Here is a 60948-nt window from a genome sequence, read left to right as displayed (position 1 = left end):
AAAATAGAGGAAATGAACAAAGAGCGGATGGCTTTTGTGCACAAGCAGAACTAAGAGGTTCTGGCGTTTAGCATGAAGCTGTTGATTAGAGTCTAATGGACAAAAACAAAAAAACGAATTAACCACAAACTGACCAGATGCTGACAGTTTATGTCCTAGGATGTGTTAACTAGAGCTTTGTACTCCTGGCAAATTAGACTTAAATACTTTTCATTCAACCAACAAATTCTATTAATTATTATTATTATTATTATTATGAAAAACAATAGATGATATTAAAAGGTAGCTAAAAGCTAGGATGGTGGTGAAGTGGTCCTCCAACCTGAAAGAGTTAGAGCTGATCATCCTGTCTGCTGCCCACATCTGGCTCCTTCACATGTTCCCCAAAAGAGTCCTGCTGCTCAGCCTAGGAGCTCTTACCCACTTCATTGGGTCAGTGCAACTCATCGAATAAGTAGAATTATTCCTCCCTGGACAGCACACAAACATTGTAAAGCAAAGCGGCGCTATCCACCACCCTACCCAGGATTCAGCTGCTCTATCAGTCTGCCGATAGGCAGGAGATTTCCTGTGCAGTCTGGCTTTATTTCTAGGCTGCATAGGGCCTGGTGAAGGGATCTCGCCTAAAGGTGACGTGTTTTTGCAATAGTCCACAAATAAAGGTATAATAAATGAGCCATGATTATGAATCAGCAAGAAGACGTTGAACAGCCAGACTCCCAAAACCGCAGGGTGCGGCGCTGCAGCTCGGCTCAGTAGAACCAGGACGCTCTTTTTAAACGTGCGTTGCTTAGAGGTCAGTTTGAAAACGATGCACGCTGCAGCAGATGGACAATGTCACAGTAAAATGTCTTTTGTTTAGTCCAATCCTTCAGAGATTAAAGCAGGGTCATTTATGCTGGAGGCACGCTGAAGTGCACGGTCGGCACAGATTCTGCTGATGAGTAGCAATAAATAGACCGTTTCTGACTCAGGGAGCTGAGAATCATCAGTACGTCTGAATCAGGCCGGGACTTGGTAACGTCTGCAGTTTATAATAACTGAATAAGAAAAAAATAAAAATACAAAAAGGAAATAAAGCAGAGATTTAGGATGTCTTATGTACATTCACGGTGACTATATACATATGTATTGACGTATATTAAAATGATAATAACAGCAGAAGTTGCTTCTATTCAGGATTATTGCACAGGTTATTGCACATTAGTTGTTACAGTTATAGTGTAGCATTGTAAAGTCTGATTGAAAGCCTCTGTATGAAACCTGTACTAATGTTGGCTTGTCAGAACCTTTGGTTTCTTGCAGAACAGGAACTGAGGCCTCTGCTCATTTTATGTGTCATTTTGTTACATACAATTGTGAAAGCCCCGAACATGTCTTGCTGCCCCATGTTTATTTCTAACATCCAGTCTGACCGAACTTGAGTCATTTAAAAAAAACGGGCCAAAACGTCACTTTCTTGATGTGCAAACAGCCTGAAAAGGGGATATAAACGTAGCCTGCGTCATTTTTCTCAGAGTTCTGTTTAAGGGGCGAACATAGTTTGAATTTTTCTTCTACTTCTATGTGTGCTTCCTTATGTGTGGTCTATCATGTAAAATCCCCATAAAATATGTTCTGGTTGGTTGTTTCAGTGTGGAGGAAAGGTGTAAAAGCTCTGAGAGGATGAATACTGATGCAAAGCACTGTTTAATCTGTAAAAGGTAATATGGCTGCAGTGCTTTATCTTACTGGCTGCAGGGTGAATTATGCTGAGCTTGGCCAGCCAAACCTAGCCAGCCATCTTGAGCTCTGTTTGTCTTTGTTGGAAAATGTGAACACTGTAAATGATTGAAGATTGAGGGGGGGGGGGGGGGGGGAGCATTTCTCTGCATCATTAGGATAGTAGAGGATAACGGCTCTGAGTGCAAATAGGCCTTATAATTGTATGCATGTAGAGGATAAATGGGGAATTCACAAACAGCTCTTACTCCCCAATATTGTTTTTTGAATTTTTATTATTGATGCCTGTGCTTGGACTCTTGCTGTTTTTTTCATTCCTGGTATAAAAAAAGAAAAGAAAAGAAAAGTCTACCAGATGTTTGTCTCAGCAGAAACATTCAGCTCCGGCAGAAAGTTCAGAAACTATTTATTGCTTAACAATGAAGGCTTCTGATGACGCAAAAAGTTGTCCGCCATACTGACTTTGAGTCACCTTGCTACTGAAAATTGTTATATAAATAAACTTGACTTGACATTTAGACAAAGACGGTCATTTATTTTCTTTCTGTATTTAGTTAGTATCAGTACTTTCTATGAGTATGCAAGTGTAAGTATGTACAAGTGTATATATATATATATATATATATATATATATATATATATATATATATATATATATATATATATATGTGTGTGTGTGTGTGTGTGTGTGTGTGTGTGTGTGTATACATATACAGACAGACAGACAGACAGACAGACAGACAGACAGACAGATAGATAGATAGATAGATAGATAGATAGATAGATAGATAGATTTTTTTCACTGACCCTTTTTTACTTATCATCGATATATATTGTTATGAAATTGTCGTCCAGCCCTAGTATATTGTATGCAAATGTATACATTTATATATTTTTATATTTAACAGGATGTTTAATTGTTTAATTGCACTTTTCTTGCACCATTTTGGTGCTTTTTAATTTATTTATTTTTTGGTACAACGACAATAAAGGAAATCTAATTCTGGTGAGCGTTTCTAGATTGTCTCCCTTTCAGTGCAGTTGTTGAGCATTTTATTATTTTATTTTTTTCTCTCTCTCTCTTAAATCTATTTTACGTGGTGACGTTTTGTGCACGAAAAATACTAAATGTTCAACAAAACAAACAAATCGTTCAGAGCTGCACAAACCAGTCGGCAGCCTCCGCGTCCCCCTCGGAGGCAAATCACATGTCGGTGACGTTTCAGGTAAACAAACGCTAAGCCAATCACAGAGCGGAGCCTAGGTCAGGTGACACCAGGGTGGCGTCGTGTCGGAAGCCGTGCTGTCAAAATGGCAGGACATGAACATCACCATCACCACTTCTCCCTGTGTTTCTGCGACCTGATGAGGTACGTCTGTTCTCTGGGGGCTTCCAGCTAAAACAAGGTCGTATATAGAGATAAAGTGTCGAAGAGAAACAGAGCAATTTAAGCCTATGGTTGTATCGGGGGGGACGAAGCTAGGGTTAGCCTAGCATGTAGCGGGCTAGCGGCTACCTGGAAGAAGCAGCAGAGGAAGAGTTTTAGTGGCTGCAGGTGAACTCCAGGCTGTCTCATTCCCTCCGTCTCCGTCTCTGTCTCCCTACGCAGGCTGCTGTGGTCGCTGGTGGTGCCCTGCGTCTACCTGAGCCTGGCCCTCACCCTGCTGCTGCTCCTGGTCCTGCTGGGGCTCCGGCTGTGGCTGCAGGCTCGCCGCAGGTCGCGCCGCGCTCAGCAGGGCGGCCCGGCGGTGGCCTTCTTCCACCCGTACTGCAACGCCGGAGGAGGCGGGGAGCGCGTCCTCTGGTGCTCCCTGAGGGCCCTCATGCACCGGTACCTTTCTCACGTTAAGGCGGCGGGGAACCGCAGGCGCCGGCCATATAATCAGATATTATATTATTATAATATAATATATGATATTATTATATTATAGTCATTCATTCCACACAGGCGGATATATTTCAAGTGTTTATTTCTTGTAATTTTGATGATTGTATCTGACAACTAATGAAAACCACAAATCCAGAAAATTAGAATATTACTCTAGACATGTGGACCAGAACCAGCAGATGACATGGCACCCTAAACCATCACTGACTGTGGAAACATCACACTGGACCTCAAGCAACGTGGATTCTACCTCTCCTCTCTTCCTCCAGACTCTGGGGCCTTGATTTCCAAAGGAAATACAAAATTTACTTTCATCAGAAAACATAACTTTGGACCACTCAGCAGCAGCCCAGTCTTTTTTGTCTTTAGCCCAGGTGAGATGCTTCTGATGCTGTCTCTTTACACAAGGAGTGCAGCAGCTGCACCATGTCTTGCAGACGTCTGTCTGGTGGTTCTTGAAGCTCTGACTCCAGCTACTGTCCATTCTTTGTGAATCTCCCCCACATCCCTGTTGCTTAGACACTTTTTTCTACCCCATCCTTTCCTTTACTTCTCTATTAATGTGCTTGGACTCAGAGCTTTGTCAACAGCCAGCCTCTTTAGCAATGACCTTTTGTGTCTTGCCCTCCTTATGCAAGGTGTCAATGGTCGTCTTAAGGACAACTGTCAAGTCAGCAGTCTTCTCCATGATTGTCGCCTACAGAACCAGACTGAGAAACCATTTAAAGGCCTTTGCAGGTGTTTAGAGTTAATTAGCTGATTAAAGTGTGTCACAAGGCTTCTTCAATATTGAACCTTTTCACAATATAAAAATTTTCTGAGATACTGGATTTGGGGTTTTCATTAGTTGTCAGGTAAAATCATCAAAATTACAATAAATAAACACTTGAAATATGTCAGTCCATGTGTAATGAATGAATATAATAAAATTTAACTTTTTACTGAAAAAAAAATCTACCTTTTCATGATATTCTAACTATGTGACCAGCACCTGTAGAGACGCTGGTCCGGGGCGTTCTTCACAGGGAGGAGTTTCGCTGTTTGCTCAGCTGGAAGTGTGAGCAAACAGTGTGTGGTCATGGTGACCTGTGGGAAAACACAACGCTCATGTTTCTGTGTAGTAGCAGCTGTCTGTCGTTCGGGGTACGTCGCGATCAGGCGGACGTTTCTGCCCAGGCCCAGTCAGACCCGAAGGGGAGCATCTCCGAGTGTCTGTTTTCAAGCCTCGCCCCAGGCTCTGGGCTTTGACTGGGCCGTTCTAACACAGGAGTACGCTTTGATCTAAACTGTTGCTGCATGCCTGAGGGTCTCTTCCAGGGCTGTCCCGTGTTTACAGCGCGGTGCTGCTTCCAACTACATGCGGCAGGATTAACTCTGAACTCACGCTCCCCGTTGTGAAACTTGGTGGCAGCAGCGTCACGCTGCGACGGACGGCGTCCCCACAGCATGACGCTGCAGCCACCGTGTTTCACAACAGAGTTGAGGGTTAATTTTCCTCGCTACAGAGTTTTGTATGTAGGTCAGAACGCTCAGTTATGATTTCGTCTAGAGCACCTTCTCCCTGCATAGCGTGGGGCGACCTGCCAACGGTTCACATTACACATAACAAAGGCATAAAACTGACAAACAGGCAATGAATAAGGGTTACAGTGGGGTTGTTTTTGTAGTAGCCGACAGAGTTACAGAAAATGACGTAGAAAATTACATAGTAAGGTGCTTATTGAGCAATGATGACTGAGGCTTCGTTTACAGAAATTTAGATATTCAGAGATGATAGTGTGCAGCAGGCAGTAACATTAAGGTGATTGTAACGTAAGAAGGTGTTAGTAAGAGTGGGGGTGATTTTTAAAGCGTTGGACTGCAGTCTCCCATCAGGAGGCGATTGCCCTCACAGCTCTGGGGAAGAAGCTGTTTCTGAGTTTATTTGTTTTGGCTTTGAGGCTTCTGAAGCGTTTACCTGATGGGAGAGGGGCAAACATCACATTGCCTGGGTGGGTGGCATCAGTGGAGATGTGTCTGGCCCTCCTTTGGACTAATTCTGGATAAACTGAGTCTAGATCCTGCTGACGGCATCCCACAATGCCCTGCTCTGTCCTCACCACCCGTGCTAAGTTCTTCCTCTACTGGACTGTGCAGCTCCCATACCAAACAGTTATACTGAGACATAAAACACTTTCTATGGTAGCTCTGTAGAAGTTCTTTAGCAGTTTAGAGGAAAGTCCAGACCTCTGTTTCCTGAGGAAGAGGAGCCGTTGTTGGGAGTTCTTCACTAGGTGGGATGTGTTCACAGTCCAGGAGAAGTCGAAGGACATGTGAATGCCCAGGAACCTAATGCTGTCCACACGCTCCTCTACCTCCCCCTGTATGTAGAGAGGAGTGTGTTCTCAACGTCCTGTAGTCTATTATCACCTCCTTGGTCTTCCTGGTGCTCAGGATCAGGTTGTTCCTGGAGCTCCACTGTGTGAGATTGCTGACCTCATCCCTGTAGAGGGGCTCATCGTTGGTGAAGTTTGCTGACGACACCGCTGTGGTGGGTCTGATCTCCACCACAGTGTCTGTGGGGTGGACAGCAGAACAGTCCTGAGTAGAAAGGGTGAAGAGAGCAGGGCTGAGGATTCATCCCTGTGGCGTTCCTGTGTTGAGCATCAGTGCTGAGGATGTGCCGTACGCCTGCTTTTATACTGAGATTGGTTTTCACACAGGTGGAGTGCGGTTGACTCCTGAAGGTAACCAGTCAGACAAATCCGTGGCATAATTCTTTGTAATTTGCCGTCCCTTTTTAACACCTCTGTGCTGCGCCGCCCAAAGCCTCAATAACCTCCATTGTAGCCGCGACCTATCCAATGGGCCTGACTTTTCCAAAGCACCGCATGTTTGTTTGTAAACCTGAGCATGACAGAATGTGTTGCGACCGCTGTCCCATCCTTCCAGGTACCCCAGCGTGGCCTTCGTGGTCTACACCGGCGATAAGGGAGTGACCGGGGAGCAGATCCTGGAGGGAGCGCGGCAGCGTTTCAACATCGCTCTGCCTCGACCCGTCACCTTCATCTTCCTGCGTCACCGCGGGCTGGTGGAGGCCGCCTCTTACCCCCACTTCACCCTGCTGGGCCAGAGTGTGGGCTCCATGTTCCTCGGTAAGACGGGCACCCATCTTCACCTATCTGCTGAATAGGTGAAGGTGCTCGGTTCTAGGGCCGGTTCTGGTCAAGTTTAAGTCATTAAAGGGAAGCAGCGGAAAGTTTATCTGACCGTAAGCAGGAATATGTTGTTCCTCCAGCTGCCTGGAGAGGTTTGTCCAAAGTATTGTACTGATTTTGGGTGCTTCCAAAATACTGATGGAAGCACCCAAATGGAGATAATGATGGAAGATTTTAGTTTTTAATTATTAAATTATTGCAGAAAAGTTTAAATCCTACAGTTGAAAATGGTACGTACAACACAAACTATTCATATTTTAATAAACACACTTTTGAAATTCTCTTTAATTTCATACTAAGATCTATCCAATCATATTTAATTACTTAAATGCGTTAAATCTGCTTTGAATTCAGTAATTAAAATTGGCCAATTACAGCAAGTGTTTTCAAAGAAATGACCCAAATACTGTTTTTATATCGCTAGACCAAAAAGTTCAGTTTATTATTGTTAAAGAGGCAAATTAAATTATTCAACAATAATTTACAAACCGGATGAATCCAACAAATAAGCTAAACCGCTCTTTTAAATTTTGGATCTACAATAATGTACAAATTAATTTCCTACAAAAAAAACAACAAATTTATTTAATTTAAATGATCATATTTTTGTAGACCAGGTAAAAAATTAAGTGTTTTGGTGTTAATTTTTTGGCCCTCGGGTTCCTTTGACTTGACAATTTTGGCCCACGTACGGAAACGCTTCGTCTCTGCAAACCAAAGGCAGCTCTAAATCCCGCGTGTGTCTCTTCTAGGGTGGGAGGCCCTCACCGCCTTTGTTCCCGACCTTTACGTGGACTCCATGGGCTACGCCTTCACGCTCCCCATCTTCCGCTACCTGGGGGGCTGCAAGGTGGCGAGCTACGTTCACTATCCCACCGTCAGCACGGACATGCTGTCTGTGGTCAGAGAGAGGAACCCCAGGTAAGCGACGCGCGAACACACGGGACCTGAGCACCGATGGTCGTCAGGAATTAACCGCGTTCTTTTCCTCCGCCGACTCCAGGTTCAACAACGCAGACTTCATCTCCAGGAACCCGGTGCTGAGCGCGCTGAAGGCGGTGTACTACTGCTGCTTCGCCCTGCTCTACGGCCTGGCCGGCTCCTGCAGCCACGTCGTCATGGTGAACTCCACCTGGACGCTGCGCCACATCCTGGCCCTGTGGCGCTCGCCGGGCCGCACCAGCATCGTCTACCCGCCCTGCGACGTGCGGGCCTTCCTGGACGTCCCGCTGGAGGGGGGCGACAACGACGACGACGAGCTGGAGGAGGGCTGGGAGGAGCTGGGGGGTGACGAGGAAGGCGGCGGGGCGGACAGGAAGCGCCACTCCATCGTGTCCGTGGGTCAGTTCAGGCCGGAGAAGGACCACCCGCTGCAGATCCGAGCGTTTCGCAAGCTGCTGGACAGGAAGGGGGACGGCCCCGGGGGGAGGGAGGCGCTGCGGCTGGTGCTGGTGGGGGGCTGCAGGAACCAGGAGGACGAGGACCGGGTGCTGATGCTGCGGGGGCTCTGCCAGGAGCTTGGCATTGCGGACCGCGTCGACTTCAAGCTCAACGTTCCCTTTGAGGAGCTGAAGAGGGAGCTGGCGAACGCCAGCATCGGCCTGCACACCATGTGGAACGAGCACTTTGGCATCGGTGAGAAGCGCCGGCCAGAATCTGGGCCTTTACGGGAATAATCTCAGGGAAAGATCTGCACGTATTAGCTTTGGTCGTGTATCTCCTCAGCGTACCATCAGAAGCCAGTTAATCACCCTTTAAGTCAGCTCAGCAGGGAGGAAGCGCCTACAGCATGAGGTTGGCCCTGAGGACCAAAAAAATAGATTTTTTTTCTTTTCTTCTAGCATCAGTTGTTTATTCTGCATGAAATTCAGCTTGTGGAGTCTGTTGGAACTCTGCAGCTCCTCCAAATCAATGCTCTCCTGGGTTTAGCTGGATTTAGACTGGGATTAAATTACATACGGTTGGACTCTGATTAGCTGAATTAGGAAGGTGTGGCAGTAGGAGATTTTCATTTGTAAAATCAACAAATAAAATAAAAGTTGAAACCCACTTATTTTCCTTCCACTTCACAACTATGCCCTACTTTATGTGGGTGTCATAAAATCCAGTAAAATGAACTGAAGTTTGAGGTTGTGACTGTGAGAAGGTTTAGGGTGGTCACCCTTCTCCGTGGCGTGTAAATTAACACGTTACCCAGTGTGTGCATGCTGGTGGAAACGACTGTTGGTTGTGCCGTTCTTCACGCAGAAGCGTCATTTTACTCTCCTCTCCTTCGTCTCTCCTTGCAGGCGTGGTGGAGTGCATGGCCGCAGGCACCGTGGTCCTCGCCCACAAGTCCGGAGGCCCCCAGCTGGACATCGTGGTGCCGCACGAGGGCCGGCAGACGGGCTTCCTGGCCGACAGCGAGGACAGCTACGCCGCCGCCATGGAGACCATCCTGGCGCTGTCGCCGTCGGCCAAGCTGGAGATCAAACGGGCCGCCCGGGAATCCGTGGGGCGGTTCTCGGATCAGGAGTTTGAGGCCTGCTTCCTCGCCGCCACAGAGTCTCTGCTGAACATGCTGGTGCCGTGAAGAGGCACAGAGGAGACCCGGTGTCCGCCGGGGATCAGAGCGGCAGTTTTCTTTCCGTCTGTGCAGAAAACCGGCCGGCTGGATGCAGCATGGAGGAGGAGGAGGAATGCACCGAGTAACGGCACAGATCTAAGTCACTTTCTATTTTTCTTGGCTTTTAAAGACCTTGTGGAACTCTGGACCCTCTCTTAGCGCTGCTACTTCACGTTTTTCTCATTTACTCTGATGCCACTGAGTGGCTCTGAGGAGTGAAGCTCATTGGTCTGATTAACGCATCCCGAGCTAATTGTTAAAGTGCAACACGGTGACTCGTTGTCGGCTTAGTTACCAGGAAGCCAGACATTAATACAAATACATGTGAAATTCATGAATGAATCAACATTCTCTTTGAATTCCAGCCTAAAAGCAGATAAGTGTCCAGACTGAAGAAAAGAAGAAGCAGATCATTCCCAGTGTCCTATTTTAAACAGGCATGCATGTGGGCATCTATTTCCTGAACAGCTCAACACATAGTCCAGGTGTCAGGAGAGTGGAAGCATGCAGACGTTTGGGTCCCAGGCTAACGGGGACCATCTGAAGGCTGTTGCTGCGTGTGTGTGTGTGTGTGTTGACTCTTGATCCAAGAAGCTAAAGGATTTTGTGTGTGGCTGTTTAACAGACCAACCATCTGATCGTTGCACACGCCTGACTCCAGGATGTAGGTGAATCAGACCGCTTTCTGCAGCGAGCCACGTCGTTTCCCCTTTCAGAGTTTCTGTCTAAACTAAGCTGGACTTGGTGCGTCTCTGCACTGCAGATCATGTCGACGTCTCACTTTTTTTGAGATTAACAAACTTGTTTCCTAAAACCCGCTGTGTTTAAATGTCTCGGTGCAGAAACAAAACAAAACAAAAAAAAAAACATCTTTGGAGTTTCATTCTAGGCTGTACAGCTGATGCTGACATGATTTTTGAAGAGGATTTGTTTTTCTGATGGCATCCCCTGGCACCTAGTGAGCTCTAAAAGATCTAAATATTATTTCCTGTCAGCGGAGTTCTAGTTAAATTTTTTTTTTTTTTCTGTTGCTGCTTTGTGCATCCTCTGTAGTTGTATTTAACATGGAGGGAACGCTGAGGTGACGGCCAAATCTGTCGCTTCCCTCCACTTGCATTCCTGCTTTAGATGACGTAATATAATAAAATGTATGATATTATGAAATCATTATTTTCAAAGAGGCATTATTACTATTTAAGTCTATGTATGTTGTTTAGGTGACTGGAGAAATGGAAATTACACTTGAATAATACTGCAATAAAACCCTTAAAAAAAACAAACTCATACAGCTGATTCATTTCCTGTGTGCTGCCCCCTTGTGGCAGGATATCCGCAGTGCAGTGTAAACCCTTAGCAAGCCGTAGTGATTTTTAGTCATGCAATAAAAAGTGTGGTGAAGCCAAACACCTTCTAGGCATTGGGTATATTTTAGCGCTGTGCTTTTTTTTTTTAAGTATCTGTTAAAAGTCTGACAAAACCCTTTGATCTCCTTAAAGTCGGTGTGCCCAACCACTACAGCGCACAGTTTGATTCCTGGGAACTATTGAGCCAAACTTTTTACAATAAATCTAGAAAACGACTCACTGAGCGGTAGAAATGATCCGAGGTAACAGCAGCCATGTGCCAGAGAAGGCAGATTACTTTTTAAACCTCAGAGCTTTAAAACCAATTGCTTTCTTGGCCAGAATATGTAAAAGGAAGGGTTGCGTATTGTCAGCACAATAAATGATGGAGGGAGAACTCGTATCAAAGATCCTGCCCTGCATGAAAAGTGACTGAAGTTTCTGATAATTAACAGATAAACAGGGCAGATTTATCAATCAAAAACAGTCTCCGTTTCCAAAGCAAACCATGCCCCAGCCACAACAGGCCGAGCAGGCAGTCAACAGTCAGACCGTGGAGGTGAGAGCAGCACATTTTCCTAAGTCAGATAATGTTGTTTTGCAGTAGTTTTATAATAAATCAATAACTGCCCCCTGCAAACTTTCCTCTTGCATGTTACCCGCAATAATTAGCTGTAGCACTGACAGTTTTTTCTTTAGTGTCCAGTCGAAATGAATAACATATTATACAGTGCTTCCTTTTCCACCAACACATTTGTAGCATTAGCTTGAAGAGACATTTCCAGGAAAAATAACATGTTACCGGAAAACGGGCACTCGATGAACATATAGAGTAGGAGTAGTGTGACAAATGGGTTTTCTGAGAATAACTTAACATCTAAGTTACTTTAGTGTGGTTAAACCATCAGGAGTAAAATTCACAAAATGGATGTGAAGAAGAGAGACTTTAGGCTGCTTTCGTTCACGGCGGCTGTGTTTTGCAGAACTTCTGTACAACTCAATAACGTTGAGTATTCCAGAGAAACCGTTGTTGGAAGAAATGGAGAGCTGGTGCATGGCTGTGTTTATTAAGTCTTCAAATCTAACTTTATTTATGGTAGCAAACTGGGACAAAATTCACCTTAAAACAGGAGAATCTGAGTTTGCTGATAGAATGAAAATATTCAATTAAATCTGGATTTGGAACAAAATGCATGATGTAGACATTCATTAGCGTTCATTAGTTTTGAAAGACATAAAACGCTCATAGAAAAAGTCAAAATGTCTATTTGTATCCAGCCGCGGGTAGTTTTATTAACATACAAAATATGCTGCCTTTCACTTCAAACTTTTGACACGTCCAGTTAGCTGCTGCTCTGAGGCCCTCTTCACATCAGATTAGGAGTTACATGTTCACAAACAGTCTTTATCGTCATTAAGGACATTTTGGTGACACAGCGGCTCAGAATTCACACATAAAACACACAAAGTAATCAAGACATTGTTATAAACTACCACACCCGGTCAGCGGTGAAACCCCCTCGGTGGACCCGGCTCGTTTATACCCTTCAGGCGACTCCCACTTTAAATATTACTTTGAATACAAGACGCTCGAAACAGAAAAGTATACCTCAGCTCATTTAATCTACTAAAGACAGAGAAATATTTACAGACTCATCAGGGCTGATGGGCTCTTGATCGGCAAAGAAGCCCCGACTGTTTATCTCACAAACATAAAGGAGTTTAGGTTCACACCCATTGAAGGGGCCGTACACATCCAAACTGTGTCATCAGTAGAGAAACTGTGTCACCTCCAGGACGCTATCTGGCAGATTTGAGTCATCTCCTTGTGTCTGGTGCTGTCTAAGTGTGGCAGGCTGTTCTGGGTTAAGCGGTTCGTTCCACTTTGACCCAGTTAATAACATAATGTTCAAATGTGATCAAACATGAGAGTTTCACCAAATTACAGCATCAGTACGGTTGTTTACTACCATTAAGTGTTGTGGTGGTAGCTATGACCATGAGATAGGGACTGTGTGTACTGGTTACATGGGGATGAAGAACTTTCATATCTCCTTTCCTCAGACTATGAACTAAATGGTAGCTTAACATCCTCACCAAACTGGAACTTGCAACTGCAAGTTACCATCCATCCATCCTTCTCATGCCCCAGGAGAAACTACCTCATAATGTGTCAGAGTTAGGCCCCTTCCAAACAGGAGTTTACATCGTATTGATTGCAGAACGTCTGAAGTTCTTCAGGTCGCTGCTGACTGCAGGGTGCAGCTTTTGAAGTCTGTCATAGAAAAGCCTTTACATCATAAGAAGGTGTTTTCTGGACCTTGGCTTCAGACTGCAGAGCCTTGCTATGATCAGTTCACGGGGTTTGGCGCATAATTACACAGATGAAGGGCTGTGGAAAGAACCATCCTCTGCCAGTGTTAGGGCTGCGAGTGCAATTCCAGCTTGTCCAGAGCACATGTCAAAGTTTCCTTGGCCAAGTCGCCTACCGCTCTACGTATCAATTCATGATTATGTGCACGCTTAGATGTGCAGGTGAACGTTGAGAAGAAAGGTATGACAAGATAAGCTTTATATAAGTTTATTCCATTTACATTTTTAATTTAATTCACAGGATTCCCTCTAAATAGAGCCGCTGAGTTCTGTTCAGACTGTGCAGGATTACGCTCTGGTTTTAATCACAAGTGGTCATTTCTGTGCTGGCAGTTGTGGTTATTTTCTATAATATGTTTTTTTTTTAGACCTTCCTCAACTTCAAACGTATAAATTAAAATGAGCTACATGGCCAAACACTGTTGTAAAGTTATGAAATGTGTATTATATTTGTTATGAAAAAGATGCATTTTCCACTGTGCAGCCCTAAAAGCTGCAGGTTGTTAGCGACAGAAAACTAGCAGCAAATAGTAACAATCACAGTGGTCACTTTCAGGGTCTCCATTAACCTGCCTTAACTTTGCTTTGTCTGCAGGCACCAACATACCAGGGGATTCCTCTTCACATTGTGGGAACCTCAGAGGTGTTAGCTGGAAACTAAATAACAATATGATGATTGCAGGTAGTGAAACAAATCGTAGTTATTTTCAGAAAATATGAGGATATTTTAATTTCTGGAAATTCCATTTAGATTTACATTTTACATTAGTGATCAGTGACTCTGTTACTCCAGGTTTATCATGACATATATAGAAGTTAAGGTGAGCATGTTTCACGTGTTTTAAGGCAGTTTATTCACAGTAATCCCTCTGGTAGCTCAGTCAGATCACTTAATGAGGCGTCAGGTAGCCTGATGCTTTTTAGAAGCCGGGGACTCACACGGATCCTCTGGTTCCTGCTGAGATCCTGGTGAGTCTTTAAACTCTGAGGCGCTAACCTCTGCTTGGACTTGCTGGTGATCGGTCTTCCTCTCTGTCTCCTCAGCCTTCTCCAGCATCTCTTGCGGCTTTTCGCCTGAGCCCGAGTCCTCCATGACGTAAAGGTTCCTCATGGAGTCTGCCACCGCCTCCCTCAGCTCGTCCTCTGACTCCTCAAAATTCCTGATGGGAAGCAGAAGATTAGCCGTTTAGCTTCTTTCTATTATAGTCAAGTTTGCATTATACACTACACAAACTTTAAGGATATATTTTATTCTTTAGAATTACTTTCTCTAAAAAGCACAAGTAAATTATTTTATATGAACCTTGGTTTTGTCTAGTAGATAACTGTGAGTTCGGTTTGAAGTAGCTCTCAGTTTCAAAACGCTCGGTGACCCCCGTGTTACACTCTGACACATTTTTCACTTCAGTAATTTCTCTTCCTGACTGAATCGTTCACAGCGATGCATCACTCCACTATCTGTTGCGATCGCCGTTCTGATCTGATTTCTCCGGTCAAATACTCATCTTTGAGGAAGTCCTCATCGAGCGAAGACCTGGCTGGAGTTCTCGGTTGATAAAAATGATGAAAAATGAAAACACTGACAAACTGAGAGCTTTCTATTATTCCAGCTAAAAGCTATCCTGTTCAGGTGTTTGCTCAAACCCACCCTGCTGGAACAAAAAAGGAAATCTGCAAACACTCCCAGTACATGTATTTGCATATACAGACCTGGTTACAGGGGCGGTTCTAGAACAGGGGCCAACAGGGGCCTGTGCCCCTGTAGAACTGTTCCTGGCCCCTGTTATGGCCTGTACTAAAGACATGATATTAAATTTCTTAGGATGATAAATGCTGACAAAGATACCGCGACTGACTGGTCATTTGGATCAGTTGTATTTTTTACGTTTATGGTTTTACCCAATAATAAAATAACAAAATAATAATAAACTAAATATAAAAAAATAACAATAATTAAAAATTAAGCTGTTTCACATAAAGCTCCCGCTGTATTGAGAAAAGATCAGGGGTCTGCAACCGGCAGTTCCAGAGCCACAATTGGCTCTTTGGCTTACTTCATATATTAAACGATGAAATGTTGACCTGTTTAGGCTTTTTTCCCAATCTTTTGTTCTGTGCCCCTGTGAAAAAACAATGGCCCCACCCTGGCCCCCCTGCTCAATTTGGTCTAGAACCACCACTGCCTGTTTAGCATGTTTTTAGTACCCAAAAGCAAATATGTTGTCTTGTAATTATTTGGGGTACATTATGTCTAAAAGTCAGGTATGACGCTATGATTTTTGCCTGGCAATAGATTAATTAACCGATGAACTAATGAAAACTGTTATACTCACAAATTGCAAAAATTATACTAAAGCTTTAGAAATCAGACCAAAGGACATAGTGCACATCTAAAAGAGCACTTTAAAGGGTTCAGAGTGAGCAAAGTGAGACAAATTGTGAACTCACGTGTCGTCGTCATCAGACCGTGGCTCCAGACGCTCTTCATCCATCTCTACGTCCGAGTCCTCTTTCTCCTCCTCGTCTTCCGCAGTGTCTAGATCTGGGAGGACAAACGCTTTGGTGCTTTACGGTTAACAAATCTCTCTCTTTTTTTTTCTTTTTTTTTTCAGTTTATTGTGCGTTCCTGTTTGGCCTGACCTGAGCGGACTGAGTCCAGGGTGGACGACGTGACTTCAGTCTGAGCCAGAGCGTTCAGCAGGGAGTTAGGGGGGCCGCCGGTCCACTGCCTGCGACCTGCTGAGATGGAAGCATGTTTTGGAGATCTGAACAAGAGCAACTAAAAACTGAAGAGCCTGAAAAAGAAAGGCTAAACTGCACCTTCTGCAGGCTCAGCTGCTGTGTTATAAACAGAGTTGATGTCCATGTTGGCCAGGGCATCCAGCAGAGTCTGAGGCGTCCTGTGGCTCCACCCCTTTCTCTCCTTTGACCAATCTTTGAGCTTCAACTCCTCCCCTTCCTGGAAGCTTAGAGTACAATTGAGAGGGTCCACTTCCTGTTTGGTGGGTCAGGATCAGAGTGAGAAAGGAAAGGAGAATGCAGTGAAAACAGCCTTATTTTAATAGCTCCGTACCTGCTGCTCTCCGTTTTCCCTCCCCTCCTTCTTCTCCTCTGGGGTGTCTTTAGTCTCTCTTTCATTCAGCCGGATTTCAAACATGATTCCTTTCTGCAGGTGTTACAAGGAAGTAACAGTCCAAAAGATTGAGACAGTGTTCATCATGAAACATTATTACATCCTGCTAAATCAGAGTAGTGCTCTGTGCTGTTCTGGAGTGTGTAAATATGTGAGTCATAATCAAATCTTTCTTTAGTTCTGGCAGGAAAATCTCACCTTATTTTGGGTTTTTTTCTGCAAATCCTCCTCGGTGTTGTCTCTGATCTGCATCAGCGCTGCCTCCATGTTCTGCAGCAGCAAGAAAAACACTGAGGCCCGTTGTGTAACCGGAGCGATTTACTGACAAATATGCAGGACTTGACCAGATCAGACTTTTTTTTTTCTATGAACAGATCTAACTTCCAAATACAAAAACACATCCTATCACACTGTGCTATGGGCTTTATTAGCCCATAACACCACTCAAGCTTTGTAGGACAGCTGCACCATTACATACAGCGCTTAACATTTTTTTCACATCTGACATCACAAACGCAAACCTTAGTGTAATTTTGGGGGGTTTATGAGCATAATTGTGAGGCGGAAGGAAAATGATTCATGCTCCTGAGCCGTTTTTTTTTTTTTTTTTACAAACGAGCACCTGTTCAGAGGCTGAAATGTTTACCCATCATTCTTTGCAAATAAGATCAAGATCAGTCAAATGGAGAAGAGGACCTGTGAACAGATTCTCAGGTCAATTTAGGGCTGGACTTTAGCTAACACATATGCTTTGATGTAAAAAGCCCTAAAAAAAAAACCGCTTTGTTCTGTTTATCTGACTGCATCGTTATGCTGATTGTTCTGCTGGAAGGTGAACTTCTGTCTCAGTTTCAATTCTTTTGCAGCTTTTAACAGTTTTTCTTTCAGGATGAGCCTGTATTTGGCTCCATCCAATTCTCACCAGCTTCCTTTCCCCTGCTGAAACAGAAACATCCCCGCAGCATGATGATTTCTACCCGAGTATGCCCTTTTATCAATAATTGTTCAATATTTACTCTAGTATTTACTTTTTAAGTTTTATTCTTAGGTTTCTTTCAAACTAACTTTAGATTTGACTAGCTTGTTCTTTTTTTGTGTTTTTTCCCTTACTAACTACTGTGTGTAACTCTGTCTCCCCTAAGTTTCCCCATTGTGGGACAATAAAGTAGTTTCTAATCTTATGCGGGGGGGTTGTGGGTCTTCTTCTCCAGTTTTGACCACTAAAAGTTCAAACGTGGTCTCACGTGATCAGAGCACCCTCTTCCACATGTTTACATGGCGGCTGGCTTTAACCAGGCCTTCTTACGGCTTTCCGTCCTCAGCCGCTGTCTTCTTCTCAGCCTTCCATAAAGTTCAGATTTGTGGAGTACATACCTGACCTGGTCTTAACAATGCTGCTTGTTCACTGATGAATCAGACCTCTTATGTCTTCACCCTACAGCTGGTTGTATAGTGAGATTACATTTCAGACTTGGACTCTATCTGCTTGCTGAAGCTAGCTGGTTGCACTGATTTTTAAACGGGTCTCTGAATCAAAATTCTGCGATAGACTTGTGACCTGTCCAGGGTGTACCCCGCCTGGAGCCCATTGACCGCTGGAGATAGGCACCAGTAACCCTCGCAACCCCACAAGGGATAGACGTGTTAGAAAATGGATAAATGGATGAATCAAAACGCATGTCACACCTTTCAGATTTTGATTTGTAACAATAATATATTGGAAACAACGTAGAATTTTCCTTTTACTTCCCAATTATGCTCCGCTTTGCGTTTTACCAAACAATTTTAACTTGGTTCTGATCCCACTAACTTTAATAATCTTCGTCCCATCTCAAATCTTCCCTTTATTTCTACAATACTCGAAAAAATAGTGTTTGCACAACTCTAAGCCTATTTTACCCTCAACAGCCTTTACGAGCCTTTCCAGTCTGGTTTTGGCCCCTCCCATAGTGCTGAAACCGCCCTAATAAAAATCACATCGATCTCCTCATAGCTGCTGATTCTGGACTCCTCTCCATCCTCATCCTCCTCGATCTTAGTGCGGCCTTTGATACCATTTCTCACCCCATTCTCCTCAACAGATTATCCTCTGTTGGCATCTCTCACACCACCCCCCCCCCCCCTTTGACTGGTTCCGCTCATATCTCTCTGACCGCATTCAGTTTATTCAACTCAAATCTTTCACATCCCACCCTTCCCCTGTTACTACTGGTGTCCCTCATGGCTCTGTTCTTGGCCCTCTCCTCTTCATCACCTACCTCCTTCCCCTTGGCAGTATTTTTCGCAAATTCAACATTCATTTTCATTGTTTATTCTCTGTAAAGTGAGGTTGAGTGTCCAGAAAGGTGCTGTTAAACAAAATGTATTATTATTATTATTATTATTATAATTATTATTATTATTATTATTAATAAATGCTGATAAAACAAACTGAAGTTTAGAGTGGTAATGTGACATGTGAAAAAAAAAATCAAAGGGTATGAAGACTTTTGCAAAACACTTTAAATGAAATCCAAGAGGTTGCCATTTTTTTTATTTTATTGAATCATCTGTGAGCGTGTGTTTTGCACTCTGGGGGCAGCTGGCTTGTCTCAGGTTTTATTGGTGCTACCTATAATCGCATGTCTCCACTGCTGTTTTGGACCAGCGGCGCTCATCTTTGAGCTCCAAAGCTTTGAGGTTGGAAGGCCTGCTAGCCATCACCCTGATCTTATGCTCCCTCCACAGGTTCTCCATCAGATTCAAGTCAATGGACCCTGAACTGCCCTCAGTCGCTGTCAGATAGGCTATGGTCCACGCATTTATTAATACGCTGATCACTGAATCCTGTAAGTGTGTTGCTTCGATTTCTGACATGTCAATCTGGCTGATGTCAATAATTAACAAGGCTGATGTTCATTCTTACCAGAGGAGGTGTTTCTTTCTGTTGATCTCCGGCGTCTACAAGGGCTTCCACCACGTCGTCTGGCGCTCTTTCCACCACAAAGGTTCTCTGTTTATCTTTTGGCTGACAGGCATATAAACATGCATTTTAGCTGCTGGTATTATTTGTGCTACAGATAGAAGGTTAAGTGCTTTACAAGCTTGGGGACGGGTTTTAGATTCATCCAGCACAGCTGTCAGATCAAACACGCGGCTGAACCCAAACTGAGAGCGAGAGAACTGCTTATCTGGCCCGTGTGGTTTACGCGCTCGGCAGAAACTGCATGAAAGAACCGGGTGTTAGGCGCCTGAATAAAAGCACGTCTGCACAGACCGAGTCGTATAATCATTCAACTGTCTGAAAAGCGTCTGGGGGGAAAAGATTTATTCATGTGTTTATCTTTCAGTGAAGCCGTCTGATAAATCGTTCTAATGCTATTATTCTATGTTCAGGGATGCAGAACATCTTCTGGTGTTTACAACTCCCGCTTCTACAGTCACATTTAATAAATTAGAATATTATTGAAACGTTTGTTCAGTTCAGCACACTGAACAAACACACTGATGTTTACAAGTCTTTATTTCTGTTAATTGGGATGATTTTCTGCTTACAGAAAACTACAACGCAACATTTCAAATTAGAATATCACATCAGACCAATAAAAAACGTTTTTAATAAAGGAGATCTGGGCTCGGTGGAAAGAATGTTTAATACCTGCTTAAAGTTTGTTATTTTCAAAATGTACTTTTTATCTGCTAGACGAGCCTCATCTGAATGCATATTCTAATTTATTAAATATGACTCTCAGTGAACTACAGATGCACCGATCCGATCCGATACCTGGGCTGAGCGTATCGCCTGATATGATGCCATACTTCTGTTGAATGAATGAATCGTACACCTTACCATGTGAGTGAAGGCAGCAGGCTTGACATAAACATTGCTTAAAAAAAGAGCCAGCGTGCTGTTTAGCATGGTGCTTTTGAAAGTCTGACGCCGCTAAGCGCGTACTAACTACTACAGTATCACAGATGTGACAATGTCAACATGTCCGCCATGTATTAGCTACTGCTAATAGCTACGGTCATCGTGTGACATGGTGTTTGCTACTGTTGCCAAGTCTGCTTGTTTTTATTTCTAAAGTCACTTGTCAATTCCGTGAGTCGCGTTTTTTTTTAGCTCGTCTCTGAACGTGCAGCTGCTTATTTGGGCTCTAAAATAAGCAGCTATGAACACGAGTAAAGAGACCTGCCCGCGCTGCTGCGCTACAGACACAGACATGATTTCGGTTTCTAAAATCATACACAGCAACACGGCGCCTCCCAGTGGATACACCAGCACCTAATTCTAAGTTATGAGAACGCTTTCATTTTTGATGTGAGGTCATTAGACTTGCCAGAATATGTTTTTATATAAGCAATACTTGATTTTTGCTAATTAAAAGATAAATTAGTTACACACCGTCCCTTTAAGTTTGTGGTGTTGAATTTACAAACTTTATCACCACCCGTCGCAATTTTCGCGCTGAAGATGCTGCATGTTGATAGCAGACAGCAGACTCTGATAGCAGACTCTGATAGCAGACTCTGCTCGGTCCGGCGCTGCCTCCATGTTGCTCTGTGTTCGCCGATCTCTAGCTGCTGCGACGTAACCGGCGTTGCAAACATAAAATTGAAGTAACTGGATTACTGTAACTGTATTGCTGTGTATGATATTAATAAAAATAAACAAATAAATGACTGGATCGGAATGCTGGATCAGTGTAATTCATCCGATATCCATTCCAGCTAATTAGTCAATATCGGAGCTGATTTCCGGTGCGGGTATCGGATCGGTGCGTCTCTACTTGAAAATTAACAAACTCTAATATGTACAGACAATATGTTACATGTCTTAACAATGAAATCTCATTTGCATACCTCTGATTCAGTTTTCTGTCTCATCTGCCTCATCTCCTGCTGATACTGTTGCCTGATGAGATCCAGCTGACGAAGATACTCCTGCACACACAGACCAGCACACTCACCGCTGTGTCCATCTTCATTTTTAAATGTTTCATTCATTTCACACGTGGATTTCAGTCATTTAGCTAGTGATCTGAAACGTCTGCACGGCGCTGTTTGCTCTCTGCCACCAGTAACCCGCCCCACCTGTTGTCCCTCGTCTTTTCTGTCCTGGGGTAAGGCTTGGTTTTCAGGGCGTCCCGCTCGCTGCTCCTGACCGCCTGCTTTCCTGTTGCTCTCAGCCGTACATGGCCGCAAACCCTGGTGAGAGTAGAAGAAGTGATCTAAGGTTATGTGTGAGCGTTGGGACATGTTGGGACAGTTCAACCTGTATCAGCAGCCGCTAGGAGAAGAAAAGAATCAATTATGTGCTTTGAGAAAAGTCCTTTAAACCATATAGTAAATAGAAGCTAAGTAAGACGATATTTGTACCTTTTCTGCTTGTTCTCTTCTTTATGGTTTTGGATCAGTTTTATTCTATTTTTTTAGTTCTTTATTTTAATGATGTTCACACGCAAGCTTTATTCACCAGTTTATTCTACATCTGGATTCTTCAGTGTTTACTCTTTATATTCATCACTGGTGGACAATGTCTCCCCCCACCCCCACGCATGGAGCCTTTAGTGCTCTAAGAAGCTCTACTGTCAATCCTTCCTCCTGGCTGCTGTCAGACTTTATAATCTTGGCTGCTCCCAACAGACATAATAACTGTTTACATCATGCTAATCGCTGCACAGGTTCTGATCCATCTATTAATTGTTTACACTGTTCCCAAACGCATTAGCTATGATGGTGCTGCACTACCATGCATATTGTATTATCGTACGTTATGTAAATACTGCATATTTTGTTATGGTATGTTATGTAAAAAGGCTGAGTTTTTTTTTTCTTTGTTCACTATTTAGTCTGGAATTTACCCTTATCTTCTACTCCTGGTGTTTCTTTAGATCTAACTTTAGATTAGACCGGTTTGCTCTTTTTTCTTCTTCTTTTTTTTTTTCTCACTAATTGTGTGTAACTGTCCACCCCAATTTCTCCATTGCGGGACAATAAAGAAATTCCTATTCTTTACTATTCAACAGCATGATGTGACTTCCAAAAATGGGATTTTTGTTTCGTTACAAAATGTCAATTTACTCGCACAATAACAGATACTGTATTCTACTCTGCTTCTTCTTCTGTGGCTAAATGACATTTTTAGACACAGAACTATTTCTAATTCTTGCAAATTGTGTACGATTTTAAACTGCGCAGCCACTAGCATTGCATATGTGCCTTGCTTTTCCATAACATCAAGATGTGCAGTAACTAACTTTCCAGCATCGTTTTATTATGCATTAGTGATATCCTGCTAAGCCAGGCAGGAAAAAAATTATTTTGAACATGTCAAAAACTTCTGCGGCATGAGCGACACACTCTGAGACACCATATGTACCACATATAGGTGCCACTGCTAGGTAATTTATACAACTGCTATACAAACATCACAGCTTAGTCTAAATAATAACTTTACTTCATCTTTGTGACATACTATCCCGATGATCTGTCTGCGCTTATCTGTGCTAACACCTGAAGTGGCTCGCACAGGAAGGCTGTCGGACTCATTTACTGATTTCTTTTTTCAGCTAAAACCTATTTGACCACCAGGGGGCAGTCACCAAGTGAATATAGAGCACTGAACTTTCACCCCCAGATAGTCAGGTTGCAATTAAAAATGGAAAGAACAACTAGACGTCGTGATCAAAGCAAAAGTAACCTAATCTGCCCTGTTGCTGAAGCAGGCTGTACATTTTAAGCATTAAATCCCAATAGACATGCATCGTGCGTGCATCAAAAGTGAAACACAAGCTTCATAGGCGTAGCAGGACTCACAAAATCCCTTTTATTTCATGACGCTTGGACCCACATAAGGTGTGTGGGGAGGGGTCAAGAAGGTAATGAGGGAACGAACGGTTTAGTTGATGCATTAAAAAAAAGCTCTGTCTTAAATCAGCACATGTTCTGGCCTCATTTTCTTTTGTCAATAAACATTTCTGGTTCTCGTTTCTCTGTCTGAAAGATTCACTTACTTATAACCCTCAAAAATTATTATCCATCTGGCATAAGATTCACTTTTTATGTATGCAGCCATAAAGGTAATGTAAAAAGAGTCCAAGTCTACTTCTAAATTAAGTAGACATGGACTCTTTTTACATTATTTAAGTATCCATTAAACTAAAGGATTCCCTAATTTTTGCAACAAATGCCACAGTTCGCCGTGTTTCCTGAAGGTGGTTGTAAATTTTATTTAAAAAAATTTTTTTTTTTAAATGCTCGGTCTTACCAGCTGCTTTTCTGCTCTCACTTTATACTGGTTGGCCTCCTGTTTCCTCTGCAGGTATTCGTTACGAGCTGCAGCCACACTGACAGACAGAACAGTGCAGAAGGGTTTCAGTGGTACCGCTGAACTTTCCGGCATTCTGGGTCTTACCAACAACAAGATGAGACTCACTAAAACCGAGCAAACAATTTATTCCGGCTATGCGTAAAATTGTTCCCAATTTAGCTTCAGCAAATCTAGATTGAGTTCGTTACTGAAAATGACCCCAGATGAGTTCATTTCTAAACAAGCTGTGGTAAAAATAAACTGCGTGCTATTCCTGTTGATCTCGTGAAGGATTCTTCAGAAATGTCGTGTTGGCTATTGTGCCACCTACAGCTGGTATGGTTCTACAGGTGGACCGTCGTGCTCCTCATGCTGCAGCTTCACATCCAGGACCGGCTCCTGAGGCGCAGGAGCCTCATTGGGAGGTAAAGGTGGAGCACCAGCAGGAAGGTCCTTATTCCTCCGGCGGATCAAATCCAGTTGGGCGTGATAGTGCTGGTAATGGTTTTCAGGCTGCCCCCCACTGAACCTGTAGCTAGAAGTACAAGACACATTCGTTAGATAAGTCTGACCAAGGAAAAGGTTTAAAACAAAAGGTTTATACCTTTTGAACTTAACTTTTCAAAGAAAACTGTGAAATGTTTAGAAATATAATGTCCTTCACTGATATATCTAAGCGGGGGGTTCCAACTTTCTCAAGCGTCTCTTGAGGTTAACCATGATCAGACTATCAGGCATGCATGAAACGTTTCCATGAAGAACAGAGTAGCACCAGACCAGGTTTAATCAGTTTTGAGTAGGCTTTTACTACCTACTTCTGAAACCCTGCAAAGCCCCTGCCTGCAGCTGGTTTGGCTCCTTTTAGATGAAGAGGCTGCAGAAAAAAAAAAAAAAACAAGTGAAAAAAACTGAACCGCAAATAACGCTGATACTGAATCTCACAGTAAACATATGAGGTTGTTTTATACTTTGTGGTGAGGAGGGGCGTTCACTCTGAATGCTGCTCTATAGTCTGGCTTAGCAGGCGGTCTCCTGCCTGCTGCCCCGGGCCTCTCTGCTCCTCTGGCCTTCTGCAGCTTTGCTGGACAACAGCAGAGAGAGAAAAAAAGCAGCTTTTCAGGAACTGAAAGAGCTGACAGATGTCCGTTAGCCGGTGTGAGGCGGTCTTTAACGCAGGACAAGCAGAGGACACGTTGTGCACTGCAAAAACGGATCTAAAAACAAGTAAAATGTTCTTAAAATTAGTGTATTTGTCCTTGATTTGAGCAGGTAAATAAGATTATCTGCCAATGGAATGAGTCTTTCGACCCCTAAAATAAGATAATTAGACACCCTGCACTTGAAATAAGATGATTGAGATGAATTGTTCCTATTTTAAGTGCAAAAATCTTATTCCATTGGCAGATCATCTTATTTATCAGCTCAAATCAAGGACAAATACACAGATTTTAAGAACATTTTACTTATTTCTAGTTCCGTTTTTGCAGTGTGCCTAGCTTAGCCAAGTTAAAACTCTGATCTGACCCCGTTTAGCTCGTTTCTCACGTACTCTCTCGCTGCAGAATACTGCATGAAACCGAGTGAGGAGTTTGCTTTGCATTGCTGGGAAAAATGCACGACAATAACTGAACGAGCAAAATCAAAAGCATGAGCTTTTAGATTTCGTTCAGAAGGAATAACTTACAAACGTGTTTCTCAAAGTCAGGTTTTTTTTCATATTCCCTACAAGCTACTGTAATGGTGTTATTACTGCATACTGTATTATTAATGGTGGATATCATTTTGACTGAACGTTTACACAGTAGCCTATGACTGCCAAAACCATCAGGCAGAGAGTTACACATTGTCAGAGTTCAATGAACTCTCTCAGTGACTTGCTTAAAAAAGAACCCTTCTCACGAGTTTTCACATGGTTTGTGCTACATTACCCGCTGCGTGTGCTGCTCCTGCGCTTATTTTAGCAGCTTCTGCTGCTGCTCTGTTCCGACGAGAAGCCGTGTGGTTAAACTCCTCCAGCATCATCTGCAAACAACAGAAACCGCACTCACCCACAAACACATGTGCATGTGACGGCAGTGCATCAGAAAGCCAATAATAATTAGACAAATTTTAGAAGAAGCAAAATAATGTCTCAGCTTCTTAGTAGGAATCCAACTGAAGGAGTGAAATGTGTAACAAACAGCATCATGAAGACACAGGAACGCAGCAGCTGGGCTGAGGTTTTAGAGATTTTTAAAGCACGGCTAGGTTATAAAACAATATCCCAAGCTTTGAATAGCTTATGATGCACAGTTAAACGATGGAATCAGTATGATAACGCAGCAATGCTACTAAGACGAGGCGGGAGATCGAAACCGGGCATCGGTTGGCGAAGGGGAAACATGGCGGTGGCACCATCATGGTGTCATACTGCTTCTCTTCGGAGTCTGCAAACCAACTGAGACCGGTTCCCCTTTCTAGCAGAGCAATGATCACAAACTGCTACAACAGCAACACTACATGAAAGACGGCAATAAATGATGGCGATGGCAACATAATGCTGGTCAGAGTTGTCTGGCAGGTGGATGTAGCAGAGAAATCCAGGAAGAAGAGCTGTTAAAAGCTGGCAGGACAATGACCTGAACAATCACCGTGAGAACGGCCCAGTCAAAGTCCAGATCTAAATCCAGTTGACGATCTCTGGCTAGACTTAATAAGTGATGTCCTTAAATACTCTCCATCCAATCCGATCAAGCTGGGGCCTGAGTTAAAAAATGTTTCTCTGCAAATGAAATTTCCAGATTTCTGTTTGTAAACAAAATTAAAAACCAAGTTTCTTTTTCCTTCCACTTCATAATTTTGCTTTTTACCAGCATTGTGTATGTACAAAAAACCTGGGCCCATGTTCACAAAGAATCCCAAGACTAAATGTAGCTCTGGGATCTTATTTTAGGAAGAAAGTTTTTAGGAAAAAGAGGGAGCTGTTTAGGTGATCCACCACCTTAACAGTGGAGGAAATGAGTACATAAACTTCTCTAACCATCATGCTATTATTAATATGTAAAAATATTGGATCATGAATAAAAAGTTGAGAAATGTACAAATAATATAGTACAGAGGAGTTTTTACATTATTTATAGAAAATTCTCTCAATAACAAACATTTTAGAAGAAATGGTAAATGTTGCAGACAAATACATACATCTATACAAGATGAAGTACAATAATATACTCTCTATATACTGGAGAGATATAAAAGATGTGAGAAAGTATTTTCTGTCGTGTTTGCTGCTCCTCTGTCCTGTTTGGTTTTCTGTATTTTATGTCGGACATTTTGCCAAATCCAACCACTTTATACCGGCAGCCAATCCCAGTAAAACGCTGACAGGAGAGTGCGCATTAACATCAAACAAATAAAGTGGTAAAATGATCAGTATGACGAGTAAACATAACAAGCAAATCAAAAATAATGACGAGGATGTAAATAAGGCACATTTAAACATTTTGTGTTGTGTGACAGTTATTTCATTTTGCCAAATTTCATCAGCATGTCACATATTTCTTAATCCTGTCTAATCAGTTAATTTTGCTCCACTGATTACTAGGAGCGCATTTGTGTCGTCTTAGAAGACAGCGTCACGCCTAGCAACGGGGTCAACCACACCTAGCAACGGGGTCAACCACACCCCCTCACTAAGATCAACATTTCTGTCGTCTCCTCACTCAAAGTCGCTCTCAGCAGAAATCTGAATCACTCTTGAGCTAAGACTGACATGCATTTGTTTTTTCATTGCTGTTTTATTTCTGCTTTGTAGTTGTCTATTTACCTTTTCAAGCAATATTTATATATTTTAAAGCAAGGGATGATGTTTTAGACAGATACCTGAGGGTTCAGGTGTTTGCTGACATGCTTTTCCAGGAACGGTCTACGGAGCACTGAGCTCACTGAGGGACGGTCGCGGGGGTTGACCTGGTAAAAAGAAAACAGATTTAGTTTAATAACTTCCCTGGCAACTTCCAAAATATCTATCTTATTTAACTATAAAATCAGCATATGTCAGCGATAGTCACAGAAATGTGATTTTAGGCCCCCTGGTCAACATATCAAAGGATCTCAGGAAGACCAAAGAGCTCTCCAAATGAGTCTGAGGTTTCTGTTATTTTGTCCTATTTGTTGTTTGGTTCACAGTAAAAAGAAATACATCTTCAAAGCTGCAGGCATGTTCCGTAAATGAACAGCATAAAAAATACTGAGGGGGTTCGAATACTTTTGCAAGGCACTGAAATAATGTTAAAGCTGGTGGGTTGTGCTTATCACATCAGATCATACTAAAGATGATATTAGCTGTTCACCTGTTAACTGGTTAGCACCAGCTAGTGTTAGCTATGTTCACTTTAACCAAAGAACTGGTCACAAAGTTAGTACAGGAAGGCAATATTTTAGACATTGTTTTCTATTACCTAGAATATTATTATACTTTATTTTATTTATTTATTTATTTATGCAATAACAATCTTTTTACAGATTAAAAGGTTGTTTTCTTCTTTCTTTTTTTTACCGAAATATTTTCATTGCAAAATAAAACTAATCAAAATATTCCTGTTGTCAGCACTCTTGCTTCTCCCTGCAAGGATAAACCAATATAGGATGGATAGATGGATCAATTAAAGTAATTTATTTTAAGCCAAATATTTCTTATACAATAATTGAGGTTATGGGTTATTCTATTCCATCCAGTCTTTGTTGTTCTTAATGTTAGATGTTATAGTCATTTCAACCCATCTTTTGTGTTGAAAACCTAACTTGGTTTTCAGAGTTAGTTTTAAGAGTGTACTGACAACAAGAACCCTGATTTCTTTTGAGGAAAGTAAGTATTCCTATCCAGTATTCCTAGTAACAGTGGCGATGGCTACAAAGTCTACAGAGGACAATAGACACTCTATCACAAGAAGCTCAGGCTACTATCCTAAACAGCTGCTAAAACAGTTTGGGACGTTCTGGCATTTCCACCTCCTGATTCGGACTAATCCAACCCGCTGCTGTCAAAGCCCTGACACGAAAGAACCATTATAATCCCATAATACCGGTTCTTTGATCCCTAAATCGGAGACTAAACTGTACTGACTTTCACTGAAGCCAAAGAATGGGCTCCCTAGTCTCTGAGAAATTCTCAGTTCTTAGGAGTTCTTTAGGGACACCAGGTCCAACCTGGAGACTTAGGGTCAAGTTAAAAATGGAAACTCCAACGTCACTTAAAGACAGTAAAGCAAAACATGCTGAAGTACTATATTTCTGCTCTTGGCTAGATGTAAACCTCGATCTAAGCATTTTTGTATGAAAAGTTATGGGGATTTGTAGGTTTAATGATGTTATCCTAAAATATTTGTGTAAAAGTAAACTAGCATATGCCAAAGGGTTTTATATCAACAAGTACTTCAAGAAGATAGACAAAATGTTTAATAACCAATTTTTGGAACTGACTCTAAACTATTCAAGTCTGACTCACTGGTGCTCATGAGAACAGCTGATTCAAGCGTTCTTGTTTGTACCTGTTGTGTAACTTCTCTTGTTTGTGTCGCGTGTGAATGCTGCACCAGAAGAGACGTGAGAGTGTCTGACCTTGAAGAGCTGGGTGAGCAGCAGCCGGAGGTCGTGGGAGTAGCGGCTGGGTACAGGTGTGTAGCGGCCCCTGCAGATTTTACTGACCAGCTGCCTCAGGCTGCTGCCCTCAAACTGTTGGTGGAGACCCGCCATGAGTTAACAGGAAGGAAAAAAAAGAGCTGAATATTACTTTCACTGAACAGCATTAACTCCTAAGAGGTGGATGGATGGCTAACAAGAGTTAGACGTACTTTGTTCATCATTAAAGTCTATGCTTTACATGGTTAAGTAACTCCTTACATTAAACAACTTTTTTATTAAAAAGTTGTGAAAATAACACTTTTGTATATTAAAAAAGTTATATTTTTAATACATATAACTTTATATGTGTTAAAATGTCATGGGAGTTTAGTTCCCTGGCCTTCATGTGTGTTGTGCATCTGGAGAAAGCTCAGACGTGTCCCCTGAGGTGTTTTGTGGGGGTTGATGTGGAGGTACAGGGTTCTAGGGATGCTCTTCAGTTCCAGCTAGTCCCTATCTTAAGGAACACCGTACTACATGACCAAAGCAAGAGCTGTGTCCGCATTCTCGGCACACAATCAAATTAAGTTTCCAGTAGCTGTTGGGACTCCACTAGGGCTGCCCTTTGTTTCTGATCTTGTTGGTTCAAGATCTCAAGGCGTCATCTTGGACAAAAGAGTGCCTGCTTTGGGAACCTCGGGGTCTCATCTTTGCTTTTTGCGAACGACGCTTTGGCATCCAGCAAACACAGGAGCAGTTCACAGCTGAGTGTGAAGAGGCCAGGATGAGAGTCAGCCTCTCTAAGTCTGAGAACATGGTTCTTAACAGAAGAGAGGAGGACTGCTACCGCAACTCAAGTGGAGGAGTTCAAAGAAGATTTTGGTGTCCTGGTCACTAGTGATGATAGACCGGAGCAGGAGATGGACTGATAGTTTGGGGAATTGTCTGCGGCAACGTTCTGTCATGGTGAAAAAAAGAGATTGACCAAAAAGCAAATGTCTTGATTTACCGGTCCAGCTACACCCCGACTCTCACCTGTGGCCATGATACGCTGATCACAATCAAAATGATGAGATCCTGGATGCAACTTGGGAAAGTGCTGGCCTACTGGTTAGAGCAGCGCGCTTGCGCTCTGAGAAGGATGCAAGTACCCGGTTCGATCCCAACTGCCTGCACTCAGGGTCCCTGAGCAAGACCCTCAACCCCCGACTGCTCCCCGGTCGCACTACAGTGGCAGCCCACTGCTCCCCAACGGGGATGGGTTAAATGCAGAGAAGAGGGGGGTCGGTGGTTAGAGCAGTGCTCTTGCAGTCAGAGAAGGTTGGAAGTACCCGGTTCGATCCCCGGTCCCGGCACTCTGGGTCCCTGAGCAAGACCCTTAACCCCAGATTGCTCCCCGGGTGCTGCACATGGCAGCCCACTGCTCCCCAAGGGTGATGGGTTAAAAGCAGAGAACAAATTTTGTTGTAATGTATGTTTCAATGACAATAAAGATGATATTACTATTATTATTACTATTACTAACTGACTAAAATATCCTTAATCAGTAGGTGGCGAGGGGAACTTTAGAGAACTCGTCCGAGCCACTGCTGCTCAACATGAAAAGGAGCCAGTTGAGGTGGTTCAGGTATCTGATCAGAAATCTTCCCTTTCAAGGTTTTCCAGCCATGTCCCACCTTAAGGAAACCCAGAGAAAGATCCAGAACTTGCTAGAGGAAGTATATGTCCCTTCTGGCCTAGGAACATCTTGGAATCCCTCAAGATGAGCCAGAGGTTGTTGCTCAGGACAGGGATGTCTGGGTTTCCCTTCTAATCCTGTTACCCTCACGACCCGATCTCAGTTAAGCAGAAGACAATGGATGGACGGGCAGATTTTCCTTCCACTTGATATGCAAAACTTTATGTTGGTCTATCAAATAAAATCTCAATAAAACAAAACATGAGAAGGTTCAAGGGATGTGAATACGTTTGTAAGGCAGTGTAAAACAGACAAGCCTCGGCAGCACCTGGTGGCATGCTGAGGAGAAACTCCAACCATCAGATTCAGACACCGATGGAGCAACGGAGCATCTGAACCATGCAGCATATAACGGGGACCTCTCATGTTCATGTACTTTTTGCCACTAAGACTGAACAAATGTGCTCTGTCAGCCTAGCCAGTGTCTGTGTTAGCGTTAGCTTAGTGTTTGTAGGGCTGTGCGGGCGGAGCTTACTGGATGCTTCAGGCTGCAGAGTTCATAGAGGACACAACCCAGTGACCAGATATCGCTGCAGAAGCCGAGAAACACAGACGAAAGCAGGTTTTTGTCAAACTGAATTTCATAGAGATGCTTCCTGATTATAATTACACCGTTTCACAAACATCTTCCCAATTAAGGACAGAAGTAACGAGTCCAGGAGATAAAGGGAGTGGATCTTTTAGGTGATTATGCAACATCACATTTAGAACATGTTACATAATGTGACAAGCTTCCTGTAGAAAAAGTGGACTGAGGTAGCATTTATCATCGTCTCAAACCCTTAAGCTAGAGTCATAAACCTTGAGGGGGGAAAAAAACAAGTGAAATCAGAAAACAGAGCTTGCCACTGACAGAAAGGTCTTATTCTGGTATTTGTTATGTTTTTTTTGGCTCAGACTCCAGTATGTGGATGGCTGCAGTTTGGCCTTTTGTGAGGACCTGATTACATTTTGAGAAACAGGACATGAAGGCAAACTGTTCAAGAGGTTCAGAATTAATTCAGGCTTGAGTTAATTGTCTGGCTCAAAAGGTTGCAAATATGAATGTTAAGCAGGAAAACATCTCAGTGACAGGAAGTAGCTCTTTGTTTAAACATGTCCTGTCCAACAGTGTAGTATTAAGAATGGTTGTCTTAATGCCAAAAAGAGCCCAACAGATTTTACTTTCACAAGCGGAGCATTACTGTTCCGCTTGATTTATATATGCAAGAAGCTTTAATAGAATTTTATGCTGGGACTATTTCATGTTCAATGGACACAGAAATAGGAAGGTAGAAGAGAGAAAAAAAGATGAGAAAAAGCTGAGACAAAATGCTAAAGGTGAAAAAAAGAGGACCATAGAGGGAGAGAGCAATATAACATCCTCTGAGCCTGCTTCTACACCTGCAAAGAGAGATATAAAAAGAATAGCAATACCAACCGATAAAGTCTTACAGGTACAAACAGCCAACGCCTTGATGCCATCACTGAAAAATACACTGTATTATTTACTACGAAATGCATAAAGTGACAGCTAAAGCTCATAATAGGGGTTTTCTGTATAGAAGTCAATCTGTAAGCACCTGAATCCAAGCACCTGTAGGTGTTTGTGAGTGTGCACTTGTGTATGTGAGGTATATCCATAAGAAAAAATGGCCAATAGTGGTTGTGAGGAGCCAACGACCCGCCCCCCAGAGCACCGAGGCAGACGCCGGGGAAACCAGAACCCCAGACGCCCGAAGGGACCCCAAAGCAAAGGTTCCCAAGACGGACCAAAACAGGGATAGCTGGCTCCCCCACCAGAGGGAAGAGCAGAAAGGAGGCCAGGAACACCCCCAACGGCCACAATGGCAAAGCCCCCAGAAGCCGCTGCGACAAGTCTGTGGCTCCGCCGGCAGCCAGCTACGCCGGAGCGGATCCAGCCATAGGTTTAGAGATCTGAAGAGCGAAGAGCGAGGAGTGACGCACACTCAAGCACCCAGCACCAGACACCCATGACCACCAACGGATCAAGGTGCCAGCCAACTGAGGGAAGCAGAATGGAGGGGGATGGGCTCCACTCTTAGTGGAGACCTGAAATGTTCCAGGACAGGGTGCAGTCCAAATCCAACCTTACAAAAAGACAAACAGAAAACTACATACACAGTCACATTCACTCGTTCCCACCCTAGTGCCCCCTCATGCAAACATTTACCCATTAAAGCACCCATTAAAAAAAAGGGATGCAGTACACACACTTGCATTCATCACACACACCCCATACTCCCAGGTCCATGCACCGGCACCTGAGAAGAGTATCTGGGCTCCAAATCTGGGATGTAAACCCCATCATCCGGATGGGAGGTGCTGCCTCCCACACACCCTGCCCTACATACCTAAGCCCTTCCTCCAGCCCCAGACGACCTCCGGGACCCAAACACTCATCCCACCCCGACCAGGTGGCCTGCTCCTCCTCAAGGCCCCGGACTCTGGGTGGCAACTGGAGAACAGGGGTGTGAGAAAGCCCCCGAGCCTTCCGCCCACTCAAATATTGGGTTGTTGCATGTTGTTTCCAAGTGTATTTAAAACTCAATCAAAAAGGCGGGTGCCCGGGGCAGCCTACACCCCCACCCCCCCACCCCAACCCCTACGGAAGTGATGACCCATCCTACAAGGTCCTACATATGTTTCCAGCGTGATGGAGCAGGAAGTGGGAGGTGTCCAGGGATGGGGAGGAATGACTGGGGAGCAACATGCCCTCCTAGGAAGCCAGCTCCCCCGCTGACGGGAGGAGCCAGATACAGAGCCCTCCAAGCACCCCCCCCCCCCCCAACACTAACATTCTCTACACCACACTCCACACAACACTAACTCCCACACCACATACGACGATAGACACCCAGGCTGGGTTCACCTTCCTCCCTCCCATCCCTCCCACTAGCAGAATGGCCCCCAAAGGGGAGCGCATCTGCCATGAGATGTTAACACCCATACCCACCTCCAGTTTGACAGGCCCCAAGGCCTGCCAGCGCACCAGAGGCCCCGGGTAGGGCCAGACACCCGGGCATGCACTGGCCCAAACCAACAGCGACATACTACACAGAACCCAAGCCCCGGAGGCCCCGCTCTGGCACCACAGGAAGTAGCTCTGACCACAGGTACAGAAAAGAGCGGATAAATTAAGCAGAAGTAAAGCAATTTCATCAGTTTGAGATATTTATCAGCAGACAGAACCATCGCTGTACGTGTCTGCACAAGTTGTCAACCGAAAACCCCTAGAGGTGAATTGCAGCCGTACTGGGTTATAACACAGTTGTTACACAACTGTGTCTTATTGCTATGCCCACACATGAAAGATCAACAGTGACAAACAGGAAAACCGACACACTCTGATAGAGTGATAACTCATTTAACAGTGTTTACTAAACCCCATCCTTCTACAGCGACTGTTCAATCGTAGCGTAGCCATCAGATCCAGGCAGAAGGTTTGGTCTGATTTCCCTTCATTTAAAGGAATTTTATGCTGTGGCTAATTCAATGGAAACGTATGAGTTGATGGTACATGAGTCACTTGTTTCATACTGAGAACCACTGAAAAGCTTGAGATATGCACCCACAGATTCCCGCACACCAGCAAAACCTCTCCAGGGGCAATGTCACAAACAAGGAACCTGCTTGTTATAAAAGTAGCACTCTGCCTGTACAGGTTTGACATGCATGTCTTCCATGATGGTAGTCATTAAATATATTTTTTTGTTATCATTTATTGACCTGGCTATAATAACCTTGTGCCAAATATTGCACACATTCCATATTTTTCTTTTTTTTTTTTTTTGACTTCCTATTGTAACCCAAGCTCATGGGCGCTCTTGGCAAAAAGGTTTAGTCTTCAATCTTTTAATAGTTGTAAGTTTACACAATTAGAACATATAAAATTTGATAGAACATAGTGTACACTTTCTTTAACACATTAAAGGTTGGTTCAGATTTCAAAACAGACCGCATTCATGTTAATGTCTACATGATCAGGGTTTTAAACAAACGGATTCAGAAATCAGACTTCTGTTGGTTATTGCACAGAAACATAAGCTCGTATGTTTGCATACCCTAGCAGAGTTTTTCATTTCCCATTTATCAGAGAACATAAACAACTAAGAAAAACAACCAGTTGTGGTTAGTGGATGGGTCACTCATTCATGATCAACCAATTGTGCAAGCTCTTTATAAATCACAATGATGCAAATGACCCCGATAAAAAAAATTGTGTAAAGCAGTTCTTAATACTGTGTATTGGCTTGTTTCACATCAATGGCAGCTTGAAGCGTTTTGTGGCAGTTGTGGGTGAGCCAGTTAATTTCTCGCTAATGCTGCCCATTCGTCTTGCAATCAGTTTTGACCCAGATCCCCGTGCCTTTGTAGTTCACACATTCTCAAAGCACCAGTGATCCATCTCCAACGTTCATTGTAGAAAATGTGTGGACTACTTTTTATCAGAGGTCTTTCTCACTCCTCTCCACATGTAGCACTGATGGTTGTTTCCATAAAGTTCAGCACTGATCTCATCACTCCATGCATCTTTGTTCTAGAGATTTTGGGCTCGTCTGCAGTTTGCTGTATCATGTTGGCGTGCCTCTGGCAATTTGACCGTACAACCCATTTAAATTGAAGTGCCTCCCAACTGAGCATTTTAAAGCATTTACCTTGGAGAGTCCTGCATGTCAACTGCAGTTATTTGAGGAATTTTTGCTTTCAACTTCCTGGCAGTTTAGGGTTAATTTCTGAGGTTCGTAGATTGGTGTTCTCAATACCTTTGTATAACATTGTCCTGTTTTGCCCTTCTCAATCTTAATCTGCAGCGTCTTTTATAATTCTTTGGCCTCCCTCCAATGTCTTACAATGCAGAAACCTCAGTGCGACACAGGAACAAACATGTGGGGGTCCATCAGAAACTCACTGGCTTTTTATGAAGACACACTTATAAACGGGCAGATTATGAGCACAACTGTACGATAAACTCCTAAAGCACCAGTTTTAGACCTCTATTTATTCTATGCAAAGAAATGCATAGATGCTTTAGTTCTGATTGTTAACGACATGGCCAAAATCCCTTCCGTTTTTGCATTAATGTGTCGATTTCAAATGAGAGAAAATACTCTATAGCCTTTATTAATCTATTATATGTGTCATCTTTAAGTTTGAGCTAACAAGCGCCTCTTTAGCTGCACAGATATTTAGGTTAAAATGAGGTAAAATATATTTAGGTTAATATTTAGGTAAAATAATATTCTACAAACATTTCATAGCAACAACAACAATGTAAGTAACCTATAACTAAAACACACATAAGAAGCGTTACATATTCCCAGATGATTATAGGACAAGCTGTGCCGCCCCCGACATACCGTACATACGTTTTGTTGTTGTAGGGCCGACTCTCACAGATCTCTGGTGAGAGGTAGTATGGCGTGCCAACACAGGTTCTGGCCATCTCCAGGGTGCTGCAGGGTGAAAATAAAGAAAGAAAAATCTGCAAACTCTCAGTTAAGTGTCAATATGAAGACAAAGTGGACACTTGTTTAAAAAAGGAGACTCTCTAAGTCTGAGAACATGGAGAGGTTGATTTTAAAACATCTTCTTCCTTTGATGGTATATATCTGCAAAATTGTCTGCTTCTCCCTGGATGTAGAAAGAAGGCTCCCGTGCATGAACAAAACTCCCTTTTCTGTCTTCTACATCCTTTGATGTAATGTGTAACCAAATACTAAAAGATAAAGAGGCACGGCACACTTTGCCACACTATCAAATCGATTGCTGCAACCATACGCCAGCAGCCGGCAACCATTCCTCCACTCCTGTGTTTACATGTCCCAGTTAACTGTCTGAGGAATGCTAATCAGCTGTTTGGAGCTCCTCCAGCGGACTCACTGACAAGCAGCTGCGCTGCGTGTGGCGATGTGTGTGAGGATCACACCGACTTACTTATTCAGGATTCTTGCGATTCCAAAGTCCCCCAGCTTTACTTTCATCCCTCCGCTGGTTAGGAAGATATTCTAGAAGAGAGGGAGAGCAAGAATGAAGACAAACTGTGTGTGCGTGTGTGTGTGTGTGTGTGTGTGTGTGTGTGTGTGTGTGTGTGTGTGTGTGTGTGTGTGTGTGTGTGTGTGTAAACGGATACGGATGATGGAAGATAGCGGTGGCTGTGAACAGAAATGCAGTCTGTCGTTGGTCTTGCAGCGTTATTCTAGGAGCTGGCACAGAGCGAGCTCTTTGTTGAGAGCAGCGCTGATCTCAGGGCGGTTCAGCTGTACGATAAATGAGCTCTGTAATGATGATGCTCATTAATTAACAAGCTTAACCCCAGGGGCTAGATGCCCGGCACTTATATAGACACAGAGTAATATATGGTCTACAATTTGCCATTTCCAAAGGAAAAGTTCCACAAAATAAAAAAAAATCTTTTTTTTTTTTTTTACATAACATTAGAGACTTATTAGCTTCCCTGCTAAAGAAATGTGTGACGCTGCCTCTACCATGTTTTAACATGTGGATGATGTGTTCAGCCTAATATGAAATATTCAAGAATATTGGTTCCACTTGATTGTCATTTGGGGCTGCTGGAGTAAAGGAGGAATTGTGTACTACTTTGTTGTTCTGTCACATAAAATCCCAATAAAATAGGCTGAAGTCTGCAGTTGTTACGTGACATTTTAAAAGTTTATGGTTGAACGCTAATGTGAATGAACAGATGAAATGGGAAATACAAAATGCGGACAGCTGAAATTTCAAAAATTCATCCAGTCTGTGATTCGATAATAGGCTCGATCGGTAGGTAGCAAAAATAGAACTAAAAATAAGAAAAATCGTCTTGAAATTAGAGTATTTTTCCTTGATTTGAGCATGTAAATAATATTATTTGCCAAAGGAATAAGATTTTTGCACTTAAAATAGGGACAATAGATATCCATCATCTTATTTCAAGTGCTATATATCTAATGATCTTATTTTAGGGGTAAAAATACTCATTTCCTTGGCAGATAATCTTATTTACCTGCTCATATCAAGGAACAATACTCTCATTTCAAGAAGATTTTTCTTATTTTTAGTTCTCTTTTTGCAGGGTACTGTGAAATCAAGAGGTTTCCCCGATAGACACAGACTCGAAGCGGATGTTTTCTTAAATGTTATTAATGAAATTTCTATTAGAACATTTTACTGGCCTAACTGTGAGTGATGCAGTTTAAATAGAGGAGAAAAAACTGTTTTTTCTCATTACAAGGTAATCAGATTCACGTGAAAGACACATATTCTGGCCCTTCACAGTTTAAAGACTAAAACCCCTGTTTGTTTATTATAAAAAGAACCATAAAAAGTAAAGAGAGCCAATCAGTGATCTACGTTTCATTGTTAGTTTCTGGTGTCTGTGTGTTTCACTTGAAAGAGCCTCAGTGACGGAGCTGGCGTGGATGCTGCTGGATGAAGGAGATGTGTCGTAGTGAGCGACGGCGATTAAGGCTGAAGACCTGAGATTTGATGTCTCTGTGAAGAACCTTCCTGTCGTGGATGTGTTTGAGGCCCAGGCAGATCTGAACGAACCAGTCCACAATCTGAGAAACACACAGTTTCATTTTCATTCTCTGGGTCCTAGTTCAGATTTAGAAAAAAAAAAAAAAAAAAAAAGACGTTTTTTCTTCCTCTTTCAGAGGCCACTCAGCCTTTGGTAAGACTCGGTGTGAGGTTTCATCGGGGACAGATTGTGTTAGCGATTACCTGCTCCTCTGAGAAGGGGATTCCTCTCTGCGTGTTGATCTTCTTCAGCAGGTCTCCCCCATCGCAGTACTCCATCACTATATACAGGCCGCCCTTCTCTGCAGAGAGAGATGCAGGAGGTGGTCGTTAAGCTCTCAGATGACTCTCACAAGACACTAAAACAATGTGAAAGGAGTATACATTTATTATAAAATTATTTATGTTGCTGTTATAAATTAGAATGCCAATAATCAGAAAAAAAAAATCTTTATTGGGATAACAGCACTGAAACGCTTCTGACTGCTAACCCGCTCTTTGAATGTGAGCTCCAAGTCTTTGAGACCGGAAGGCCTCCTTGCCATCACCCTAAGCTTTAGCTTCCCCGAAATTTGAATATTTCTTTCAGTCAGAGGAGACGTGGTGGAAAAAATTTGGAGATGACTTTAAATTTAAATCTACTAGAGGTCAGTGGGCCTGTAAAAGGTTCTGGAAAGAGAAGCCGCTCTCACCTTGAAACGTGGCGATGAAAGAAACGATGTTCGGGTGTTTCATCTGTGACAGCAGAATCACTTCTTTCTGGGAGGCTTCTTTCTCTTTCGCTGACATCTAAACAATAAACACACTTTTCAACCAGTGGGACAGCCCTAAAAATGAATGGAACTATAATAATAATACTTTTTTTTCCTTTACAATCAATGTTAGACCAATATTTCTTATTTCAGTGTTAGAATTCATAAGTTTATAGGATGCAAAATCACTTCTTATCTATTTATTTATTTTCTACAAAACCCAGAAAACTTTCAGCACATTTAAAGAAATGATCTCAAAAATCTGCGTTTTATTTCAGACAAAATCTAAATGTAATTACAGTGATAAAAGCGATTCTGTGTCGGTTAAAATGCTCAAACACTCGTGTGAGTGTCCCTTAATCCCAAAACTGGACGATCACTAACCCGGTACTTAAAGCTCCATCAGCACCTCAGTCTGCAGAGCCTTTCTAGAATAACAGCATCAAATAACTTTTCCTTCATCGATGCAAGACACCACTTTCAGCATGTGGTTTAAAAAGGAGCATGAGGTATTTTAAGGATTTTTTAAAAAAAAACTTTTTGCAAGTTTGTCTCTTTTGCACAGCCGTCTATTAAATATAATCTTCCTACTTCTCTCTCTTGTTTTTTAAGTACCTATAAACTAGGTGCTATGTTTCAGGTTCCATCCCAGGGTGCTCTGATAAACCAGACTGTAATCCAACTAGAAAAAGGAGCCGTTTCAGTTGTATTGAGTTTGATTTCTCCTCAGTGTTTCTCTCCCCCTCTTCCTGAAGACAAATTAGCTTGGGATTAGTTTTACTAAAAAAAAAAGAAAAAGAAAAAGAAAAGTTTATTCCCCCTCCAAGTGTGCAAGACACTCCTTCATCCGATTTAAAGTCGTCCAAAAACCGCATTTACACAAGTCCAACTTGGCTGGAGGCCACGTTTACACACATGTTCCGGTGATGGAGGTGTTTGTGAAGCCCTTTTTTATCAGTCTTGGAAATCTTTTTTACTTTTAATCAACCTCTGATACAGGTTCAGAAATACATAGTTTTAAGATAAATTGGCTCATCCGGTGTTATAGTGTAATAATTGTTATAGATTTATGCTTTCTATGTGTCCCTCAGTGACTGAGGAATGGATTTGTTATTTATTATGGGGTGTTTTTTTTTTGTCTCTCACTGTTTATTTTTTTTTTATTATTTTTTACCAAAGCAAAACTTTCAATAAATATATTAAACATGAAAATCTAAATGTAGGGCTGTCATCCTACAACAAATGTGGTGAGAAACAGTGAACACATTTACAGTTTGTAAAGACTCACAGAGCAAAAAAAAAAAAAAAAATGTTCTAGATTATAGTGGAGAAAATCATATTTTACAGCCAGGAAACAAGATAATATGGTTGAAAGCAGGACACATAAATCCAATAAGACCTTCCATTGTTTTTCAAGGTCAGATCAGATTAATTTTATTACAATGAAACAAAAAAGTCAAGTTAATTGTTAACCTGACTCTCACCAGATGGATGTTGTCCTGCAGAGCTCCACACATCTATCTGGGATTGCTCCATTGGAAAGGTATTTCAGAAGGAGGGGCTTTATCACAAATCCTTGCACATGATTGGATAATCCACTTGTCCATCATCTTTACTGACGTTCTACAAACTCTTGCCAAACCTGGCCGGGAGGAAAACATCGATCCACTAACAAAAGCCTTCAAAGCCGTTGTCTGGTGTTCTTTTAAAGTATAAATATTCGGTAGGTTGAACAACACTGATGAAATAGCAGCATCAATGTTACCGCTAGCTTCCTCGCTGCGAGTCGCCATTGTTGTCTGAATCCAGCCAGCCGCTTCTCTGATACGTCACGTCTACGACAATCCCACCCGGCAATCCTGATTGGCTCGTCCATTTTTTGTTGGTATTGAAATCCCTCCCAATGGCAGCGAGTCTAGATGGATGTGTGGGGATGTGTGGAGCTCAGCAGAACTACATCCATCTGGCGAGAGTCAGGGAAGTTATTTGTAGCTCTTAGAAAACTTGGACAAAACTACTTTAGATCAGAAACCCCCAAGGATTTACCTGGTTCATTTCTTATTATGAATAGGAACAATTAAGTACTGTGATTTTATGCTTTCTGTATGTTTGTTAATGTATAAATAGAAATAATTAAGCTTTGAATGTTAATGATGAAGCTTGTTCCAGTGAAACTAAAGTCTGTGAAGTCAGTGAAGGAGCCTTTGTTAATGTAATGTTTGCCTTTTCCTATGTAATATTTCCCTCTGTAATGGTTTTCTGTCCATGTATAGCACTTTGAATCTTATTACCGATAGGTGCTTTATATATAAACTTGCCTTGCCTTCAAAGCATGGGAGAGATTTAAAAACGCACATTTCCACCATAAAATGAGTTTTTTAGACATATCTCTCTAAAACAGGAAGGCACAAACATATAAGGATGGTGGTGCATCATGGGAAACCACGGAGCAGCCCCGCCTACTACTATTAAAAGAAAACATAGTTTTCTTAACCTGAAAGACCTTACTTATGAGAATATGTCAACCGGATGTGTGGCAGCTTACTGGCAACAGAGCAAAAGGATGAGGGGGACACTCTAACTTTTCGATGCAGGAAATGCGAGTGAGCTTTGAGGGAGGACATTTGTGAAGAAGAAGAAATGTTTCTCCTCATGCACCAAAAACAGGCTTTCAGTTGGAAACATATTTTGGCCAAGAATAAGGGAGCAATGTGAGACTTGGCTTCAGGCGAAGGAGCGATCCAAGGTTGACGCATGAGGATCCAGCACAGGCTCTGCTGCAGCAACGGAAAACTTTAGCAACTAGCAGCCAGGGCTTCTAGGCAACCGTTTGTCTTATTAATATCTTATTTTAGTCTGACAAATACTGAGATGAAATGTACTTTATTTTCCGCTAACGCACAATAAAGTTCTTAGATTTTCTGTCCTCGCTACCTGAATTTGACATAGAAACAAATATAACTATTATGAGTTCCAAGAATCAATACAACTAAAAAAAAAACTGTTAAAAAAATACAATAAATGGCCTTTAATATGTATGTAGATGTTATAGTTCAGTCAATCGTTTTGATCTTATTTTTATAAGATTGCTCCAAAATCTCTCGCCCCTAAAAACTGCTGAAAAAAAACAGACGTTTTGACGCTTAATTCCTTTATCATCGATCGGTTGGTGCATGTACCACGTTTGGTTTCATAAGCACGGCGGCCCGCAGACAGCGCGCTGCTGTTGCTCTACCTTCCTGAGGCTGATCTGTTTCACCACACAGTGCCGGTCTCCGTCTCCCCTTTTGTCTCTGACGAGCAGGGCTCTCCCAAACGCACCTTCTCCGATCTGCCGGATGACCTCGTAGTCATTCATAACACCTGGAGATACTGCGACACACAGGATGCAGAAACATCAGGGAGGTATTAGGTGTGGCAGCAGCAAACATGTGCAAGCCGCAAACTGTTTGGTGAAGCCACGTTTTTGTAAGCAACGGATTTTGTTAACTCTCTCTATTTATGGTAAAATCATATTTATTGGTGTTAGCAGTGATCATGCCATCCAATAATTATTTTACAATGTTTCAGACAATGGAAGCTGGTAGAGAAGGAATGGGAGGAATCATCATGGGAGGAAAAAACCCCTGCATGGAATGTACCACAGACAGAAAGCTGAAGTAACTTATGTGACCAAATCCTACCAATGGCTAGAGAGGGCTTGGCTGAGGGACAACACTGAAGCCCTGATCATGGCAGCACAGGAGCAGGCCTTGAGCACCAGAGCAATAGAGACCCAGATCTACCAAACCAGGCAAGATCCCAGGTGCAGACTATGCAAAGAGGCCCCAGAAACCATCCAGCATCTCACAGCAAGATGTAAGATACTAGCAGGGAAGCAATACATGGAACACTATAACCAAGTGGCTGGTATAGTATACATAAAACATCTGTTCAGAATACCAACTGGAGACCCCCAGGTCAAACTGAGAGTCACCTTCCAAGATGGTGGAGAATGACAGAGACAAGGTCCTGTGGGACTTCCAGCTACAAGCAGACAAAATGGTTATATCTAACCAACCGGACATTGTGCTCATTGATAAGCAGCAGAGGACAGCCGTTGTGATCGATGTGGCCGTCCAGTGATGGAAACATCAGGAAAAAAGAACACGAGAAACTGGAGAAATACCAAGGGCTCAGGGAAGAACCAGAAAGAGCCTGGAAGGTGAAGACAACATTAGTGCCTGTGGTCATCGGAGCACTCGGAGCAGTAACCCCCTACTCTGGAGAAGTGGCTCCAACAGGTACCTGGAGAAACATCAGACATCTCAGTCCAGAAGAGAGCAATAGGAACAACTAAGATCCTAAGAAGAACCCTCAAGCTCCCAGGCCTCTGCCAGAGGACCCGAGCTTGGGAAATGGAGAGCCATCCACCTGCTCAGGAGTATGAGGGGTGGGTGAGAGTGTAGTATATATATATATATATATATATATATATATATATATATATATATACATAGCACACACATATCTTGGCAGTAACCTCATTTCTTCAACACGTACACATACATTCATATCACACTAAAAGTTTGGTTTCATTCTTTAATGGCTCATTGAACTTTTGAAGTTTTTTTTCCTTGGACGTCAGCGGGACAGGTCTGTTGCCATGGATACGGCAACACAGCTAGCCAGCTACGCGTTCTTTGCGCAAAAGTAAAGTAAAGCTTTGTGTTCTTGTTAGCACTTTCAAATGAAAATGTTTACTCACTGTTTGGGAACTTCACAGGAGCAGTGGTTCCATAGTAAGACGGGGGAGAGAGAAAAAAAAAAACAGCAATAACGTGCAGAAAAGTCGCCGACCGGACGTCACCGTAATGGCCGTCTTTCAACGAAACAAACGAGAGGTGGTGCCGCAGAGAACACTGGGAGTTGTAGTTGTTGGTTTTCACCAAAGACCTCTGTGGATTGAGAAGTCATGATTCCTCAAAATGTCAATAGGGACTAAAAAAAAAAAGAGTAAATCTTTAAATCCTATGACTCATTTAATAATCAAGTATTTTAGAAATTCAAATAGAAAACATTATAAGGATGAGGAAACAACGTTTGTTTGAATGACATCTAGCAACCAAGCATTCGTTTTCCTTCTTCAAGAGAAAACACTGAACAGCTAAAACCCAATTTAGTGTCAATCTGCTGTGTCACCTAAATGACCATGAGAAATGTGAAGCTCCCATCTGGCCAACCGTGTAGTAGGAGCAGCAGTGCAAAGCCAACGGTTGTTTAAATCGTCTGAACAAGAGCAGAGATTTGGGGTTTTATTCACAATCACATTACTGTTACATTTAAACCATCCCCCCAGAAAAACACCACTTCCAGCTGTCAAGTATGCACGTAACCTTCAAAAGGTCTGTTTGTGCACCTGTACAAAGTTCTTTAAAAGGTAATCCTTTGGGACTGTTGGCGGCTTTTATTTTATGTTGACACTCAAGGAATTAAACAGACAAGGAAAAGTGGAACGTGTTCCAAGATTTGCTTGTGAAACGTTAACGATGCGTAAATATCAAAGCAATATCAACAAACGTTAAATATGGGAAGACGGGAACTGTGTGATCATTTTAATGCTTTGATGGTAGTTTCTCTATCCGATACTGGACAGGAAATCTGTTAAAATGCAGCAGGCCTTCCCTTATTTTAAAACTGCAAAGAAAAGTCATATGGGCTGGTATGAAATTCTTCCATGAAAAGAATGACCTGGAGTCTAAAATGTAATCATAAAGGAAGGGCACCATTTGTTGCCACTGCTACAACATGCAAGGTTCCCACACCTTGGTGAACATCAAATTCAAGGACCTTTCAAGGACTTTCCAGGACCAATTTCCTCAAATTCAAGGACCACACGTGGCGGCATTTACCTACTGTGACCGCTGAATAGGTTATCATATTTTAATACAATACAAATTCAATAAAAGACTAAACGGCATATAAGTTGTTGGGTCAGAAGCAATGCAAGAAAGTGGACTTAATTTATAGCCTACATTGATATTGATCATATTCATAGCCTACATATATATCCACAGTACATGGCTATGCCATACTACATTACATATAAGATGTACATTAGCCTACCGTTTCATGGAATTTTATGGAAAAAAGTGCAGCATTGAGATGTTCAGAATTATATCAATTTGTTTCACTTACTTTCATCTTTGATTAAGCTAGCTTTTGACTTTGACTCTGAAAAGTCGCTAAATATAGCGACAAAGTCGCTGAGTTGGCAACACTGCGTGAATGTAACCTATTGGACGCACGTAGGCCTAAACCGTAGCCTACCAACTAACGAAGAAGAGCGAACGTACTTTTGCAAATTAAAAGTCTGCGGAATCAACATAATTTTAAAAGATCGTGTGGTAGTAAAATAATGACACGAGTCGTGATCCGTGTGAACTTTCAACCCCACATAAAAATTCAAGGACTTTCAAGGACAAGGTGTTTTTTGGCTGTTTTCAAGAACTTTCAAGGACCTGGAATTTATTTTTTCAGATTCACAAACTTTCAAGGATTTCAAAGACCCATGGGAACCCTGAACATGGTAAAGACTGTTACATTTAGGGTATGAAGCATTTCTAATGCTGCGGAGTGACTAAATAATGTTTCAGTGCGGCAGGACCAGCACCGCACCGACGTGAAAACTCTCCTCTGTACTCCATTCAAGGTGACCCATCCATCTATCCACGGATTAATTCCTGGCTCCTTTTCCCATGATCCTCCTGCATGAAGGGGGGGCCTCCCCTCCGATTAGCACTTTAATAACAAATGAATTTCCACTGCGATCAAGTGACACAGACGTGGGAGCCCGCTGTGACAGCTGGTCTGCTGTCACAGCCCTGGGGAGGCGATGGTACTGGAGCCATACAACATTTGGCGTGATGCGCCCCATCAGACCCCTCAACCGCTGAGGGACCCTCTCGCAATTGACCGGCTAGGAAGCAATACAGTTAAATCAATACGTTAAATTAAAGACAAACCAGAGTTGTTGTTTTTTTTCCCCATTTTTTGGTTTATTGTGTTGGACTGTTTATTTTTATTTTTTGAAGAGATTATATACACAAATTAGTACAAGAAAGGTTATCAAAAATGAAACTTTAAGAAAAACCACTTGAAAAAGACTTTAGCATAAGTGTGCTTCCAGTTAGCTCTTACTCCCATGGCTTTCACTTTCCCCTTTTTTAATGTTTTTTTTTCTTCCTCCAAGAGTTACAAAAAGAAGCAAATTTCCATCATTTTACATCAAGCGTGTTTTGCAGGTAGGAAACAACTGGTGCATTGTACTGTCAGCTACAGCAGGAACTAAAAAAAAAAGTCTCCCTTCACCGATGAGGTTACACAAACCAGCATCGGTGGTACAAAGGTTGCCCTGCCTCCTAAGACTTTCTATCTAAACTGAAAGAACTGCAAACGGTGGACATCTATAAAAAGCAAATGCTTGTCGTTTCTGCAGCTGGTTTGATTAAAATAATTTATACGTTGATATTCAGCAGACCTTAAGCTAGGTGGTTTTCTGGAATAGTCCTAGATAATTTCTATGCTGCAGGAAGAAAAATAATAAGCTTTACCTCTTTTTTTTGTTGTTGTTGTTGTATTAACATTCAGTAGATATTCACCAAACAGCTTCACATTTCACTCTCCTCACTTGCTGAAACAATTTATTGCAGAAGAGAAAACAGATAGGTGAGGATCGAGGACACAATCTCGTGCGGCGCCGGTGACCTGCTGTGGTGAGGCGCTCAGGCGTCTTAAGGCTCGCAGATCAAAGTCTCCACCACAAATTTGTTCTCGAAGTGACGAATCTTGTGGCAGTTGCGAGCTTCGCGCTTCTGGATCCCTGTGAGACGAAAAAAAAAAAAAAAAAGTTTTGTTATGTTGTGTAAACGGCGCTTTGGGTCTTGTGTCTGTTGCACAGTCAACGCGGTGCCGGGGTAAAGCATCCACACACGTCTGGAGTTTTATCTGCATCACATCATCTTTCAAACACAAACTTTCATGTATTTTCTTTGGATGTTGGGCGACAGACCAAAACAAGTAGTTCATAGTAGTCAAGTGAAAGGAAATTGATATGAAGTTTTAAACACATTTTACAGGCAAAAATCACATCCAATTGTGTTCACCCTCCTTTATTATGATCCCCCTTAATAAAAATATGTCACCTCCAGAAGTCATCTACTCTAGCAATTAGTGAGACAAAAAAAAAACTACAGCAGAACATCACACAGATGTAGTGGCAGCATCATGCTGTGGAGCTACATACAGGGCAGAAAACCTGCTAGAGGCAGCAATGCAGCAGTTTTGATCAAAGCGTTACAATGGCCTAGTCAAAGGCCAAAGAATTGAAAATGGACACTTTTCAATTCAGACACTTTTTACCTAACCTGAGTTTGAGCTATTTTTCAAAGTAGACTGGACAAGAAAAACTAAAATGAATAAATAAAAACCAGCCTCCAGATGTACACGTACACCTAAAGACTCGTGGCTGAGAAATGCAAATGTAGGCTTCTCTGTTCAGATTATTTAGATGTAAAACATGTTATTCCTTCCACTCAAAAGTCATGCACTACATTGTGTGGGCCTAAAACACAAAAGGGCTGTGCTTACCTCACCAGAACACTGTTTCAAAAGCGCTTAAAGCTCAAGGCAGCCATATCTCATGTTACTTTATTTTAATCATCTTCAACTATGTGTGTGTGTGTTGTGGTTGCCCATCTAGAAAAAGGTACACACCCAGAATTCTGTCTCTGCGCTGCAGCTTGTAGGTCTCTTTGCCACGGCAGAGGTTGTAGATGAAGTAGCCGAGCTGGTCGACCTGCTCCAGCCGCTCCGTCACCACCATCTCCTCGTGGATCAGGTACGTCTGAGGCAGGTAGGTGCCAGCCTGCCAGGGAGAAAGAGAAAGGAGCACAAAACAAATCTGTCACAGACAAATCCACTCAACTTTTTTCTTCTTCTTCTGTCTTATTCAGCAGCAGCAGATTCCTGAATGACACCGGGATCGACTTCAACCGTTCCCCCCTATAACGACGTGAGTCTGTTTGAGCTACCGTCCCTTTAAGAGACGTAAATAACGTATGATCGTTGGAGTGTCATATAAAAAAAAAAAAAAAAAAAAAAAACGTGACGTGCGCATTCCTTCAGGCTTGCACACGCTGGATTACGAGAAGAAAATACCATTTGGCAACCTGTTCTAACACATCCAGGTAGTCCTCAAAGCTTCATTTTAGTCACGGTTGGTGAGAACATCATTGCAGACAATCAGAGCCCGGCGTTTCTGGCCGAGCAGCTAACGGATCGGACGTGACATCCCCGAGAGGAAATGGCCGTGGGTTTACGTCGTTGGGTGGTGGGCAGGAACGCCGTGCGTTACCTTGACATTGATGAGCAGATCCAGAAGGTCTCTGGGAGGCATGACGATGGAGGTGTTGAGTGGGATGACGTAGCATTTGTTCAGATTCAGATCCAGGTAAGCAGTCAACCTCTGAGAGTGGGGGAAAAAACAAAAAAACAACACTTTGAGCAGTAAGAAACTATAACTATCACATAACTATCAATAAACGCTGCAACAAATGCACTGGCTATCATTTAGCAGTACTGAACATCAGCTTCCAACATGTGGTGATAATAATGAGGAGAGAGACGAATGGATCCGGCCTCAGATTGCAGAAACAGGAAGCATAATTCATCCATCCATCTATCCATCCATCCATCAGGACCAGGACCTCCTGGAATCATCTTGGACTCACCCTCTGGAAGTCGTGGACGATGTCTGCAGGGTCTCCATCGTCAAATTCAGGCACGGGCACGTTGATGAGCTCCACCTGCTCCTCCTCCAGCACCCGGATGGTTTCCTCCAGCAGCCGCTGACGGAGATTCCTGGCCGGCTCCAACTGTCCAGCACAAAAGTAAAGGAATTAACGCTTGGTTACTTTATCCAGTGGCGATGGGACCGTCCAACATGAGGCTTTCTCACAGCTAAGCTTTGTGTTCTTAAGTCATTTCTTAAAATGAAAAGTACCCTAAATAGCTTCAGGACATGTAACTAAACAATTTTGGGAGGAAATAAAGAGTTTTCACAGACCCCCTCCTCCTCTGACAGCACGTAGTCGTCGGCCATGTAGCCGTCAGGGTATCTGACGCCACAATAGAAGGTTCGATCTTCCTGTTGGGACAAGGAAGATAGAAAGAGCAGAAATTAGCGTTCATAGAAACATGATGTGATCTTCTACACATAAACAGGAGGCGGTTTCAGCAACCGCAGAGTAAGCCGGGCCATTCAGACGCACTACAGACGAGTTTATATGCCAACTCCATGCAGAGAGCCCAGGACGAGGGACTCTGAAAGGCTGTGGGCGGAGATACACTGATCCAACGCCGATACCTGGGCTGAGGATATCGGCCGATACCACTGTTGAGTGAATGAACCGTACCGCCCTGTTTGTGGTTGAATTTACCAACTTCATCACCGGCCCTCGCCGTTTTCTCCTTGCAGATGCCGCACGCAGACTTATTGGAGTATAAAGTTTGAGAGGTTTTCAAAACAGCGGAAACATCTCAAACGGACTGGATCAGAGTGATTCATCTGATATCTGACCCAGCCGATTAGTCAATATCGGAGCCGATGCCTTTGTTACTATAGGGGACGCAGCAGCTTTCCTTCAAACCTTCCTGACCTCCGTGTGCACGTTTACACGCAGGCACCGTTCAGCTGCTCTGCTCTAGCAGGCGGTCTTTGTGGGGACCTGATGTTAAGAAGCACGCCCCCTCTGCTCACTGTAAACCCAACATTAAGTGAAGACTCAAGCTTAGAGTGTTTTGTTGTTTCTGGCCAGCTTGGCGCAGTCTGTCAGTTCTAACTTTCCTCTCAGCCAATCGACTGGTACCTGAAATAACACAGCAGTCACCAACCGTAGTGTCTTCAAGAGTTTAAAGTAAGAAAAAATGACGGATTATTAAATGCTGCTTTTGGTTGAAAACCTTCGACTTGGCAACAGAATAGGGGGAGTACAGAGGACAGAAGGGAAGGAGCGGTAGCTACTCACTACCGTAATTTATTCACATACATAATCCGCCACTTGAGGTTCTGAGTTCACCACCTGGAAGTAGTAGCGGTACATGTAGGCTCCGGCGATGACCACTCCGGACAGCATGAGGGCCAGGCCCAGGCACATGCACCAGCACCAGGTTCGATACCGGCGGCGCACCAGCACAGCAGCCTCGGCGTCCTGCGGGAGAGAGAGGAGGGGCTTATCAGCTTTGATCCAACACGTCTGGGTGAAAGGAAATCAGAGATTTAAGCAGCCCGGTCTGTAGCTAGTTTGCCCGAGTCATGCTAGCTTAACGTTTTGGATACTCAACTATAGGGCTGTGCATAAAAATCGATACAAGGATTAATATAAATGTTTTTAAAAAGCCATTTAATATCAATATTCTGGCTTTCAATATAGATATACCTCCCAAACCCCTAGGGGGCGTTATTACAGCGCACGGTTACTGTTCACAACCAGAAAGCGCCAGCCAGACGAATTTGTGAAACGGCCGACAGGATTTCAGAAGCACCTTCTTCCCTAAAAATCAGACTTCCGGGAACATTTTTGGTTTCTGTGATACGTTAAATGCATTGAACCAAATGCTTTATGTTCCTGTTAATATATCAGTGTTCAATAAATAGAACATAAATACAGTATTTGGCTGGTTTTGTTGATTGAATGACTGAGCATTAATCTGAAAGTAATAAATATGGATATTGGAGTCAAATCAAATTAAGCTGATCTATATGGAGAATCGTATCAGCTCCTCCTAGATGATACCCGCCCTACTCAACTATGGATTGTGTTGGGCTTTAATTCAAACGCCACACTGACGGGTTCCTCAGAGCGGCACTGCTGTTCCTCCTTCTCTCAGTCGTCTTTGGCTTACATAGCAGACTCATATTAGACCGACTGAATTGGTTAGTTGAAGGACATCCGAAAAAGGTGCATCCTAGCTGAATTTGGATTTTAAAAAGTCTAAAACATAAAAAGGGTTCGCCGGCTATAACACAGCTGCTGATCTGGGAACAAATGAGATCAGCGACTGATCACAACCGGCAGACGCCTCGGGAGTCTGGAGACCTTCCAGAGGCAGCCAGCCAGAGGCCTGGGTGGGACTGCAGGCGAGATCTTTGAGTAACAACGAAGCCCAGATCAAGGCTTTACAGCTCTTTATAGGCACGAAAACAATATGGTGTATCACCACAACAAAAGACCATAGGAGAGCACCAAGACTCAGGAAACAAAAATGCCATTAAAAAGGGTGAAGGAAGAAAAACAGCTGTGATTATGAACTCAAGTGCATTATTGGGACTTTTCCACAGAGTCTTACTCCACTCAGCGCGCTGTTAGAGTTGTGACAGCATTTACTCTCTATCCGGCTGGCTTTTCTCCACCCGACTCAGAAGGTGGTACGGTGGTAGTCGAGTAGAGTAGAGCTCTCATGAGCACACTGATAGTCTGTGATTGGCCGTGGCAACTCTGGAGCAATAGGATTAAATAATAATATTAAAAATGAACCGCGACTGGCCAACGCAATACTAGGAAACCACGGAGTCGCTGGACATGTTGAAAGCTGTAAAGCTTTGTCTCTAAAGAGCGTGTGGCTCAAAGCGTTCTCGGCCGCAGTTTCTGACAGAGAAGGCATGGCGGATCTAGCCCAGAGAACACTCCAACAAATGGACACAGTGCACTGCAAATAACCAATGTCCAGTCGATAAACATAAAGATCCAGAAATGTTCACTCCTTAAGGTGGTCTGGAACGGATCAGCCTCTTCTTCTGTCCAGGGCAGGCAGAGAGAACCTGTGCATGACTAGTTCAGCCTGACCTGTGTTCCAGATATTTATCCCGGCGGATTATTTTATCCTCAAAAACACTCAAGACATTCTCGCATATACAATTATAAAAACATTGTTTGTAATTTTGTTTTATTTGTTCTTATTGATAATGATTTCTTTATGGTTTTAGTCTACCTTTTCTCTTACATTTCTTCAGAGTTAGTGCCACACACTAATGCTTAGCGTCCTGATAAATCCCTAAAACTCCTGTTACTTCAACAGGACTCTTCAGAAATGAGGAAAATCTCTTCAACAGAGAATTAAAACCTCTAGTGAGAACGCGTTGAACAAAGACGGCGCTTAATCGTTCAACTAGTCGACTCTAAATGACCCTTAGTGTCTGCTTAAGTCCCCGTTTGAATAACCTACACTAACTCCAGCTGTGACTTCTTAGGGAAACTCCCATTAAAACAAGAGAGGCACGAGAAGACGTCCAGTTCTCCCAGGAACAGCTGTAAAACAGCCAGATGTGTGTGAAGACGTTAAAACATAAACTCTTCTCCAGACAGCAGGCATGTTTCCAGCAGAACCGCCCAGTAAGGCTGAGGGAAGCTAACGTTTCCTGTTGTTGGACGGGACAAGGACTCGGACGAAGCAGGAACCGGAAAACAAAAGGCCAAAATGAAAACGGGCTTTTGACTCTCACAGGAGTTTAATTGGAAAAAAAAAAAGTCTTCAAACTCTCCGGCGACGCGGAAAGCTTTACCACAGACTGGCTGGCTGGTTTTCAGGCTGACCGGCCTGTTCCTCTGGTCAGCGCGCAGAACCAGTACATATCTGACAGAAGCTGCTCTGCGTTGTCCTCGTTCTGCGCGGCTATTGTGCCTCCGTCGACCATCCCGACAACAGGAAGCGGTTCTGATTTTGTTAGGCTAAAAAAAAACGAACAATTCCCTGGACGTAACAGGACTTTTCAGGACAGAGCCACACAAAGGAGCGCACACTTGGGAAGTGGAAGAAAAAGAACATTGTTTTTTTTTAAAGGTTTTTACAAACAAAAACAGTGAATAGGCTAGCATGACTCGGCGCTTTATACGACCGCTTATTACATTTACAGCAGGGAGGCTGTCGCAACATTACATAGCTAGCTGGAGGGAAACCTTTTTTTTTTTTTTTGAAGGGTCCTTTAACCTAAAACTTTAGGGTTGGAGGCTGATTTCGTGTCAGAACGTTGACCCGTTCTGACACGAACACAGAACCTTCCAGTAAGGAGGTGAAACTGCAGCTGCAATTAGAATCAAAAACAAAAAACGTGGACCTCCCCCCTTCAGCATACGGGAAATAAAATAAAAACTCTCCCCAGTGGCGCTTCCTGGGAGCGGAATAAAGCGACTGTTGAGAAAAGAGGAAGCAAAGAAAAGCTGTTTGGGCTACAAAACAAACACAAAAACCCCTGCAGGACCGACTACAGGAAGCCCAGAGCTGAAGGAGAGCAAAGACGATGAGCTGGGACAGAGGGTCTGCGTTAAAGGACGGGCAGCGAGACCCTACGGGGGGTCGTCCCCTACAGCGGCGGGAACGCTCGGGTTACAGAGGGCAGGGCCGGTCGCTGCGCCCACGTCTTTTTGTGGTCAGGAAAAAAAGAAAAAAAAGAAAAGGGAAGCAAAAGCAAAAGGGAGGAGAAAAAGAGGAAGAGGAGCCCCCACACGTCAGGCCGTGTTATGCCACCCAAGAAAGCCTTTAGAGGAGACTCAGAAGTTTCAGCTTTTTGCCAAGTGTCTTTCAGACGAGTTCTACGGTGAGGCAGAAAGGTGAGCCTGTTACAGACAGCACCGTCATCGTGGGGAGCCGCTCCCATTTGTGCCACAGCAACAGGTCTGACCTGTCCAACATGGAGGCATAGCCCAGCTACAGACATGTTACTATACTATATAAAGTCCACTGGGGTCCGCTTCAGTCTGGGGGGGGGGGCAGACGGATGAGCTCCTAAAGCAGCCGCGCCGTCTTCTGTCTCCTGGAAATGAATCTTTTCATGTTTTCTGTGTGTGAAAACACAGAATTAGATGTGATGAGCAGGAGCCCACCCTGGCGTAGGGAGAGAAGGACACGCCGCGTCCTGACACCTGCTTTCAATACGAACGTTAAAACAAGCAGAGAAAGATCAGGCCGTACGATGTGACGTCAACGGATTGTTAGATCAGCTTTGATAAAGCGGAAACTTAATTTTTTCTGTCCTCCATGAACGTTTAAAACGCGGCGCCATGTTAGGACATGTCTGGAAGCTTCTGGATCCAGATGCCGTCATATTCCTGTTTTACAGCCCTTTCATGAAGCGTCTCCAACAAGAGCCAGCAGGCCTTTGAGAGGAACGTTCCCCCGGCTGCAGCGCGCCCGCCCTGGTTGCCGAGACCGCCGAAGCTGTAAAAAGCAGCAAAGCGCTGGAGGAACAACGCGTACAGGTCTGAAGCTGCTTTTAACTGTCTAAGTCCACTGGGTCTGGCCTTTTGGACGCGGTGACCGTTATGCACGGCAACGTTTTCTGCTGTTCTGTTCGACTCGTTTATTGCTTCACAATAAAACAATCCACCGCCAAAGCCGTCGCCGTGTTCTGAAAACAAAAACCGTCAAACAATCCATTTCAACCCCAGGTTGAGACGCAACAAAAACATGGAAAATATCGCTTGTTACTTGGACTAGGCCACTGCAGCCTAATGGTTTAAGGATTGTCATTTAGAGCCGTTCTGATCAACATATTCTGTCTCTGAAATCAAATCCGGGACAGAATTGGGTTTTATGTATTATAAACAGATAAATTAAAACCACCCACACACTAAATCCACCTCCACGCTGAAGTGACTTAGTAGCCCAGTTAGAGCAAAGTTAACGACATTAAACTAAACATTTTAAAAACAGCTCCTGCCCTGTAATAAGGTACAAAAGCAGCAAACATCTAAGTTAGCAAGAAAAACAAGAGAGATAACCTGAAATCTATACAATGAATGGTAAGAGCAGAGAGGAGAAGGCCAGACGGCAGTAAACATGGCGTCCAGGACCAGGTCACATGGGCCGGCTGTAGACAAGACAGCAGAGCCCCAGAAATCAATGTTTCTGCATTCAGCAGAGGCTTTATTCAATAAACGGTTCATAATGAATGCAGCTCTAACATGACCCCCCCCAGAAATACTGTGCTGACAGAGCAACCTTCCACTGGTCTGTCTTAAAACAGCTGTGTGTGGTTTTGGTCGTCTAGACGGGAGTTGAAACAGTTGTTGGCTTTTAGGTTTGGTTCACACGTTTGGCTGATTTCATTCCTGCCTTAGTGCTTTTACTGACTGCGCTACAAGAGAAAACGGCACAGTTGGGGCTGAACAACACACAGCGTAATATATCGCAAAATGCTCGCCGCAAAGAAGCGCCTGGACTAAATTAAGCGTTGGCTAATTATCCAAGTTTTCGTTTTACTGCTACAAAGCCAGACAGGAAACACTTAAAAAAGGAGGTGTTTGTTTTCAGTAAAGCCTTTTAATAGGAATCAAACTTTATTCACCCCCATTTATCATAGTTATTGTAACACTGATCGGTTATTGTGAATTACACCAATCACTCAATAACTACCAATGACACTAGCATAAAACATTTAGTTGCTACTTATTACAATGTTACCAACAGTGACTTTAGTCCGTCAGACACATTTTCAACACAAAAGGCTTTGTGAAAGAACTGAAATAAACTGTGTTAATCATTACTGAACTAAGTTAAAGCTCAACTAAAGGAACGGCTTATTATCAGAAATCAGCTGGTTTCTCGTTTCGATTTCCTGAAAGCGTTTCACTAAGCTCCACTTTCATTCTTAGACTCCTCCTACCACACTCTGCTTTCACTGCATTTAAAGGCAGCCGCAGGTCACTGAACCCCCACGTTTGAGCTGGTGGACGCAGGAGGGGGCCGGGAGCCCACCAGGTTCCCACTAACACGGGGATCCAGCCGCAAACCGGAACCTCACCGCTAAATCCGCTCACTGGACTCCAGCACACACGGCTACGTGGGAGTGAAGTCAGGGTCTGCTTTGTTAGGTCTCCGCTTCAATGCGTCAGCGTCAGATTGGTTTCTACTTCCCTTGGTTTTCTCAAAATAAGGAAGTTGCCTAAATGGTCTGAAAAGCCACAAACGGCTGAAAAATAACCCAAAAAAGCCAGCCAGTCAGCAGTGGCGTAACGCTGAGACGGCTCGACGTCTGGAGCTGTGAGCAGGGAAGCCCGGCTCAATCTACTGGACGGGAATAACGCATTTAAGTTTTTACTTTACAAGAGTTTCACTTCTGAATTCTACACAATTCCTTTTGAAATTCTCAAAATGTCCATCAACTAGACTAGGAGTCAAGAAAACCCTTCCTGGATTTTAGCCGTGCCTCATTTATTTATCCATCATGTGTGAACGGGGCCGTCGTAGACAGAGATGCAGCTAGGTGGCGCCGGGCACCGCTCCGTCTGACACGAGGTCGTTTCCGTGGCGACGGGCTCGTGCCGCTGTCCGGGACGGGTGGGCCGTCGCTGTTGGTCCAGAACTCCAGATGGAAAGAAGCAGATTTCCACATGTTGTTGGGAAGAGAACTAAAAGCTGTCCGCCCACAAACGCCATTAGTTGTCTTCAGACGGCGCTGGGATGAGCTCAAGTGAGCCACAAAGAACAAAAACGGCCTCCTTCCATCAGAAAACGACGGCTTTTAGACGTCTGGGACGAGCATTAAGGAGCCTAACAAACGGTAAGAAGAGCCGCTCATTAGGACGCTCAGGCTGGAGGAGGAATCTGCACTAAGTGGAGACTGAGCCTCAGTTCCTGCACGTCTGCCTAATCCCCCCCCCCACCTTGAGTTCAGTGGTCGGCGGCGCTTGGTGGTAGGCAGCTAAAGCTCTGAGTCTCTGCTTGATTAGTCTGTAATCCTTGCCAAGCGCTGCACATGCCTGAGATGACGGCCAGAGAGCCTCAAAATCAAAATGTAGAGCATTTACTAAACTGCTCTGTGTAAGTAAATAAAAATAATAAAACATGCTACACATTTGCTCACTGTGACATTTCTATCGTTCAGATTTTTCTTAATGTGCTTGAGCAAACAAACAAAAGTAGAGACCTGGCGTGGAAACTATAGTTAGAGTAGTTTTTAAATCCTTACTGAGCTGAATATGCTCCTTTTTGCTGTTCTTCACCAAGACAAATATAACAAATCATTATAAGCTAATATTAATTTGTTATATTTGGGTCTAATTATGCAGGCAGCCGGTCTGCGGTCAGCTCCTCGGTTCCCCAGCCATCACTTTAAAACACCGCTTCTTTAACGAGGGTTTGAGTAATAAGAAGCTGCTTTATAACAGAGGACGTCTTAAGGCCCATTCATACCCTACGTTTGGCCTACACGTCCGTATTTCTGTCCGTACGGTCTATCCGTTGACTCCTTCATACCTCCGTCCGTTGAGGTGCGCAATAACCAATATGTCCTCTAGGTGGCAGTGCTGGGCACCAATGATTCCTCACTGATCAAACATGGCGACAGTCCAAGACGTGATTTTGTTGTATTTGCTCCGTAAGCAAACTTTTTGTTTGTCCCTGTGCCCCGGACACGACACATCATGTGTGTGGGTAGTTGCGGACAATCTCCGCAAGTCGTTCCTCCAATCCCGCCGTTGTTTAAAGCCCAGAATTCTAACCGTCTTTGTGATTTTGTTGACATTTTGTACTACAAACTCAATAGCGCCCCCACCGTTTCCGGCAGTATTGCTCCGTATTGATCCGTTTCGTCCGTAATCGTAAGCTCCCAATTTTCGTGTCAAAATACGGAACGCCCGTTTCCATTTAGACAAAGGTCTGGAACACGGAGCGCTATAGGTCTTAAAGATGGAAATAAACATCTTAAATTTCAACCGTGCCATACAGAGGTTGGCAAAACTACACAAACTGATTAGAATATGGTCAGAAATGGCGTCTTCTGAGACGCGGCAAAGGGAAATATAACGGCTCACGCACAAATTAAAACTGTGCAGCTACACTTTAGTCGGGTCATACGAAGCGATAAAGAGAAGCTTCTTTCAAATAAACCTCTCACTACGGCACAGAGCATTCTTAAACCCAGAGGAGTCAAACGTGAGCTGATCACTTGGCACAATTATACAGATTAGTTACAAAGATATCTGTTAGGCATGGTCTGAAAAGTCACATCTTTATTTAAAACGAGGAACTGAAAAACGGGAGAACATTTTATTTGGCATCTTAAACCAATTTTATGTGCTGTAAGACAGATTTGATGAAACAATTAAAGTTAATTGCTCTAAATTGCTGTTATTTTTGTGCTCCTGCCGCCCTTTACGAACAATAAAGAATAAAACAATAACAATAACAACAAAAGAAGCCCGTTGGGCCAGGCCGTTTAGTGGATAAGCTCCGACCCCCCCCCCCCCCCCCCGCTGTGCCGACCTCAGGATAAACCCAGCTGGGGGTTAAAGCAGGTCTGTGACGTTTGTGGGGAAACATCACTCAGTCATTTTACTCTGACAAGCCGCCTTCCGGCAAACTAGAGCAGCTAAACCGTCCGGTAAATAAACTGGAAGCTGTTTGTGACACCAGAGCTTCCTGAGGAACAAGTAGTCAGTCGGAATAAACGACCGCTCCATAAACCAGGGAGAGTTTTTCAGGCTGAACAGGAGAGAGACAGAGGATCAGTGGATCCATGCAGAGAGACAACAGCAGCATCTGAGACCACGGCTGGTCTCTCTGGCTCTGATCCATAAATGGTTGCCACATGCATCAGATAACCCCGCCTCCTCACTGGTGGCTGTGAAAGCATGAAAGACACAGAGCCAACTCTCCTGGCTGAGAGGCCGGACGGCGAAATGAGAGCCTCCGCCTTACAGGAGCTCATTCTACAGTAAACCGTACCACGGGCTGTCCAGATCAGCCAGAGAGACCGTACTGGCTGCTGCAGCTAACCCGTCTGTGTGATCTGAACCCACAGAGAGCAGCTGGAGCGCCAGTCGTCCCGTTTCACGAGGCTCAAAAGCAACCGTGCTCCGCCTATAAAAAGGTAGGAGAGCAACCGTTTCAGGAAGTTTGATCAGATCCAGAACATATTTGGGATGCGTGTCAGCAGTCAGGTTATCAATAGACGCAGGGAGGAAACGGGCTACGGCTACAGGGTTCTCTGTTACGCTGAAATTAGGACGTGTGGGTCAGGTCCGTACGACACGGATGTCTGAGAGCAACGTGGAAAAGTCAGTTAAGCTCTTGAATGCGCGACGGCCCAGCTAGAACCCTATGGCAAGCCGATGAGGCCAATTATCGTCCGTACAGTTCCAATCCGTATTTTACACGAGCGTACGTTTTTTACATCACCGCGCTTTTACAGCCAGAACGCGCGGTGATTTAAAAAATGCGCGCTCGCGTAAAATACGTGCGGTGGCGTTAATAACGTTTGGTGGCGTTTTTTTGCATATTATATCATCAGGAGGTTGTCTTTTATGTGCTCAGCCACTAGATTTAAAGGTGTTTTACCCAATAAGAACACTGCAGCACCAAACAACCAGGAGGTCCCTGATGGTTGGGGAAAGGCAGAAAGAAGATGCACCTTCCTTTCTGATCCTGTCTAAATCCTGCTTAGTTCAATAATAAAGTCTGATATTAACGCCACCGCACGTATTTTGCGCGTGCGCGCGTTTTTTACATCACAGCGCGCTCTGGCTGGAAACGTGACAGTGACGTAAAAAACGCTTGCGTAAAATACGGGTTGGACCTGTGCGTTATTGTACGGACGATAATTGGCCTCATCGGCTTGCCATAGACCCTCCAAACTTAACTTAAGGATGCTGGCTTCACTGCCTGGGTGAAAGCTGACGTTGGCAAGTCTAATCCAGCGCACACCTCCCAAACACAAGCCTTCACTAAGCACGTTCACTCAGGAATCCTCTGGAGCCACTACAGGAGTCTTTAATATGCTGGACAAATGACTCCAGCCAAGGATGGTGCAGAGAGAATCAGGGATGAAGTGTCTCTCCACACCAGCTCCTCACAGTTTCCACTGAGCTGCTCTGATTACGGTCTACGGCCAATCGGTCAGCGTCCACCCCGGCTCGCCGCCTGGCGGAACCTGATGCCCGTTTTCCAGCACGCCGTCGCTTTGGTCCGCGGGAAGGATTGGCAAATTCGAGAGGAAGTGAAAGAAAAAACTCTTCTGTTACACCTGCGGGTTTGCAGGAGACGACGCGGAGGGCAACTCGGGTTACAGAGCGGGAGCGTCAGGTTTCTACGTGACCACCAACATCAGAATTATTCTTATTTGGTATGTAAACTGTAACAGATGACGAGAGTAGCGGAGCCAAGGCCGCTACGGGCTAGCGCCGTTTGGGAGCAGCAGAAGACGTTTCCATCCAGGCAGAGGGGATCAGGCTGGCAGTATCAGCAGTGATGGAGGAGAGATAAATTAACACGCAATGGTTATCATTTTCATGTTCAGGAAGTTTACTTTGCAGTTTTCACAACGTGAAAAAAAATTCAAACTCGATGCTCAAAAACACGCACTACTGCGGAACTAAAGGGTAACGTTAAAACGTCGAATCAAACGCTTCGATCAGTGATGGCGGATATGGAGTCTGTCGTGTTATTTTGGGTCGTGATAATGATCAAAATGTGTCTTTTTTGGCAACAGATTGCATAGATGGGACGGCACGCTTCTGCTCTTGAAAAAAAAAATGTACTTGCAGTAATATGAAAATATGATTTCAGTGAGTCCATATTGATGTAAACTGACACATAATTTTAATGCAACATTGTTTCGAAAGTGAAATATTCTGTTGAAGTGTGATTAAACATTTATATATGACAAGGGCTGCACATTATTTTATTATCATGTATGGTAAGGAACTGCTTGGACTGCAATGAATGTTTGCTAAATATTTAAATAAAAAT

At 43.4% G+C, this 60948-nt stretch overlaps 3 protein-coding genes across 6 annotated transcripts in view; 1 reads left to right on the top strand and 2 right to left on the bottom strand.

Annotated features, from left to right (window-relative positions):
• Positions 1–2955: 2955 nt before the first annotated feature.
• Positions 2956–10689, top strand: LOC105940280 (GDP-Man:Man(3)GlcNAc(2)-PP-Dol alpha-1,2-mannosyltransferase). The gene is made up of 6 exons (XM_012882767.3): positions 2956–3092; positions 3333–3554; positions 6543–6745; positions 7561–7729; positions 7812–8443; positions 9097–10689. Exons 1-6 carry the CDS (start codon positions 3034–3036, stop codon positions 9378–9380), a joined length of 1569 nt encoding a protein of 522 aa, XP_012738221.2. The 5' UTR covers positions 2956–3033; the 3' UTR covers positions 9381–10689.
• A 2632-nt stretch (positions 10690–13321) lies between these two features.
• Positions 13322–44036, bottom strand: LOC105940278 (serine/threonine-protein kinase Nek5). Of its 3 annotated transcripts, XM_036138910.1 has the most exons (24): positions 43913–44036; positions 42401–42537; positions 39106–39202; positions 38618–38715; positions 38371–38454; positions 36830–36900; positions 36262–36348; positions 31368–31422; positions 29152–29265; positions 27415–27501; positions 25482–25575; positions 24522–24634; positions 24369–24427; positions 23885–24088; positions 23512–23590; positions 21336–21449; positions 21105–21185; positions 19168–19269; positions 16461–16532; positions 16203–16304; positions 15950–16124; positions 15770–15868; positions 15578–15671; positions 13322–14289 (listed from the first exon to the last, which is right to left on the bottom strand). In XM_036138910.1, exons 2-24 carry the CDS (start codon positions 42521–42523, stop codon positions 14031–14033), a joined length of 2463 nt encoding a protein of 820 aa, XP_035994803.1. In that variant the 5' UTR covers positions 42524–42537; positions 43913–44036; the 3' UTR covers positions 13322–14030. The 3 variants fall into 3 exon arrangements, with proteins under 3 accessions (XP_035994803.1, XP_035994804.1, XP_035994805.1); XM_036138911.1 differs by lacking the exons at positions 42401–42537; positions 43913–44036 and having other exon boundaries at positions 36253–36348; positions 38618–38772; positions 39106–39196; XM_036138912.1 differs by lacking the exons at positions 39106–39202; positions 42401–42537; positions 43913–44036 and having other exon boundaries at positions 36253–36348; positions 38371–38491; positions 38618–38666.
• A 2192-nt stretch (positions 44037–46228) lies between these two features.
• Positions 46229–60948, bottom strand: part of LOC105940281 (integral membrane protein 2B) — a 17437-nt gene continuing 2717 nt past the window's right edge. The window contains exons 2-7 of one of the 2 annotated variants that reach the window (XM_012882768.3): positions 50253–50414; positions 49271–49351; positions 48936–49079; positions 48560–48670; positions 47920–48070; positions 46229–47026 (exon numbers count right to left, since the gene is read on the bottom strand). In XM_012882768.3, coding sequence (XP_012738222.2) covers positions 46938–47026; positions 47920–48070; positions 48560–48670; positions 48936–49079; positions 49271–49351; positions 50253–50414 — 738 coding nt within the window. In that variant the 3' untranslated portion in view covers positions 46229–46937. The remainder of the gene's footprint in view (positions 47027–47919; positions 48071–48559; positions 48671–48935; positions 49080–49270; positions 49352–50252; positions 50415–60948) is intronic. The other variant, XM_012882769.3, reaches the window with a different exon arrangement.

Source organism: Fundulus heteroclitus, chromosome 7 (assembly GCF_011125445.2).
Source record: "Fundulus heteroclitus isolate FHET01 chromosome 7, MU-UCD_Fhet_4.1, whole genome shotgun sequence".
Lineage (NCBI taxonomy): Eukaryota > Metazoa > Chordata > Actinopteri > Cyprinodontiformes > Fundulidae > Fundulus > Fundulus heteroclitus.
The sequence above is the reverse complement of the archived record's forward strand: the minus strand, read 5'-3'. Positions and strand labels throughout refer to the sequence as shown.

What these genes read in the sequence shown, in the direction of transcription:
- LOC105940278 (XM_036138910.1), bottom strand. Translation starts at nt 42,523, where the DNA reads ATGAATGACTACGAGGTCATCCGGCAGATCGGAGAAGGTGCGTTTGGG. An exon ending in AACAGATCAGCCTCAGGAAG is followed by an intron (nt 39,203 to 42,400) that starts GTAGAGCAACAG and finishes TTTATTGTTTAG; the next exon opens with ATGTCAGCGAAAGAGAAAGA. An exon ending in AGAAAAAAACCCAAAATAAG is followed by an intron (nt 16,305 to 16,460) that starts GTGAGATTTTCC and finishes ACTTCCTTGTAA; the next exon opens with CACCTGCAGAAAGGAATCAT.
- LOC105940280 (XM_012882767.3), top strand. Translation starts at nt 3,034, where the DNA reads ATGGCAGGACATGAACATCACCATCACCACTTCTCCCTGTGTTTCTGC. An exon ending in TGTTTCTGCGACCTGATGAG is followed by an intron (nt 3,093 to 3,332) that starts GTACGTCTGTTC and finishes CTCCCTACGCAG; the next exon opens with GCTGCTGTGGTCGCTGGTGG. An exon ending in GAACGAGCACTTTGGCATCG is followed by an intron (nt 8,444 to 9,096) that starts GTGAGAAGCGCC and finishes CTCTCCTTGCAG; the next exon opens with GCGTGGTGGAGTGCATGGCC.